The 69,103-nt window shown below is 40.2% G+C and overlaps 1 protein-coding gene across 4 annotated transcripts; it reads right to left on the bottom strand.

The window, feature by feature from the left end:
• Window positions 1-11,506: 11,506 nt before the first annotated feature.
• GPAM (glycerol-3-phosphate acyltransferase, mitochondrial) lies at window positions 11,507-45,145 on the bottom strand. 4 transcript variants are annotated; one of them, XM_023206610.2, is made up of 23 exons: window positions 45,059-45,119; window positions 44,502-44,561; window positions 44,168-44,265; window positions 43,041-43,171; window positions 41,827-41,949; window positions 39,393-39,466; window positions 37,035-37,148; window positions 35,131-35,277; window positions 34,404-34,500; window positions 33,620-33,756; window positions 30,311-30,410; window positions 29,772-29,984; window positions 27,852-27,965; window positions 25,985-26,070; window positions 25,164-25,279; window positions 23,142-23,212; window positions 22,093-22,357; window positions 21,394-21,536; window positions 19,799-19,876; window positions 18,860-19,000; window positions 17,464-17,653; window positions 16,242-16,300; window positions 11,507-15,293 (listed from the first exon to the last, which is right to left on the bottom strand). In XM_023206610.2, the coding sequence occupies exons 4-23, from the start codon at window positions 43,140-43,142 to the stop codon at window positions 15,177-15,179; spliced, it is 2,487 nt and encodes an 828-aa protein (XP_023062378.1). In that variant the 5' UTR covers window positions 43,143-43,171; window positions 44,168-44,265; window positions 44,502-44,561; window positions 45,059-45,119; the 3' UTR covers window positions 11,507-15,176. The 4 variants fall into 4 exon arrangements, with proteins under 4 accessions (XP_023062378.1, XP_023062377.1, XP_023062379.1 ...); XM_023206609.2 differs by lacking the exon at window positions 44,502-44,561 and having other exon boundaries at window positions 45,059-45,145; XM_023206611.3 differs by lacking the exon at window positions 44,502-44,561 and having other exon boundaries at window positions 44,168-44,261; window positions 45,059-45,133.
• Between the last annotated feature and the right edge of the window lie 23,958 nt (window positions 45,146-69,103).

The raw sequence follows: 69,103 nt of genomic DNA, 5'->3' as shown, positions 1-69,103 counted from the left end.
GTGCTCTGGAGGCAGCCATCCTCCACCCACCCCACCCCCAGCCACTGGAGTTTACCTCGACAGTGCACCCTATCCCTGTATGGTGGAGAAGGCCTGCTCAACTGGTCTCCAGAATGCCCAAATTCACCCACTTCTCTGCATCCCCACCCAAGCTACCAGCATCTCTTTCTGGACTACGGTTTCCTTTCCTCTCCTTCCGCTCAGGACACTATATAAAGATCAGTGAAGGAAAAAAAAAAATGCTCTTTAAAAAGCTTGAGTCTTCATTACTTCCCTTCAATAGCTTCCCTACCTGGCCCTCTGGCACCCCTCTCAGCTCAGATGCTGCCTTCAGCCTTGATATGGTTTGGCTGTGTCCCCACCCAAATCTCATCATGAATTATAGCTCCCATAATTCCCACCTGTTGTGGGAGGGGCCCAGTAGAAAATAACTGAATCATGGGGGCGGTTCCCCCATACTGTTCTCGTGGTAGTGAATAAGTCGCACGAAATCTGATGGTTTTATAAGGAGTTTCCTCTATCGCTTGGCTCTCTCTCATCTGCCGCCATTTAAGATGTGCCTTTTGCCTTGATTGTGAGGCCTTCCCAGCCACGTGGAACTGTGAGTTCATGAACCCTCTTTTTCTTTAGAAGTTACCCAGTCTCAGGTGTGTCTTTATCACAGGCATGAAAACGGACTAATACAAGCCTTCTCTGAGCTTCTGCACCAGCCCAGTCTCTTCCCACCTTAGGGTCCTATGCATGCCATCCCCTCTGCCAGGGCAGCCCACTCCCACTAGCCCCTTGCCAACCTGACTCTTTCTCAGTCTTGAGGCTTGGCTGAAACACCACCTTGCTCAGATAAGCCTCCCCAGCTGGCACCCCACAACACTACCACAGCACCCATGGGTTCCCTAAACTGCCCTCTTGGCACACTGTGATTGTTTTCCTTACACTGTTTACTTTTAGGCCCATCTCGCCAGATCAAGGAGAGCTGAGATGTTGACTTCATTCACCATCATATCCCTGACATCTTGCCGCACATAGTAGGTGTTCAGCAAACATTAGAATGAAGGAATAAATGAAAGGGCGCAGCACCATAGAAGCGATGCAATGAGGGTTCAGAGGAGGAAGCAATCACTTCCGGGTTGGGGTGGAGAATAAGATTTGAACATGCAGAAGTGAGGAATAAGAAACTGCAGAAGCAAAGGTACGGGATGGGGTGCGCCTGAGGAAGCACGAAGTGCAGTGAACAGGGAGGGCCAGGGAAAAGCAGGTGGTCTTGGAGGACTCTGACAGTGATGGATGGAGGAACAGAAAGGCTCAGGGAAGATAGGCTGCAAGGCAGAGGTGGGCAGAGAAACTGGAGAGAAGGAAATAAAATCAGCAGAGACAATTTGACAGAGAGTGACCAGAGCCTGGACCAGCACAGGGGACGGGCAGATGTGAAACCCAGGCAGACGTGACAGGGCCTGTCTCCTGGCAGGGGATGGGCTGCCTCGGGTCCCCATCAATCCACATCCCTGTGCCTCTAGGCTGCAGACAGGAAACAGAGGCTAGATGGAGACCTTGGGCTCCCTGAGCCATGCCCATTGCTGCCATTTTTACCCCACTTCCCACCCCATCTGCATTTCTGTCTCTCCTTTCCTTTCCTCCACTTGAAGGATCCATCCTGAGGTCTCATTTCTGGCAGTCAGGGATAAGCTGCAGTTGCTAAGAAGCACCCCAGGAGGCGTCCACCTGGTCCCAGGGTCTGGGCGGAGGCCACACCTTTTTTCCAGTCCTGGGCCTGGTACCCCTTGATGAAATCCGACCGCCATCTAGTGGACAGAGTTGGAATGCACATTGTGGCCACACCCTGCATCCCGGTCCAGGTGGGGCCTGATGCAAGCAAATTAGCATCGGAAAATTCACGACCAACAGGAAGGTTGAGGCTGGTGAACCCTAAACCACTAGTCCTGCACACGGATGCCCCTGTTTAAGTCCAGGTGAGGCTTAAAGCAAGCAAATTAGCATCTGAAAATTCATGACCATTAGAAAAGCTCACAAGGGTGGTGAACCCCAAAGCACTACCCCTGCACACGGACGCCCCTGTTTACGTGGTGGTTTCAATACGCTGGCCAAAGGAGCCGGTGGGCAAGTAGGGGTAGAAAAGCAGTGGCTTCTGTAGAAAGTGTGCAGACTCATCTCAAAAAGGGTAGGCCTCTTAGCAGAGCTAATGTGTATAAAGCGTTTACCGTGTGCCAAGCTGGTGCTAAATGCTTCATGTATGTTCATTACTTCATTTGATCTCCTATCAGCGGAAGTGACTAAGCAAAATGCAGGCACAAGGTTCAAGTGGCTGGTAAGTGCAGAGCAGGGATTTGAACCCAGGCACCCTTAGCCAGATTCTGAATCATAAAGCTACAAGCCCCTGGACAGCAGTAACATGCGAATGCAGTTCAGCCAGAAGGCATTTAGGTAGGAAGCTGCCCCTAGACCATGCACCAGACTCTAGCTGCTCGAAACTCTCGTCTGTTGGTAGTTCAGAGCTCTGTACTGGAAGAAGGCTGTGAAAATGGACTTGCCCATGACCTTCCGGGTTGTGACTTTCTATTATCCTGAGGCCCCGACATGAGATTGGCCCACCCATCACATTCAACAGCAGTGTGTGCCTCCCCGCTTCAAATAGTTATAGCCCCTTTATGCTGGAACGGGTGGGTTTAATTCCTAAGGCAGATACGTGGGTCCTGGGAAGTGGGCTTTACTTTTTTCTGGTAAAGTCCCACATTCTAGTGCATTATCTTCCTTCTCCTTCCCCTCATCTCGAAACCCATAACCAAATGTATTGGTGGGGGCGGGAGGGATACTTAGTACACCCATATCATGAAATCCAGACATCCAGGAAGGAAATCAAGGTCAAGGAAACTTGAGATTCAGTGGAAAGAGCTGGAGTCTGAGTGCCCACTGACCAAGCTTCCCCTAAGAGCCTGCGGAGTTTCCCAAGACCCATTCTGCTTCTTTACCTGTAAAATGGGAAGTGGCTAGTCTTGCCTGTAAGGCTATTAGCCCAATGACTGGCAATTAGTTCTTGCTCAATATGTATTACTTTACCTTACCTTGAAAAAAAACAAATTGTCCATCTGCTTTCTTTTTTTCCATTTTAAATAAAGATAGGCATTTGGAGACACTGCTTTCTATTTTGTAAAAGAAAACAGTGTACGTCCAATAATTAACAACCCCTGACCTTTGGCCTGAGAACCAGGGGACAATTCAGTAGGGGGAGTGTGGCACATGAAAAGACACATGCCCCATCCAAATGCTCTCTGTTCACTAGCAACCCCTTACTCCACGCCAGGGCACAGACACAGGGCTGCCAGGTCTTCTTACAGATTTAACAAAAGCTAGAATTTTACAGAAAACTTTTCTGACATCTGAAGCATTGACCTCATTTCTTTGAAAATTTAAAGTTATCAAGGTAGCTTTAAATAACTAAAGCTACTTTAACTATTTACAGTAGTTTTAGGGATGTGATGTGATGGGTGGGCCATCTGTCTGGAGCCCACAGGTCACCACTATGTGTGGCCATGCACAGTCCTCGCATATTATCACTTAAGAATTTTGTTAAATTTCACTGTTGGGGCCATGCACAATGGCTCATGCTTGTAATCCCAGCACTTTGGGAACTGAGGCAGTCAGATCACTTGAGGTCAGGAGTTCGAGACCAGCCTGGACAACATGAGGAAACCCCATCTCTACTAAAAGTAGAAAAATTGGTCAGGCATGGTGTCGCTCACCTGTAATCCCAGCTACTCGGGAGGCTGAGGCAGGAGAATCGCTTGAACCCAGTAGGCGGAAGTTGCAGTGAGATGAGATCATACCATGGCACTCCAGCCTGAGCGACAGAGTGAGATTCTGTCTTAAAGAAACAAAAAGCAAAAAACAGAACCATCTGGTGAACTGTTAAAGGGATTCCTGTCCCCACTCTCTGGTTCTTGCCCTTCCTTCAAGTCTCCATTAAAAACTCACTCTGATGTGAGACCTCCCTCAATCACCATCCAAATCTCCAACTACAATATTGTTAGGTAACTTTTCTTGGGTAAAGTCTTGTGTCCCCTGAGAGCCTGAGAGCCAGAGGGCTGCCCCAGGTAGGCTGGCCCTTTGTATCTTCTGCATTCTCTAGGCTCTGTGAATGAGGGTTGATGATGGTAATAACCCTCCCTGAATAGCTCCCACCCTGAAGCCTACTCTCTCTAACCACAGAAGTTGATCATCTTTCTTCCTGGCAACCAGCAAAGGAACCAGGACAGTATTTCCAGATCATTCCTCATCACCAATTTCTGGCAGGGACCTCAAACCCGGAACTAGAAACGTCAGCTTCCCTCTCTCTCCCTTTAATTGTTCCACAACCCTGGAGGGACACTGCATTGGTTAGTGCAACCTAACAGTCTTTGGAAACACTAGCTGTTGATGTGGCTTTGTGGCTCGGCATCTTTTTCTGTTTTTGTTTTTGTTTTTTTGAGATGAAGTCTCTGTTGCCCAGGCTGGAGTGCAGTGGCACAATCTCGGCTCACTACAGCCTCCGCCTACCGTGCTCAAGCGATTCTTCTGCCTCAGCTTCACGAGTAGCTTAAATTACAGGCATGCGCCACCACGCCTGGCTAATTCTCATATGTTTATAGTGGAAATGGGGTTTCTCCATGTTGGCCAGGCTGGTCTTGAACTCCTGAACTCAAGTGATCCACCTGCCTCAGCCTCCCAAAGTGCTGGAATTAAAGGCGTGAGCCACTGCACCCAGCCGGTTCAGCATCTGGTCTGATGAATAGTCATGAGGCCTGTCTTAGCTTGCGTCTCCCTAAAAGCTGCTAGAAAGACAAGAGTTTGCCTGCAAGTCATTTATGTGCAAGCTGATGCCAGGAAGGCCCAGTTAGGGACTGGGACAGGGAGACACGGGGGAAAAGCCAAGAAAGGGGTGCTCATGAGTAGGTCACCGATGAGGGCACCTGGAGCACCAGCCCTCCCACAGGGGCCCTCCAAAGCACGCCCCTGAGAGACAGAAACGGCAGGCTGTTTATCCCACAGCTCTCTGGGGTGCTGGCTCCCAAGCACCAGAGGCAGAAAGCCAGAACACCCTCCACAGAAAGACCCAGGAAGAGAGTGGGTGCGGGAACATCCGCGGCTGTCCTCCAGGGTGGCTGAGGGGAGACAGGTAGGGCCTACAGAATCTACTGCAAAACTCTGCCTTGAGAAAGTCCAATTCGGCCGGGCACGGTGGCTCAAACCTGTAATCCCAGCACTTTGGGAGGCCGAGGCGGGCGGATCACGAGGTCAGGAGATCGAGACCATCCTGGCTAACACGGTGAAACCCCGTCTCTAATAAAAATTCAAAAAACATAGCCAGGCGTGGTGGCAGGTGCCTGTAGTCCCAGTTACTTGGGAGGCTGAGGCAGGAGAATGGGGTGAACCCGGGAGGTGGAGCCTGCAGCAAGCAGAGATCATGCCACTGCACTCCAGCCCGGGCAACAGGGCAAGACTCCGTCTCAAAAAAAGAAGAAAGTCCAATTCCGTGACCGAAGCCCATCTTTACACCTAAATTACAGTGCAAAGCACCTCACACTGGCTCAGCAGGTTTTACTAGACATGAGGTCAGTCATTATTATTAGCCCTAATTAACAAAAGGGAGAGATCAAGTGTGTGCCCGAAGTCATAGAACCAATTAGTAACTCTACTTTGCAGACTCAGTGACCTTCATATGACTAAAGACCTTGCCAGGGGGGCTACTTTAAATAGCAAAGCATTTAATCCTTTAAAATCATGTTGTAATTTTTAAAGTTGATTTCCTTGGAGCTTTTTGGGAATTCACCTGGTGTTGGGTATCTCCTGTCTCTGTGTGCCTGGCCTGGCTACAGTAACTCCATATTCAGTATCTACCAAGTCCTAGCCCCTCACCGTGCCATGAGACCCAAATGCCTGACAGTTATTCTTTCAATCTCTACATTTCACCATTATGTAAAATTATTTTCTGGGCCCTGACAAGATTTTATCTTTAATAAAACTGAATTAAAACAGCAAGCACAGGCACACCATTTCAGCTGACCCTCCTGGTTCAAAAGATTAGAATAAAGAAGCGCAATGAATTGTCACGAAGAGAAAGAACTAAATGCAAGGTTGTTGCCGACAAAACTTAGGTTTCATACTGACCAGAAACGATGATTGTGTTCCATTGCCCATTTTAGATATACTCTCCAAATTTAATTTCCTGCTTCGTGTCTGCAGTGAGAGGGAACTTCTATGGGGGAATGTTAAGGAGGCTAGAAGGCTCCTACAAAACAGATTGTACAAAAATTCCTGGCTGGGTGTGGTGGCTCACGCCTGTAATCCCAGCACTTTGGGAGGCCAGGGCGGCTGGACCACAAGGTCAAGAGATTGAGACCATCCTAGCCAACATGGTGAAACCCCGTCTCTACTAAAAATACAAAAATTAGCTGGGCATGGTGGTGGGTGCCTGTAAACCCAACTACTCGGGAGGCTGAGGCAGGAGAATCACTTGAACTCGGGAGGAGGAGGTTGCAGTGAGCCAAGATTGGGCCACTGCACTCCAGCCCGGCAACAGAGCAAGAAAATAACAACAAAAAAATCCTGACCCGGAGGCAAAAAGACACTTTGTCTAAAAACAAACAAACAAACAAACGAAAAAGCAGCTTATAGTTTAGAGCCGTAAAGCATTATGTAGCTTTGGCCCTGTTAATATCATTACTGTCCCAGGACTGCAGGTTTGGAAGTGATCCATTCGGAGTCTTGGAGGGGACAGGTCTCTCCTGACTGCAGAGGGAGGGGCCAGGACCATAGCCTGCACAGTGAGGGAGGACAGGGTGGAACCCGTTCCCTCAGCCACAACAGACAAGTGAGTTTTCCAACCCAGTGAACACAGTGGGAGACTTCAAAGTGAACCTGACTAAAGCTCGCTTTGTGCTCAAAACACTTCCCAAATAAGTGCCATCTCCAGATTGTTTCAAAGTTAGTTGTTCTCTCTTCCAGACATGGACACACCAGGGATGCTAAGTGATTCCACTGAGCATTTGTAAAACACAATGTTGAAGATCAAGTTGGAAAACCAGCCAACCGCTTGCCAACACGATGACCCTGAGAAATTGCTCACATGTAGGTTACTATTAGGGTTGTTTAGGACCGTGATCAGCATGGTTTCTGGAGCATACAATAAAAATACTACCCTATGCTAAGTTGCTGAGTGTGGCTCTGTGCCATAACAGATTTGTAATAAGCGGTAGTGTATTCTGGCTATTTTCAACCTCAAAGACTCTCCTCCTGCTCAACTCTGTGGAAGAACAGTCTAAGAGCTTCTGCGAAGCCCTTTGCTCACTTTCTCTTCCCCCATCCTAAGGATGTTTTCCCAAGCACTGCTTTTCCTGTGCTTTTGTCAACTGCTCCTAGATGAAGGTTCCTTGGGTTTGCAAACTCCAGACAGAAGCATGTCACAATGATCAAGAGAAATGTGAACTCTGTCTGACCAGTCTTCAGCAAACTACTTCACCCAAGTTTCAGTTTCGTCGCTGGTAGGATGGGGCTAACAGTACCCACCCCAGAGGACTGAGATGATACATACAAAGCGCTTAGCCCGGTGCCTAACAATAGAAGCACAAGTCAGTCCTAGATATGTTTGCCACACTGTTTTGCTGGAGCCAATTAACTTCCGTCCAGTCCACATCATTATGCCATTTGCCAAGCTTCACATCAAACACATGCATGGTTCGACTTTGCTGCAGGAAAACTGGGTCATTTTACTGACTTGTCCATGTTCCATTTGGCTGGTGTTGACTGGACTGTGTCAGACAATGTTGCTTCTGGTCTAGAGTCTATCAACTTACTGTGTGAGCACTGGTAATTTTCTCTTCTGTAAAACTTGGAGGCACAATATCCTTAATTTCCCTCTGAAGGACCCATAAGCTTCCTCAGAGCTAAACTTTCTGTCCTATGATTCTTTGACATCCTAAAAAGACTGTCTGGCTGGGGAGAGACTGCCCCTCCTGGCACTAGCCAATTCTTAGAGATAGCAAAGGACTCACACACTAATTAATCCAGAGTCATGCTTTCTCAATCTGGCCCATATACCCTGGTAAGCAGTATTCCTCTACCTAACTCATCCCGGGGATTGATACCAGCAAACTAGGGACCACTCCTATAGTTTAGAGCCTAATGAAATTATCCAGACTATTCAATTGTCAATCCTAAACAGTTCACCCTGCCCTGCCTTTCCCTCAGAAGCGTCAATAAAGGCTCTGACCTAAGCCCCGCCCCTCGCTCCTGTCTTCTGCCTCCTGACCACCCCTGTGTCTTTCCCATGTGGCCCTGTGTGGTGTGTCCCATGCCTCCTGCCTCTACAACCTGTGACTCTAATAAATTGTGTCTCTTCTGTGGCCATCACGTGAAAGCATGCAAAACACACACAGTGGTTTCACACTTGCCAGCCTACAAAACACTTCCGCCTTCATTAAACCTAATTTCACCTCAAACATCCACTGTGCATTTGTCCCTGTGCCATATGGAGAACAACCACATCCACAGAAGTGATGTGACCAGCTCAGAGCCTGCACGCGCACAAGAAAGCCAGCTCTCAGTCCTAGGTTTACTGACCAAGGGATCAGTTTAAAGGACTGTGCAAAGCTCACACACAGAATTCAATTCGGGCTAGCCTCCTTTTCATAGACTGAGGGCTGAGAAGCACCTCGATGCTAAACTTTGTGGTATAAGTCACCCAACTGCACAGGAGCTATGCCAGCATCTACAGAGATGGCCAGGCAGTGACAAGGTTCGAGGCAGCCATTTCCCATTGTAGAAACATCTCCAGGTACATAGAGGATTTAAGCACGGTTACCGGAAAGCCCAGTTCTGTCCCGTTTACTAGATCACTTTAATACGTCCTGGAGAAAAAGCCATTTTAGAAGGGCATTTATCACCCATGCCCTCTTCCTCATTTTTACTTCTGGAGTATACTGTGTAGAACTGTGAAATGCCAGATTTTGCCAAGGTAAAGTATCTAGAGCAAGGGTGCTCAAACTTCATGTGTATCACAATCACCTGAGAACTTGTTAAAATACATATTGCTGGTCTCTGGGTTGGGGCTCAAAGTAGTTGCAGTTCCAACAAATTGCCCAGGTGATACTGATGCTGCTTGTCTGGTAACCACACTTGACAATCACTAGTCTAGACAGAGTCACCGTATTCCATGGCTCCTTAAAATCCTCACTGTGGACCCCACACTGTTCTACTTTTCCCTCATTAGGTGAAGGGAGTCAGCACTCTCTTCACCACCACGCACACCTAGCATCATGTAATAGAAGCAGGATGTTTGCCCACCATTTCAACAATGGGGAAATAATAAAGCAGGCAAATTGGGCCTCAAACCCTCCAAAAGTAGGAGAAGAAATGGGCTTTGTGGGATTCTGTCTCCAAGAGAGATTACTTGGGGACAATTGGGCTATTTCTGAGCTCTCCCGAACAAGTGCCAAGATTGATTCAAGAAGCAGAAGTTAGACGTTTTATAGTGCATCAACATTTCCTTGCAAGTAAACTCAAAGACTGTTAAAATTCTCAGGTGATAAAAACCTGAATATATATTCTTAAGGTAGCCTCTTTCTCAATTCCAGTGGGATTCTTTGTCACTAGCAGCTGCATAGCCCAGGGATATGCAACAATATAGTCTATTATGCACACCTAGACTCTTTTCTAAGAGTCAAAAGAGGCATTAATAATTACAAAGAAAAAGGAGGGTATGGACATAGGATTAGCCCACCAGTAAGGAAGTAAGGAACAAGGTGAAAAGCACACTCAGGCATGCTACCTCTGCTCTTGCCTGAGGGAGTCACCTCACTTCTACTAAGTCCTGTGTGATGTTATCTCGGCCACGTAGGTTGGGAACTTTCAGCAGGTAGTTGAGGGTGTGTCCACTTGTGTTCTTTCCTTTCTGATTGTCCACCAACCTGCAAGACAAAAGAGGCAAGACGTTTTCCCAGAAGGCTAGAAATTGTGTTTGTCCAATCATCTACTCTAATCACCTGTCATAGGTAGCCCATTGCCAGCAGCAAATGCTAGCTTGTTTTGATACACACTTTCTTTGACACGGGCACAGGAGTGAGTCAGATGTCAAAGGCTGACCCAGATGTTCTCATTGCCTAGTTAAACATCACCAGTCTTCATCAGATACTTGCCTCAAGCTCTAGTCCTGCCTAAGTCAGGTGACCAAGGTTAGCTTTCTCTCCCCTGGGGACTGCCTACTAGCTCCTCCTGGAAGGGGCACCTAGAAACTCATCCTTTCATGCTTCTTTTTCCTAGGCCAAAAGATACGAACTGGCAGTTGCCAAGACAGAAATGGCCTGGAAATGCAATTTACTTGATCCATACATGTTGTTGGACCATCGTGTAAAAATTAGATGCTTTCACATAAATTCCAGATTATATTGAAAAAAATTTTTTTTCAAATCAGAGGACCAGGCACCACCACCAGGACCATCTGGTAAGGGATGGGAGGCAAGGAGTTGGAGAAGAACGGAGTCATGATGGTAGACAGGAGACAACAGGGCCTTGGAAACTGAAGGTCAAGAGAAGCCAGGTGGGGGTGTCAACACCACAAGTGCCCTTGCACATGTCAAGGAGGTATGTTGGAATTTTACTAGCTAGGTGTGTAGAAGACAGCAAGGGCTTAAAAAGGAAAATAATAGGACTACAATTAGAGAGTAGACTAAATAAGAGATGAGACTTCAAAATTAACATCCACTTACCTAGTGGCTGTAAAAGTTAGAATTTAGCTACAATAAACAGAAGGTAACCTTTGGCAGCAGCAAGAGAGTTGCTAATGCAAAGAATGAATGTGCCAGAGTAAGGGCACAGTCACGGCAACATCACAGAGGAAATCAGAAGGGGTCAAGTAGAAAGTTCAGGGAGAGAGACTGGCTGGAGAACGGATGGGATGGTCTTGGGCGTCAGTCAGTTTGACAGCCACATCATGCATCCAAAGGACATGGACATCATCAGCAGGCACACGTTTACCACTGTTCCCAGAAGGAACACTCTGGATATCAGGCTGTATTTGAGAACTTGCAAAGAATCCACAAAATCTGTGCTCGATAAAAGAAATAATTTTCTTGTCAAAAAAGTAAACTAATATTGTTTGAGCAACTGTGATAAACTAGTGGAGAAAACACTTTTTATAAACTTAAATATGTAAAAATATAACAAAAAGCACCAAGCTTAAAGAAATATTTACAAAAACCCAAAGAATCTCTCTAGAATATGAATATTTACTAAATAAAAGGAGAGCAACAGCTAAGAAGCAGACCTACATCTCCAAATGCTTGATCAAATTTGGAAAGCTGTGGGTCAATAATAAAAGCATGTACTGTAGGTTCATACATTTATGTAAGATATCGTTAAGCATTTTAATAAGTTGCTATATAAAGTCAGAAAAGACTAATTGTTCGTATAGTGAATTATGTAGGAAACTGTCTTAAATACAAATCCAACACATCAAGAATATGTTCATTTTTTGGTTTATTAAAACAAAACTACATATTCTGTGTTTCTTGCAATACATTAACAAGCATAAAAATCAACTCAGTATTTCCAAGTATGTTTCACTCACAAAATCACAGTCATTTCACAGTACCTTACAGTAATTCTTTTCACAACAGTCTTAACATTTCTTTATACAACAGGCAAATAGTTTAATACCTTCCATCAAGACATTTCAGAGCTTTAGATGTTCAGAAATAAGGTCAAGAATCTCTTTCAAATGCAATCATTAGTTTGTATTAAACTAAAATGCCAGATGACAAGTCTCGGGTTTCTAAAAAGAGTTTTAAAAAATAGGTTTACAGCCCATAGTAAGTCTTATAAACCTCAACGATAGGTCCTGTCACGTCTAAACACTACAACTGTCCGTGGATAAAAATCTGCATTCAGTTGTACAATACTTTCTTCTACATCTGAATGAAAACCTTATTAACCCCAATTCATCCATGTATTCTGATACGTTCAGTGAAAAAGCCAGGATCATTGGGGCTGTTCTTTCTATCAAAGGAAAGAGCTCCAATCACCTACAATATAATTTTCTGTGCTTATTTTCTTTAGGGGAGGAAATACACATCTATTCAACGCCACACTGGATGTTACAAAATGCATGTGAATTCTGCCCCAGTGCCATGTGTTCATTACTGTTTTGTCTCCTTAAAGAACTATCTAACAGTGTTTCCCAAAATGCTCTCCACAGGACATTAGTGAGACGTTCACAGGTATCCCAAAGGAGAAAAAGGTCCTGATGTCAAATAGTTTGGGCAATGCTGGGTTGAACAGTTTTTCACTGCCAGATGCCAAGCCCTTACTGCGCTAAAGTGCATTGTAAGTTTCCATGTGCAAACTTAGTTCCCAGCAACACCATTTCTATAAAACACTGATGAACATCTCACAGAGCACTCATATTACATGGAATACTATGGGAAATGCTTTTCCCAGTCCAGGTTACTGGAAATTCCACAATCTGGGCTTACATTCATTGTAATCCCAGAAATATTTTCTCCATATACCCTCATGACTTTGTGAGATTTAACAGATTTCAGAAGGAAGACTCAATGCCATCTCAGTTAACAGTTCTACACACTTCACACTAGTTTTTGCCTTGTTTTTCACGCAATTTTAAGAGTACACAAATTCCTTCCTCTCTTCTGAATCACTTAGGACATTCTCATTTTTAAAAACAGAGAGCAGTTGCATATTGCTTAATTTTTTTTTTTTTTTTTAACTTGACTCACAGTCTTCCCCTGAAGGGCATGCATTTCATGTTATAGAAATGCAATAGAGTAAACTGTAATAAAATTATTTACAAGCACCTAGTTTGTTTAACCTTACATGGAAGCCATCACTGTTGGAAAACAATGAGAACATATCTTTTCGCAAAACGGTGCTATCTGGAAGCTTTATTGTGAAGATGCTTTCTTTTTTTGTTTTTTGTTTTTCGGTCATGAGGCACTGAAGAATGAGTTGTGCTGAAATTAACTCAAAGGTCAGCTTGTCTGGATGAGCATAACTTTGGTTGAGATTTTTCTCCCTTAAAAAAGATTTTCAAAGCACCAGTTAATTATAAAATGCATGCATATTTATCCTCACAGTGACTTAAGTGGTAAGAGAGCTAGCAAAATCATACATTGCATTCCTCAAAGCATCTGATCGAACTTCTAGAAAACAAACCAACCAAAAGGGAAAATAATGCAAGAGAAGCCATATTTTCTCTGCTTAGGCTGGCGAAGCAGCAGCTCTTTGCAGCAGTGACAGGCAGGGCAGAGTATCCACTGGGAAGTGAGTCCCCACCTTGAATAATGGTGAGCTTGAGTAATCCTTAATCTACAATTTAAAGGATGAAAAAAAGAGACTAGTGAAATGTTTGATTCCCCAGATAAGGAACACCCAAGACTCCCTGGGTATCCTCCAAATGTAGCCAAGAAAACTGTTCTTCTACCCTAGTCAGTAAAATGGAATGCTAAAATGTGATTATCTCATTCAACATCAGAGCTACTACAACTGACAGTACCTCAATTCCTATAAAGAAAAAATATATTTTAAATGCAGAACTTGAGAGGGATCACAACAGCATAGCATTATTGCTACGAGTTTCAAACATGATACTTCATACAATGTGAAATATCAATCAGCATCCCTCCCTCTCCCAAAACACACGTTACTCATGAGATACTATTAGTGTTTAAAATCCAAGCTTATAGAAGTACAAACTTAATTCTCAGTATTTTTATACTAAAGTCAAAGAAACTATGTAACACTCATCTGGAAAAATTCTTAATTCCATAATATCTTAGAGATAAGCAACAGTAAACTGTTAGAAAATGTTTCAACATTACATGATATTTAAGAAATCACCTTAATTACCATAATAAACTAATAATTACGCTCCCTGTTCACAAAAGGCACCTACCAATTATGAACAGACCATTTTTCATAATTATTTACCACTATGTGGCATAAGGGTTTAGGCATATAACCCATAAAAATTTGTTAAAAGTCATGGTTTTTCCTCAAAGCTAAAAATTCATAAATGCCTCTAACCATTACCAGTCAGTAGGGCCACCACATGCATATACTGGACAGGTTGTGCACGGCACAATTCAAGTGGGCACCAGTCACCTGGACTGGGGTGCAGTACACAGTCTGTGTGCAGTACAGAAAGCCCTCATCAGTTGTGGCCAGAGCACTGTATTCTAAGAGTCTGTCAGCTCAAGCTAATCAAGTTAGGAAAGTTGCTATTTGGTTGGAGGATTTCCAAGAAACAGCTGTACCCGTGAGAAGCAGGTATTACCTGAGGGGTAGATGGGGTACAGACATAAAACAGGAAGGGTTCTAAATATTTGCTGGTCATTTAAAACTCAATGGCACTTTTTTATATGAGCAAAAGCCTTCAACACCAGTTTTCTGGCCAAGTTTCCCTAGAATTTTGCCAGCCAAATTAACTTCCTGATGTTAATTATTTGATTACAATATCTCAGTTCCCGACCTAAACTAATACTGTCTGTTTTCACATACCTCTTAAAAACATTTTCTATATCTGACTGCAAAGGACAGCACAGTGATACCTGGGTGTGATATGTATCAGTCCATTCATTTATAAAGCACTTGGGATAAAAGGTGCTCCCATTAAAAATGTAGCTACTATTGACAAAGATAAAACTGAAAAAGAGTGAATGGATGACTCAATTATTTTTAAAGGAAGCATTAACCATTAACCAGATAATATATCAACAAATTACCCAATAGCACTAAGTATACCATATAAGATTCAGTTCTAGAACACAGCTACATTTCTGTGTCCATCACAGTAATTAGTCCTTAAAAGCTGTACTTAAAATGTCAATCTTTAATAAACTCCAAAATAATGTATTGAGATTTCATCTTGTAGTCTACGGATTGAGCTGCGAATAGAGGCTGAGGTCCCTCCAAGTGTTATCTGCAGGCTGCTGTGTGGATGCAGAGCTGAGAAGATCACAGATCCATGGAGGGAGAAGGCACTTGTCTTCCAGGAGATCACTGAGGGACAGGGCAGGCCTGACCTTGCGACGGCACCTTCAACTCTCGAGCCAGAAGCTGGTACCTACAAGGGACTCATCTCATGACCTTCATTTGCCAGTGGTGCCACACGTTACCTACAGCACCACAAAACTCAGAATATATTCTAGAAGTTTTTGCCGGTTGCATTGAGGTAGAAAAGTGCTGCTCAGTTCTAAAACAGACACTCTCTTTTGTTTGGTCTCCTTGAAAACCTAAAGAAAAAGTTTAGATTAAATTAAAGGCAAAAAATAAAAAATAAAAATAAATTTCTATCACCAACCTGACCTGTAGTTTCCTAGACCTCAGAAGGCAGTAAAGGCACACAAAACCATATCCTGGCTTTAAGTAAATGTATGCATGTGTGTGTGTATGAGGTGGGAGTTTCCAATGCAAGCAAGGTTTTCTTTTCTTTTTTTTTTTTGATGGAGTTCAACCAACATAACTATATTCTAAAATTTTAACCAATATAACTGTACTCTAAAATGACTTAGAATAAAGTCACAAACAGTCCCTCACAAAAGGCCACTAGTATCTCTATGGAACTCACATTCTCCATCAATCATGAAGGTAAAGGACACCTGAGGATACTTCTAGAAATACTTGTAAAAAGACAAGAAAGTAACTAAAAATCATATGGAATAATTAAGAGCCAAGATTGTGGTCCTAATCCCAAAGTCAAAAATCTGAAGTACTCCAAAATCTGAAACATTTTGAACGCCAGCATGACGCTCAAAAGACATGCTCATTAGAGCATTTTGGGTTTCGGATTAGAGATGATCAACTTGTAAGTCTAAGGCACGTATTCCAAAATCCAAATAAATCTGAAATCCAAAACATTTCTGGTCCCAACATTTTAGATAAGGGATACTCAACCTGTAGCACCTTGAAACATATTGATACCAGTTATATATAGCAGTTTGGGAATAAATGTGAAACCAGTAAAATTCCAGAACATTCAAATAAATCTACACTGATGGGTTTCACCTTCAACATAGCCCAACCCATCCTACATGCTCCATTCCCCAAAACGCCTGTATCATTAAGCCAGCAGAAACTGCTTCTCTCAGGGTCCACCCCACCACAAAGGTAGCTCAAACAGACTCAATCTAAAGAGAACAGAAGCTAAGATAGCTTTTATACCATACATGGTGGACACCTACCCCAATATCCTTAAACATTTTCACAGCATTCTTCACAAGACAGTATGTGGCACTCTCAGCTGAAGAGAGAGAATAAAACCCCGTCAAATGGTTAGGCCCAACAAGTCATGACAATCCCAATAGCCACAGTAAGAAAGTATGGGGAGCTAGGAAGAGAATGAGGGCAAGTCAGCAGACAGGGGTGGGGCCCCACGTCCACCACTCGCAACCTGTGAGTTCTCAGCTGACTTGCTGTTACACCTACTTTGTGTAAACCCACTTTGTCCTATATTGAGGTAAACAAGAACGCGAGGGGGAAAGAAAAGAGGGTGTAGAGAGAGAAATAGGGAGAATGGAGGGAAACAGAAATACCTAAAACATCCATTGTCCAGGACTGTTGTGAGAATCAAATGAGACAGCATATAAACATTCTTTAAGCTACCCAGTGGTACACAGATGACTGTACATCAGTGGAACCAGAGAAAACACAGGCCTCGAGGTTAGGAAACAAGATTTCTGATCCCAAGATCACCCATTAACTAGCAGTGTGACCTTGGGTATTTTCCTCAACTATAAAACGAGGTGATTAGATTAGATTCCTTCTGGCTCTGAAAAGTGATTCAAAGTAGTTTCAGCTCCAAACTACAACTGTATGAAATACTACTCCCACCCCAATCATATCTCCTGAAACAAACAAGACGGAGCGCTGGCCAAGATGTGCAGCAAGTGAAACACACACTGTTGTGGGAGTACAAGCAGGTACTGGAAACTGTTTGGCGGTATCTACTAAAGCCGAATATATCTAAAGCCTACAACCAGGTAATTCTGTTCCCATATATATGCTGTATATAGGGGCACAGATGTTCACCAAAAGACATATTCAAACATGCTCACAGCAACACTGTTCAAAGCAGTTGTGAACTGAAAACAACCCAAATATCCTTCTACAGCAGAATGAATAAAATGTGGTAATTTATACAATGGAACACTACATAACAAGAACAAAGGAACAAACTATATGCAACATGTATGAATCTCAAAAATAATGTTATGTGAAAAAAGCCAGACGTAAGAGTGTAGAACTGTATCATTCAACTTATATAACATACCAAAGAAGATAATAGTAATACTCTACGGTGTTAGAGGTCAGGATAAGTTTGCATTTTTCCAATTTTCTACAATTAGCAAATTTCTGTAATCAAAAAAACAAGATTTTAAAAGAACAAATAGTGACTCAACATACCATATACTGCAACATTTCTTTCTGTTCTGGTTACTAGGTATTTGTGCAACTTTTGCAGATATTCAGGTTCTGGAACAGGACCACTGAAGTTGTGAACAAAGATGGCAGCAGAGCTGTAGGCCTCCAGCAAAGGCCCAAGGAGTCTCTGTAAGAAGGTGATAAACTGCTGGTGCTCCTTGGATTGGCTCACCTGAGTGTGCAAAATCAGGAGATGAACTCATGAGGAAGGGACAAGAGACACAAGGCAAGAGGACAGAGGACTTTCTCTGGAGAGCCAGTAACATGAGAAGATGGCCACTCACATCGGCACTACATGAAAGCAGCCCCCTGCCCTTCATGCAGAGAATCTCTGCTGGAAACAACTGCTGGCTTTCAAACACATTCTTTATGGTAATCATTCACTTTTTTATAGTATTTGAGGCTTGTGTTCATTGAACAGCCACCTAGAAGAAATTTTCATAACTGAATGCTATAATTATGATATGCTATCATCACTGAAAACAGCTGCTCCTAAGACTAGGCCTTCCACAGTTTGAAGCCTGGGCTCAACAGTCACTCAAATCTGCAAACCAACCAATGGGAGACCACTAAGATCATCTCATTCCTTCTTCAGCACCTATTCCCTGCCTCCCCTAAATGGCCTTTGCCCACAGTCCAGCAATATGGGGAATGATGGCCACCGTGACGGGGGTGCTTTATGGCCGGAGGGCTCTCACTGTACCCACCCAAAACACACTGGTTCGGTGAAGCCCCTCTGGAGTGTGAAAGCAAGATCACTGCCCAATCTTAAAACTACACTAATACCGCCCAAGTGAAAAAGAAGACAATTTCTAAATGTCAAAAAAGAGTAATCCACTTAGAGTATTCAGAAAAGATGGGTCATTATTACCAAGTTCTAAAATTATAAATTAGACAAAATTGACTTTTCTAAATCAGGGACTTTTTCTTAATCTAAATTTTCTCCTATAATGGTATTTGTTTTAACTGACAGCAAAGAGCTCAATATATGAAATTTTGGGAGGGACAGCAAGAGTGACTCAAAAAGAGCAACCAGGCCAATGGCAGCTCAGTAGCAAAACTGCTGCCTCATGAAGGGGCGCAGGTGTAAATAAACAGGTATACACCTGTGTATTTCATAAAAGGATGGTCAAAGTCTCACCTATAACATTCATCTTCCTGACTTTTCAGACTCTCCTTTCCTTTTCTACTTAAACCAAATAATTTAAGGTATTAATTCAACTCAAACAGTTTGAGTGTCTTTACCACACAGAAGGCACCAGAGCTAGTTGGGGAGTTCTTTAGATATGAAGACATCACCAGGGCTCCAGTTGATCTCATTGCAACATAAACCTCAACATATCCCTGTAATATCCACCAGAATTCTTCACCAAAGTACCTTCAGGTAGCAATCTCGCTGTTCCTCCCCAAAGTCACTGTCTTCATCTTCTTCATCACTTCTCCAAGACAAAGGTTCAGGAAGCTTCTTGTCCCACTGCTGCTCAGCAAGACTAGGACTGATATCTTCCTGGTCATCGTGCTAGGCCATGGAGATGATGGATAGTAAATAAATATGCACTGGCACACAAACAACTGCCCAGTGGAGCCGACAAGGCAGTCCTCTTCTCTGACCCTTCCTGGCTCTTCTCTGTTTAGCCATTCATAATGTCAATCCACTTCCCTTCCAAACTCAAACTCAGTCGGGAGACAGCCAGGGATAAAAGAAAGGGCGGGTGGGAGGGGAGAGCTACCAGAAAGATCAAATAAAAGTACCCCCACATATTCTAAATTGATATCTACTTTTCCAGGCCATCCTCTCTACACTAAATCTACCAAAATTAAGATAGAATCTCAACAATGAAAACTGCAGATGTGCAAGCTACAAGCATACTGATAGGTGTAACATCTCAACTTAGCATACAAACTTCTGGATGTCACGGAATCAAGTCAGGATATGTTTTAGATAACACAACTTACAAATAGGAACCAAAATATTAAATCATCCAAAGGACACTTATTCTCCCCATTCTTATTTTTCTCTTCTCTACATCTGAACATGACTGTATACCAAATGTAATTATTGATTTGTTTATTTATTTATTTATGAGACTGAGTCTCACTCTGTCGCCCAGGCTGGAGTGCAGTGACACAATCTTGGCTCACTGAAACCTCCACCTCTCCGATTCAAGCAATTCTCGTGCCTCAGCCTCCCAAATAGCTGGGATTACAGGCGCATGCCACTGCGCCCGGCCAATTATTGGTTTAAATAAGTGGTAGAAAAGGGAATAAAGAGCAAGTAACTTCATACAGACAAATAAAGGAAAGCTCTTCCTCTTACCTCTGCCACTGTAAGAATGCCATACTGGATAAACTTTCCTACTGTTTCATGGCACACTTGGTAAAATGTCTGGCAGGGCTGAAAAGAAAAGTCATTTAGATGTAAATGCCACCATTTTATACTTCTTTTTTTAAAGGCAGAAAACATGGTACAAGGTAGCTGCCAAAGCCTTCCATTCTGTTACCTCTGTCACCCCACTGGGCAAGTCCTGTGATTCCCAATGCCCACTGTCTTGATACACACACAGTCATGGACAAAGCCCAAGAAGAGACCTCTGTCACTTAACTGGCAGAGCACCCAACACTGCACCACCTGCAAGGGGTACTCCTGAGCTCAATTCTCTCCCCACACCCACAACGTGGCAAGCCCTCTGAAGACTGCTTATCAGTTTCCCCCCCCCCCCCCCCACCTATTTCTTTTACTTTCTAAGACAAGTTTTCTGCAATAGTTATAATAAATACCATATACAAACGTGGTGATTGAGGAAACACAACACTGGAATAAGTAAACAAAAACCAGAGAAAAAACAAAGTCAATCTTCGAGTCTTATCCGCCCTTGTCCCTCCCATCCCACCACCCACGGTTCATGCAAAACAGATTCCCCAACAGGACCACCAGGACACCTCACCCAAAGCACGGCGTGGAGGGGCAGTACCCCTAACACATGCCCTTATCTCATCAACATCTCAAGACACATTCATACAAAAGAAAATATCGGAATTCAAATAAAATATGAATTCTACATGTGGACGATTTTGAGAAGAAGGAAATCTACTGCTAAATATATATGTCTCATGATAAACACCCAAGTGTTTGGGTATATAATATAAATGCTCATTAGTACTGCTGGGCTTTGTTTTCCTCATTTGTAAATTGAGAGAGGTTGAGAGATGATTTTTTTTTTTTTTTTTTTTTTTTTTTTTTGTGATGGAGTCTCTCTCTATCACTCAGGCTGGAGAACAGTGTGGCGCGATCTCGGCTTACTGCACCCTCCACCTCCCAGGTTCGAGCGATCCTCCTGCCTCAGCCTCCAAAGTAGCTGGGACTACACACGTGTGCTACTATACCCAGCTAATTTTTTTTGCATTTTTAGTAGAGTCGGGGTTTCTCCGTGTTAGCCAGGATGGTCTCGATCTTCTGACCTCATGATCTGCCCACCTCAGCCTCCCTAAGTGCTGGGATTACAGGCATGAGTCACAGCACCTGGCCGAGCAGATGATTTTTAAGGCTGCTTCTGACTCTTACCATCTGTGATTCCATCATCTACAGGTGGGTGCGTTAATTATTTACAAACCACTGACCCAGTGGCTCACACACAATACGTGCTCACTAGCTTCGGATGCGACTGCCTGAGAACACTGAGCAATCTGTCCTATCATGGCTCATACTGCAGGATAGATTCAGTGGAGCAGTGACCCAGAGAGCAAACCAAGATAGTAAATGACATATTGGTTTGGTGGTCACTGAAATCCAGGAGTGGAATATAAAGTATCAAAAATGGGCCAAACATTCTCTAACAGAAAAACACGGAGGTTATGTTTTCACGAAAATGCTCAAGCAAAGAGACCAGGCAACGCTGAAGAGTCTTCACTCACCAGTGAGATGGTGCCCTCATTGGAGAGAAGGTAGCACAGGCTGGCCGCCTTCCGCACCAGCTGCTCTTGGCTGATCAGGTTAGGTGGGGTGCCGGTGGGCCCCCCCAATCCCCTCTTGTTCAGAACTGCATAAAGGCTGCAAGCTAAGAAAAGAAAAGCAACAATGAAGTTGCCAGCTCAAAGTCTCCAAGAAAAACTTCAACTGGCTCAGATAACCTTAAGAGATTATTAATACATCAAAAATAATGGTCTGTATTTCGAGAAATTTAAGTAAATCCCACAAGATTAAATGCTTATGATTCCATATGATCCCAACTGCATCAAAAACCTTCTCCAAACACATGAGCCCCCTCTTCTCTCCTTCCTCTCTTTTCTCTTAATCACAAATGAGGCCCTCCACTCACTTTGCTGCCCTGTATATGTCTCATCTCAGTTAGATTTTCAGCTCCTGGATTGTAGGCCACTCTACCTCTCCTGAGAAATAAGGGTAATATTATACAAATGGCAATTCAGTAATTACTCATTGTAGTTACAAACGGTGATATAACAGGAGATTACATTTTCATTTGAAAACTAAAATTACAGCCACATTCCCTCAAGCAAGGGGCTATCACCCAAATTAAAGCAGATACCACTATGTGTTTTAAGCTTTTTTATTTTCCATGAAAATTACCGAAAATATTTCAAGGACTGACATACCTATGATGGCCTCCATGATAAAGACATGAAGTACCCCATTGCTGTAGAAGTTGAGTTCGAAGACTGCTGGGACAGTTGTGCTGGGGGTGATAAAAAACTCATCATTCCTGCTAGTGTGGGTGATTGTGACGCAATTTCCCAGCAGCTGTATGGCATGCATTACTACATCTTCTGAATTTCCTGAGAACCCCAGGTCAAAATCACGAGCCAGGACTTCCTCTTTCATCACAAAGAAGTCTTCGACCAATGTGGAGAGATCAATTCCCTAAAGAAAGAGACAGAAATGGTATCATGACAGTGGAAAACCTACTTTCCAAAAAGTTGGGAGGTCAACACTCCAAGACTTTCCTCTTGCCTTGGCTTTCCTGCAGCTCACTGCTAGCACAGAGAGAAGTAGGGCCAGAACACCAATGCAGAGCAAGTCAGAAAACTGCTTAAAAAGCTGGTCCTCCAGGAATGTCAAGGCATTACACATGCTAGTGAACACGCTAGCCATGAAACATGATATGCACACATAAGATCACAAGGGAGAGAAAAAAAGCCATCTGCAAGTAAGGAGTGCTTATTTTTTAGCAAGATTTCCTTCATTTTAAATATTTATCTGCCTATATATATTGGCACTGTGTTTGGTGTTGAGAACATGACTGAACAAGACTGGTGTGGTCTCTTCCATCATAAAGTTTAGAAAAATGTATTTTGGGAGGATAAACGGTGGGTTCTAAAATGTCAATCAATTCGTTTGGAAAGCATTTGCTATCAGAATACATACCACATGTTAATGAAATAGATCTTATTTACATTAACAGTATTAATCAAGCAATAGCTTTGTACTACATATATTAAGCAGTCTGTTTTGTTTTGTTTTTAAATGTAGATTCTTCCTCCACCAAGTTGATAAGCTCCTTTGGGCAGGGTCCTCAGCTTATTTTACTGTTTACCTCATAGTACTGGCCATGAGTGGGCCAAATTTGCCCTTGAATATGTATCTGAGCAGCTAACAAAACATTCTAATGCTTCCTACTTAACTGCAGGTGACATTGCAGACATACCTGCCTGTGTCTGTAGAGGAGTAGGCAAGCCACAATGTGTGTGGACATAATGGCACAGGACTTGCTAGCAGCTGGAAGGCAAACACAAAGCTTTTTTTAGTTGCACTTTTTACAAATATAGCTGAACTTTTTTGAAATACCTAAATTTTAAACAGGAGTATTTAAAATTGTAAAAGTCGTCTATCACATTTCCCGTAAGTGTGATTTACCAAAAGGAAGTTATAATATTACAGTGTTCTGGTATAATGGAACATCATTAGAGATCACTGTTCATCATATAACAGGCTAAGACAGGTCCACCTTCAATCCAGGCCAATGGAATTTAGTTACTGAATGACAAAGAGACACTTTCATTGAAATATCAAGACCCAAAGTACAAGCCTGTTTGAGTTCTACAGGATCTCCCATTTCCATATTCCTTGACTTGCTCCCACCTAGTCTATTATAACTACAACTCCACTTCACTCTTCTTGCTGGTATTCACCATGGTAAAATGAAGGTGTAGTAAAAGGATAACAGCTGACTTGAAGTCAGAAAAGTCTGGGCTCAAATCCTAATTAACTCACTAACTAACTTCATGACTTGGGGCAAATTACTTGAATTCCTGGCCTCACTTTCCTCATTGGTAAAATGAAAATACTACCTAGCTCATTAGACTGTGTGAGAATCAAATGATTGGCCCGGCACAGGAGCCACAGTAATGGGTGCTCAATATATTTGTATTTCCTCTTTCAACCTGACCCAGACGTAAGAAGGAAGGGCACAGAAACACATTTGAGAATGACTACAGTGCATACCCCTACAGTGAATTTGCATAAAATTACAATTATATAAATCAAATCTGAGCACACCCATGGAATGATCATCTGAAATCACAACAACATTTGTGAGTTTTCTAAGATGACAATACATTTATGAACACTTCATCACTACTTGTAATTGAAGTTGTCTCCAGTGTTTAAAAAAAAGTACTCGGTACTATATGTATAGCTATTAAAATATTTATAAAGAATTTTTAAATATGAATATATGTGTTACAAATGGAAAGCTCACAATACAAAACTGTAAAAAATATTTTTAGAGACTACACAGCAACACCAATGGTTATTTGGGTAGTGGGTTTTTGCTATCTATTTCATCTTTATTTTCCAACTTTTCGACAATAAGGTATTATTTTTTGTATCCAGATTTTAAGCAGGAGAGAGACACAATCAAATGTGCTTGAGAAAGAATCCTCTGACCCAAAGTCAAGCAGGAATAGGAGCCTCCAGAATGGGAGGAGCCAGGTGAGGGAGGGAGGCCTCCCCAGTAACATTGGCAGGAGGCGCTGAAAGTATCATCAGGGTCCTGGCCCAGAGAGCAGCAAGAAAGAAATCACCACTGGGCTGAGCAGCAAAGAACCATTGTGCTGCCTTGGGATTTTAAAGCAGCCTCCACAACAGTACACAATTGTACAACTTGGAACTTAAAGAAGACTGATCCTGCAGTGAACTCACACTCCTCTCCAGGTTCACTTTAATTATTTGTGTATAACTATCCCACTGATGAGAACATAAGCTCGTTGAGTTCAGAACCATTAATTATTCATTTTGTATTCTCCACGGCTAAGGCAAAGCTTTTACAAGGCCACTCGTATTTGCTGCATTATAAAAACTCATGGGGTCAAAGCAGAAATGGACATGCAACCATAAATCTAGACGTTGTACCACAAATTAGTTCAAGTAGTTCAAATAAAACACATTAATGAGCAACAGAGGCAACAAATCATTTTAATAATAACTATCTTTAAAAAGCACAACAACTACCACATGAACACCTACAATTACCAGACACTGTATAAGATGTTTAACTCCAATTACCTCAAATCCCCATGGTATCACCTTCTTTCTAATAACTTACCTATCACCACCTGTGAATTAATAGAAGTGGAAACTAACCTCAGCAGATTCCAAAACCTTATAGTTTGTACCACACCATGATGAATCTAAATTGTAGAATTAAAGAGTCTGGTATTCTACTTACTGAATAGAATATGCTCAGCCAGATTTGCAATCAACCTCCTTCGTAGGAATTCATCTGTTGCACTTCTGGACTCATTAATGGATGTGTCTCTACCTTCATCAGCAGCATCATTGGGTCTAAAAAGTGTTTCGAAAGTCAACCCACAACCACACTCTTTTACAAGGCAAACTATGTGGAACTGATCTTTAAATGAATTAGATACTTTAAATTACTATATACTTTAAATTTAAACCACACATAGATTATTTCTATGGGTTAGTCTCCTCCATAATAGACTATATTATGGCCTGGCCAAAAATTGTTATTTAGTTATGACTAAACAGTCTGTTCATACATCACTTCCAAAACCACTGGCAGAAAGAATACATAAAGCAAGATGCCAGATTCTAAAACATTTCTGAAAATTCAACACTTCCACATATGAAAGGAAAGGCTTCATATTCAATTTATCTAAGTTAAAATTCAATTTGAATTCTGAAAAATTCAAACAGCAAAATCCTTTTCTATGGTTCACTTACATACAATATGCATAACCTACTACTACAAAAACTCAGTTCAAGCATTCAAAAAGCATAAATCAAATAAGAACTCCTATATAATTCACAAAATCAAAAAGCTTTTATAAGCAAATAATTAAAAACTTCCAAACTAATATGAAAACATGTCATCTCAATATTCCTTATTGGACCAAGAGAAAAGTTACTTGAGTAAAGAAGTGAAAATAAGAATGTGCACATTTTTAATAAGGTTCATCTATGCAATACAAGAAATAACAGATGTTTGATAGCTTGATTAGCATTAAAAAATTCTACAAATTTTACCTTGCAGGAAGTATAGCTGGTAACAACGCTTGCTCCAGAGAAAGTGGAGCAGACACCGGTTTCTGACTTTGGCTTTCTAAATATTCCTGGAGAAAAAAAATATAACATGATCATTTACCCTCACTTTCACATCAACATATAAAATGTAATTTCATCTTCCAAAGGTTAAAAGGCAGTTGTGTATGAAATAAGCCACGCTATAGAGCATGGGAAATACTTTCTATGGCCTAGACTGTCTTCAGAAGTCCAGAATGATTCACAGATTGTTGCTAAGCATGAAGCTGAACTTAAGAACTGAAGACACAAAGAATAGGATGCTTAAATAAAATCATTTTAAAATTAAAAGAAATTTTTAACTTTTCTCACACGTCATCATAAAATTGACATTCTTAATATCATTAACAGTGATGATAGACATAATCATACTTTAAAAAATCTGGCAACCCAAGAATCACATTATTTTCAAAAGAACCTCAATCTAAAAGCAAATCATAACAAGACAGAGGAGCTATGTGACCATTTAAAAAATAAAGAAAAAGAAAAGAAATGATGAGGTTCTAAAAGATCAAAGCATTTAAGTCCAGCAAGCATCTACCACAGCAGCTGGAATCTCTTAAAGTTAAGCCAGAAAGTAGAATAAAAGGAGAGGCGGGATCTTCTGCTCCTTATCCCTGGGCTCCCTACTTTAGTACCCATTCTTCTCCTTCTCCTTTACAATTTGAATATCTTAAGAATTTAAAACAGCAAGGGCCTCAGGGACCTGCCAGTCCCAGACTTTCCATGTGGATGGCACCATCTCTTAGGATGTGTGGTACTGGATTCTACACAATAGGACATAGCATCATCCTGTCAAATTTGCCCAGCTTTGGCTGTGTGAAGTGGCTCACACCTGTAATCCCAGCACTTTGGGAGGCCGAGGTGGGAGGATCACCTGAGGTCAGAAGTTTGAGACCAGCCTGGCCAACATGGTGAAACCCTGTCTCTACTAAAAATACAAAAATTAGCCAGGTATAGTAGCGGGCACCTGTAATCCCAGCTACTTAGGAGGCTTAGGCAGGAGAATTACTTGAACCTAATGGGCAGAGGTTGCAGTGAGCTGAGATTGCGTCACTGCACTCCAGTCTGGATGACAAGAGCATGAAACTCCATCTCAAAAAACAAACAAACAAAAAAGTTACCCAGCTTTTAGGGGAGGTATTTGGAAAACTTTCCCCTAAAGGCAATTTTAAAACATAAGATATAAATACATATTATAAAGGCACATGCAAGATTCACATGAATTTTTATTTTTTTACAATTATTTATTCGTTTATTTATTCATCCATCTCAAACATTTTTTTGGCTTTTGGGGTTTTTTAATTGATATATAATAGTTGTACATATTTTGGGGTATATGTGATATTTTGATACCTATATACAATGTGTAATGATAAAATCAGGGTAATTGGGATAACCATCACCTCAAACACTTACCTTTTTTGTGTGTGTTGGGAATATTACAATTCTTCTCTTTCATTTTGAAATATACAATAAATTACTATTAACTAAAATTTCCCTACTGTACTATCAAATACTAGAACTTATTCCTTCTACGTGTTTTTTGTTCCCCTTAGATGCTCATGAATTTAAAAATAATAATAATAGCAATAAATATTGAGCCTGATATCTCCCAAAAACAGATACTCACTCTTCTTTGTCAATAGGCAAATTTTGTGGAAAAATTTAGGCAACACCACCTTTCTCATAGTCCTCATTTTACAGGAGAGCAAACCAGCCCCAAGTCACACAGAGAGGTGCTGTTAGAGTCAGCACTGGAGCCTCCTGACTCCAGGTCGATGCTTCAACCTGGTTTCATTTCAACACTCACCTTTAAGGAAAACGGCTGTGCAAAATCCACTCGGACACAACCATAGTTTTTTCGTAACATTCTAATAACACCTCTTGCTATACTCCACAGGCTCTCATTCTTCTTAGGCTTGCCCTAAATTCCAATAGTGATAATCACATGGTGAGAAATAAAGCCAACACATACACAAACATTCTATTATCCACAGAATAACTTGTTTTATGGAAACTGTAAGTTCATCTTGAAAAAGAACAATGAATGAAGAAGGAAAGGAAGCAGTCATTAACTGCGGCCTGTCAGAAAATGTTTAGTATTCAAAGATGCTCAAAGATGTAATCATGTCATTGGCAGACGGAATTCAGTCAATGAAAAACAAAACATTTAATACTATTTCATTTAGTATCATGTTCACACAATTCACAAAAATACAATTGCATACTAATGAAGGAAAAATATGACATAGCCTGGAAAACTGTTCTGTAGTTCTTAAATAAGAATAAAACATCGAAGAGGTCATGTATCTGAGGTCTGATGATCACCAGAGTCTAAATGTCTAATATTAGGCAAGTAATTGCAAATCCAGCCTCACAGTGGCCTTTGAACTGAGTATTCACTCAGTAAACACCTAGTATCTATTACATATAAGGCACAATGGCAGGACATGTAATGGACACAGACTCAGATATGAACTCCTGAGACACAGTCAGAATGAGTAGGGTACACATCAAGGACAGATTCATAGAACACAAGAAGAGTGTCATACAGATCACATCACTTAATTTGTCAGCCTATCACTTAATTTCTAAAGCCTCTGATTGTCAGATGTCCTTGAATTTCTGACACGTCTGGAGCCGTAAGCTTGAAATAAGTACCTCACCCAAAATTTCCACAATAAATAAAAACAAAACTAAATTCCTCTTGAACTCTAACGGCTGACTGGAGTGGTAAGCTGGTAAAACCATTCTGATAAAGTGGTTGGCAGTACCTACTAAAGCTGAAAATACATATTTTTTAAGACCCATCAGTTCTTCTCCTAGGTGCGTATCCAACAAAATGAATGTATATGGTCATCGAGAAAAAATATACAAGAATAATTACAGCCAAACATTTTATTAACAGTAGAATAAATTATGGTATACTCATACACTGGAATACTACACAGCTATGAGAAGGAATAGACTACATGCAACCATGTGGATGAATCTCACAAACACCTGCTTAAGCAAAGGAAACCAGATGCGTACAGACCACATATTATCCAATTTACGTAAGTGCAAAAATATGCAAAACTAACCCAGTCTGAACGAAATGAAATTAATGATTAACCTTGAGGGGATGATGACAGGAGAAGCACGAGGAGGGTTTCAAAGGTCCTGGTAATATTGTTCCTTGATCTGGGTGCTAGTTGCATAGATGTATTCACTTTGTGATGATTCAAGCTACATGGTTATGATTTATATACTCTTTTGTAACTATTACTTCAATAAAAAGGTGTACTGAAAAAGTCATTGCTACTTCTCAATCTGTAGGTGTTTTTGCCACCATGACCTCACAAGTTCTTCAAGCCCAATTTAAAATATGCACATACTCATTAAGCCCTGGGGAGAACAAACCACAGATAACCTTCCACAGCAGAGATTGCAACATGGTGGCAAGTCTTCTCCCACTTTCCAATCCCATGACCAAGGTCGTCACTGATAAATCTAACCAGGTCACTTCTGCCAAGCTCAGGAAAACACCATATAAGCACTACCAATCAAGTTAAAGATAAGGCATGAAAGTTACTCACCATGCCCATCCAATCACATTTCATACAGTGCTTTAAACACAGGGAGTACCAAAAAAAAAATTCTTAGTTAATTCTAAAAGCAAATCTAAATTCTAAAAGTGAAGTCGAAAAGACTTGATAAGCAAAGACGACTTTTGTGTAGGTATCCTTACCAGTTGTTCGCCATTGTAGTGACCTTCGATAATACGATCATAGGAGATTCCAACAGGTATTATCAAGATGTCTGGGATGACATTGGTAGATAGAGTATCTACCACAACTGACAGAAGTCCCGCCCGAGCACAGGAGGTTTTTCCACTCCTAGAACGTGTGCCTTCCAGGAAGATCTCCAAGAATTGCTGCTGTCGAAGTAATTCAACTATATGCTGGGATATAAGAAGAAAGTAAAACATGAATTCAAGACCACTCAACTTAGAATGAGCTCAGAAAAATTAAATCTTTAAAAGCAAAACAGAAAAAACTATAACTTGACTACTGACAAAGTATCTTATTCACACTAATAAAGCAGCTCCTTCAATGCTATATTTTGGTAATAACAACATTAACAACAAAAAATTAACAAACTCAAGCAATAATCACTCAAATTTCTCAAAGAGTAGTGTTTAAAAAATTTCAACTCAAAAGAGTCCTTTTTCCTTCCACCGTGATAACCAACACAACGGCCCTAAGGATAATTAGAGATCACACATACCCCATGGAGCAAAGCTCTATAGAGAACATCTTTCCGTCCATCTGGTGTTTCATCGAGCCTTCGTCGTATGAAGAAGCCTCCAAGCTTATGGATCAAAGTACTATAAATTCAGAATGCATGAATTATTTACAAAGAAAAATGTAAAAAGAATACTCACATTCCAAGTTGATTCAAAACATTTGCCAAATGGATACAAGCCATTATGTGCTGCTTGAGCAGCTGACAGTAAAAATGCAGGCGTTTTTTTCATTTTCCACATTATTGACATGTTTCAGTCATTTACATTGTTCATCAGTCTTTGGGATATCACTGTGTATAATGAGCCTCTATTACATCTGTTCCAAGCCAAAAGGAGTTTGCATGACATATTACCCGTAAAAATGATAGTATAGATTTTAAGAGGATTACAGAACACTTCTAAATTTTAAAATCCTGCCCAGGGTCTCAAGACACTGACCCTTAGACATTCTGAAATTTGCCCATGACACCTTTACTACAAAATGAATATGATGTTTATTACAAAAGCTCCTTGGGGAAAATTTTCCCAAATAATTATTGCTTACAGAGGGTCCTTGTGAGACAAAAATAATTTTATCCAACTGAAACCACACATAACCATCTTTCCAAAACATGCAACAAAAATGTGCTTCCTTTGCACACACACAGGCATAAAACAATTCTTTTCCCAACCCCATGTCTCTTTCAACAACACTGATATGAAGTTGAAACTAAGTCAATCTTTCCAAACTCACAGCCTCCTATTCTTTTCAAGTAGAGTGATACTAATATAAACATTAATATATATTTTTGGTATCCTCTACAGCAGGAGTCCTCAACCCCAGGGCCACGGACCAATACCAGTCCCTGGCCTGTTAGGAACCAGGCCACAGAGCAGGAGATGAGTGGCAGGCAAGCAAGCAAAGCTTCATCTATATTTACAGCCATTCCCCATCACTTGCATTACCCTCTGAGCTCTGTCTCCTGTCAGATCAGCAGCAACATTAGGTTCTCATAGGATAGGAGTGCAAATCCTACTGTGAACTGCACATCTGCCCATGAGGGATCTAGGTTGTGCATTCCTTATGAGAATCTAATGCCTGATGATCTATCACTGTCTCCCATCACCCCTAGTTGGGACCGTCGAGTGATTCTACATTATGATGAGTTGTATAATTATTTATTTATATATTACATTGAAATAATAGAAATAAAGTGCATAATAAATGTAACATGCTTGAATCATCTCAAAACCATTCTCCCCACTCCCATGGTCCATTGAAATTGTCTTCCATGAAACTGGTCCCTGGTGCCAAAAAGGTTGGGGACCACTGCTCTACAGTAAATATAAGGAGGCCACAGTAAGGTGTTGCCAAAGCTTAGCATCACTCTGAGAGTAAAACTCTGCAGAATAAAATGAATGAGATAAGCCATCCACAAAAATAACACGTGAGAAGTGGTTTGTGAATGGGTAGACTGTCATGTAACAAAAGAAAGCTGCACAAAAACAGACTGGGTTATCTACAGCCTGCTGTGTCTGAAGGACAGGTGAGCTACACAATCGCTGGCAGAATCCATGAAAGGGAAGTTGGATTACAAAAAAATTATCAGTGTTTATTAAGTAGTTCCAAGAAATCCTAGTTGAGAACCAAATGTGAAGGAAAAAGGTACAGCAAATATTCTAATTACAAGAGAAGCAAGGCTTCTCTAGAGCCCCATTGGAATAGTCATTCTTCCCTCTAAGTCTGTGCCCACCAGAAACTTCCTGATGACTTTCTAATTCAGTTTCCCAGGTTCCTTGGTTCTGGGAAGAGGTCCCCTGGAGAGCAAACACAGATATTCTAATTCCTGGAAAAGCACATCTACCCTGTAGGATCATATCACACTGTATTACAGCTAGCTGTCTGTCTACATTATCCATTAAGCTATGTGAAGGCAAGGACTATATATTTTGTTCTCTCTTGTCTAAAGCATAGCTGGATAAATATCACTGACTGCATGAAAGCACGGCTTCTCTTCAGTTGGTCTGGTTAGCTACAGAACTCCGAAAGCCTATAGAACTCTGAGCCAAGGGATTAAGAAGGAGTTCCTTAGACAGTGATACTGAGGACACAGCACACAAAGGTGACGAATGCCATCTTGTGAAGCTCCACCTACACAACCTGCCAGCCCACTTTCCTTCTAGTCTCTTTCTAAATTCATGCTCCTCTTATCTACTCTCTACCTACAGAGCTGACCTTAGAGATGCTTTGTGCTTTCACGTTTGAAACTTTAATTTCCCAAACCAGCTCAATCAGTTCCTCACCAATTCCTTGTTGGTGATCAGACCTACCATCTACCCAGTTTCCTAGCTGGTAAACACCTGGGAATCTTGCTCCTTCCTCTCCCCCTCTATTGAGACCCCATATGGACTAGCATTGGGTCTTATAAATTCAAGTTACTAAATACTTCTTAAATCTATGCCCTCCTGTCCAAAAACAATACTATACTTTTAATTTAAACCTTCATTATCTTCTGCCTGAACTATCCTAATGGAAGCAGAATTGATTTCATTCTTCCGAATCCAGAATGACCTTTCAAAATACAAATCTGAACGTGTCATTTCTCAAGTATGGGACAAACTCTAATCTCCCAGCTTAGAAATTATTTTGATCTGGCTCTACCTTACGCAGCTACCACCTCCAATCTCTGATCCTTCCTAATGCATCCCATATTCCCACCTTACCCAATTGTCTACCACTTCCCAACCACATCATGCTCCTGTATCTCTCCACATTTGCACATACCATTTCCCCTAAATGGAACACATTGAGGAAAACCCCTAAAATACCTTTCAAAAGGTGAAAACCTCTAAAAGACACCTTTCCCATGATATTGTACTTTTTAAGTGGTTCTAGCTCTACTAAATTATGAGGTCAAAGTAACAGGTATGGTTATCTTTTTTATCACTAACCCTTCTCCCACTTCACTGCCCCCTCCCCCCCACACAACTCCCTACTGCTGAGCCTGGTCTGGTAATTTGCTATCTTGCCCTTCTAACTACCTTTTATCTATTTGATAAATAACGCCCATAAAGTTTAGGTAGCCACAGTTCACCAAGTATCCCACATAAAATATATAAATAATGATGATAGTCTTAATGCATTTTTGTACTCTCCAAATTTTACACAATAAATATGTATCATTTTTATAATAAAAGAAAAAAGGCTAATGTCATCTTTACAATAACATATCGAAAGGTATAATTTAAAAAACAAAAATTCAAAACATAGCCTTTTTAATTCCTTAAATTCCAAAATAAGCTCATCTTACCTGAAGATTGGGATATGGAGATTATTGCCTGAAGCAATGTATGGTGCTTTGATGTTATGGCAGAAGAGAATGAAAGTGAGCAGCAGATAGTCAATATGGGATCTATGAACTGGTAGAAACAGAAGCGGCAAATTCGTCTAGCAAAGGGAAAAATGCCAAATTTAAAATTCAAATGTAAAATTCAATCACACTTTGCAACTGCATATTTGGCTAGAGTCACTCAAACACTGGCTAATCAGTGACTCACTCTTTAAAAACATTTTCCAATAATAGGAACTTCCTTCAATGTAATACTTTTTGAGCTAAAAATAAAAGCAACTACAACAACAGAAATAAGTTGGGGGAAGAAGACCAATCAAGAGTTCCAGTTGACTTATATCCTTTCTGAGAAGCAGCTCTACTGATATAAAAAGAGCACAGGTTTTGGAGTCAGGCTTGGTTTGTTTGAAATCCAGGACAAGTCACTTATTATCTGCCACTTGAGACAACCTATTTATCTATCTGTGTCTCTATTGCTTCATCTACAAAATAGGGATTGTTCTACCAGATTTTCAGGGTTGTTGCAAGGTAACTTACAAAAGGAATCCTGCATATTGCTGATAAGTACTCCTGTATCCCATTTCTCCTCCCCAAATACACAGCTGCTGAAGTTATCACAAAAGAGGGAAATCTTCCAAATGGGTTGAAATACATAACAGTACACAAGAGAATATTTCCACAAGAACTCTAAAATCACTCTACAAATGAGGGGAAAATGGGGTAATTGATTCACAGAAATTCTTGCCTCAGTTGCAGCTTTAACCATCTCAAGTTGACCTTTGTGAATTTGAATGTTCCAAAAGAAGCTGTTGAACAGTTTTAGCAGCACCCACCCAGTCAGTCTGAAACAAAGCACAAACAAATAAACAACATAAATGAACACACATATATTTTTACATGCAAGCATATACAGTTGACTTCTATCTAAATTTATGGACCTACAACCTAAAATTTCTTGTAAATGACTTTGTGTGTGTGTGTGCACACGCATGAATGTGTATCTGAATTGCTGAACTAGAGTTAACTTTATATATATATACTACTTACAAAAGTATCCATTTATTATAGACTACAAATATATTTCACTCTAAAAATATTTTATACTGCAGAAGCAAATGACCAAGGTGAATGAATAGTTAGTGAGCAGAATAATCCCTCGGATGTACACAAACCACTCCTTTTATGACTCGGATATGTGAAAGTTGATTCACAACTAGTCTAGATGAGCAGATGTTAGTAGTAATACATTGGCTGCTATCAATTAACAGAGATGAAGGCACCTTCAAGCCTACCACAGTGCTACTTTGCATGAAAGCTGAAGAAGAATACAAGAAGAGTTTAATTTAATATCAGGATTCATTGAAACATCTTTTGGATAAAGAGAACTATGCTAGGAAAGTTTAATAATTCAGTCTTACTTGCTCAAATCAGCATGGCTGTGATTGAAAGCTTTTTGTCTGGCCTTTTAATACCTGATCATTGCCGGTGAGACAGTGGCAACCATTTCTTGAAGAATCCTTTTAGCTTTCTTTTTCACTTTGTTAACAGCTTTTGATTGCTGCTGGGCAGAACCATCAGGGTTTAATTCAGCAGCCACTTTTGCAATTGCCTCTTGTACTCTGGTGTGAAAATGGAAAAAGAGACAATGTAACTGGTTCTATACTACATTCTGTATTCAGTATTTTCTAAACTGCAGCTGTAAATCACAAAACAAAATATATGTTCTCTTTAAAATGTGGCAACATGAAAGAATAAGCTCAAGCTAGAAGTGCTCTTCCTGGCTATCTACTAAATATTAAGAGTATTATATTCCCAAATCAAAGAATCTCTGAGGAATCTGGAAAGTGGACTTAAGAATTTAATTCAGATTTACTGGGTGAAAACTATGTGCATTTGAATGTTCCCACTGAAGTGTGAGGGACACGAAATTGTACCCTAGTAGAAGAGAGAAAAAGAAAGGTTATCCCTTTAGGCATATAATTCAGAGGTATCCAAAAGTCTACAACCAAATTAAAGTGTGATTTTTCTTTTGAAGACTTGATTTCCTTTTAATTTGTATTCTGCCTCCATTAGTAAAAATATATGTAAAACTCTGAGAGGGACCAAAAAGGGATATAAATATTTACAAAATTTTTCAACTCAAACCAGTAATTTTAAGGCACAGCTCAAGATCAAAAGAGCACAGCACAGAATCATAAGCAGTGAGATAAAAGGAAACATTTAATCCAGTTTTATAAATCTTCCAGCTGACTTAAAGGAGAAAGCATGAGGTTCAACCTCCTTAAACCATTTCTAACATCCCAGTTACTAGTCAAAACATCTGTATGAAACAAACACACTTAAAGGTTTTAACAAGAAAACAGAATATATAATAACCTAAGAGTTTCATATAATTGTGTTTTATCCCAATGGTGTTGATTTTAGACTAGTGAAGTACAGCAAAATTCCACACAGCCCCATAATTCACTAACACAAAAAGACCAATACCACAGGACACTGATGCCCCCCAAGTCTATTCCCTAAAAAGCATTCATTGCATTCTGGCCAGGAATATTTCTACAAGTCATTACCATGACTGATGCACCTCCATTATCAACTACTCACTCATCCATTCGAAAAGTATCTCTTGAGTACGTACTACATGCCAGCATTGTTCAGGCCTTAACAAACATAACTAAGAGTCTACAAATGACACTTGTGAATTCAAAGCAGCCTTTTAAATCTCCTGCTCCCCAAATCCAGGCAGATCTCTAAAACTGGCCACACCAGTGAGGCTAGTACTCTAGAATCGATATGCTAGAGTATGGAAGTTTGGAACACCTTCACCCAAATTCCCATACTCTAGAATATTTATTTCCCCGTTCCACCTGATTTCCAATCAGTCTTTCCTATTGTAAGCAAGCTCCTGTGAGAGCAAAGGCAGTATCTCATTCTGTTAAGATTTCTAGCAATGACTTTCTAGCATAAGAATTTGTACCTAGGTACTCAGTAACTGGCAAAAATATCAAATTCACTTCTCTTTTGGCTATAAAATAGGAAATTCAATGTCTCCAACATTTGTATGACAGAAAACAGAGAATTCTGGAAATATGTGCATCTCTGAACTTCTATTTGCCTTTCATGTTTTAGAAACCCATTTGATTATTAATCCGTAAAACAAGACTGCTATTCCCACATGGCACTGTCACCAAAGCATCTATTGCCTGCCTTTCTTTAGTTTCCTTTGGAGCTTAACATTTAATGTTTGGAAATGTGAACACTTCTTGAGACACAGTCCCAGAGAAACTAAAGGTTACTAAGGAGAATTGCTTCCCCCTCCCACTCCTACCGCCCATCCCTGCCATTTCCCACCTTTACACCTGTGTCCCGCCCTTACCTACTGCTGTTCAGCACATTTTCAGTCACATTGGTGGCAAACATGCCCTTATGCACATCTCGCTCTTGAATAAAAAGAACATAAGAAAGGCGTCTTGCAAGCCATCCCCGGTGTCTGTGAAAATGATTTAGCAGAGAAGTATTAGAGGTAAACCTAAAACAAGTTGCTTAAATCATAAACTAAATTTCCACCCATAAAAACAAAGCCTAATGTCATCTATTTCTGAGATTTAGGGTTCTCCTACAGCAAATTCTCCTTAGTAGTTCAGAATGTTGTGCAGCCAATTTTATTCATGTACTCTCAGCTAAAATTGAAACTTAGAATTTGTGTATTAACGTTTGAATAGTGTTACGGTACTGAATAACCCTAATATGAAAACAAAAGAAATAAGAACATCTGGTTTTATTAATACCATTAAAAAGGCAAAAATGTTTAATGCTATATATAAGCTATATCTATTCTAATAAACCATACAGTTTATAATTATAGCTATGGGCTATAAAAGATAAATTTAGAAGTCTTTTCCTATGATTAAAGGCTAATTTTTTTGTTATTGTTATAGTTTTTGTTTTTTCCTAAGATAATTGCTGACTAATTGAATTGACAAGGCTGATCACTTGAAAGAAGTCAAGCATGATCTAAATATTTGCACTCTGGGCTAACAAAGTCAGAATTTTTCACTTTTTTACCCCTTCACATTTTAAATATACCTGAGGAATAGAACATATTCCTCTCAGTTACAAAGTACTATGAGGTATTTAGATGGGAGGATGGAGAGAGGAGTTTCAGAGTAAGAGTGCTACAAGCTTTCATTATGTAATAATTCGAAACCATTTGTAATGATTATATGATATCGCATTATCAATTCATTAACTCTGAAAAGACCCAGAATGCCCTCAATTAAGAAAAAGTAACTTGAGAGAGAACTGTTTATGAATCACTTATTTCTTCACCTCTCCTTCCTGCCATTCTCTTTTTCTTCCTCCTTTGTCTAAATCTTCCAAAAATTTGGCCCAATATATTAAACATTAATCCTAAACTCTTCCTTCAGCCAACACTTTCAGAAATATTATTGGAATGTACAAAGTCCAAGCTCTCTATGTAATCCCTTTGCAACTGACTGAAAGAATTGTGTGTGCACATGTGCAGGAGTGTGACAGTGACCGAGTGTGTGACTCTGTACGTGAATGTGTAAAAATGTTTTAGGCTTTGCTTCATTTAATACGCAGAAGAACTAAATAGCTGAACATGTAGCTATTTCATGAATAGTTTCATACTGCTTAGTCATCATGGCAAACGCAATTTTCCTTAACTGTCTCTAATTGAGGGCAAGAAACAAACCTCTTGGCTTTATATATAAAATATCTACTTAGATAAGGAAGATTCTATGAGATCCCTTTTCTTAGGATCTTATCATCTTATCAAAAAAATTCAATGGACCAAAGTCTCTCCCCTCTTTTTTAAATTTAAATTTAAATGTAAATTTAAAAGAGGGAGAGAGACCAGCAGCCTGGGAATGATCTGCTCGTCTTCGACTTCAGTTCTATTTTTTAAAGTTTACTATACATGCAAGTATTATCATTCTCGTATTTGATCTAATCATCAAATTATGAGAAGTAATATAAGGGCTTCAAGTAGTTGATTTCTTGCACTAATTTTCATAGAATTTCAAGTATTTCTCATCATCTGAGCCTATCTGCCTGCCTACTCCAGGTATCTATTTTTAGAATTACAAGGACTGCTAGCATTTGGCTACTGATTCTCTTGCCTCACAGACATTCACACAACCTTTCGACCCTCCTTCCTTGTCCCCTGGCCTAGATACAGATAAAACAAAGACCCTTTTCTCTCACCTGGTGCTTACATGCCTATCCCCATATGCCTAGAAATTTTAAGAATTCTAAGTCAAGTCTTGGGTAAATAATAACTCAAACAACATTTGCTCAATATAGAAAATGTCTTCTAACACCCTACAGTTTGGGCAGATTTCAGTAATTTATACTTTTTTAAAAGTATTAAATAGTCATAATAAATCATAAGAGATTCAAACCTACCAGTCTCCTCAGACAAATGTTTCCCACATTTTGGCATACTTCATATGCAAAATCAATATAAGTCAAAGAAGTGACATCTACACTCCCCTGAAAATATTTGTAAGTACACAAGTGGTAACAGTAATAGTTCTCTCTGTGGCTATACTGCTTCCAATTTTCAGATAATGTCTGACTCTTGTGTCAGAAACTCAAATATTCTATTAACTCTCAATAACGCAAAGCAACTCAGCGTAAAGTGTGTTAACTGATTATTATGAAATTTTTCTTTTGAGATGTATTAAAAACACAAGAAATTTATTTTTACCTTGTGTGAGTTTCATTGATATAAATAACATTCCGCAAACCCAAAGACGGGATACTGGGGTTGAAAAATTTGTCCTATATAAAACAAAGTAAATGTAGACATAAACAAACAACTAGATTGATGAAGAGCTCTCATTACAAGTTCTTGATGACTTTAATATCAAGCATAAAAACAGACATTGCCTCAAAAATCTAAGTGAAGAAAAAAGTTTTATTGAAAAGTACTTTTCAGCCTTCAAAGGAAGTCATAAATTCAAAATTAATCTTTAAAATCTTAAAACCAGCCCAGTGCAGTGGCTCACACCTGTAATCCCAGCACTTTGGGAGGCCGAGACAGGCAGATCACCTAAGGTCAGCAGTTTGAGACCAACCTGGCCAACATGGTGAAATTCCATCTCTACTAAAAATATAAAAATTAGCTGGGCGTGGTGGTGGGCACCTGTAATGCCAGCAACTTGGGAGGCTGAGGCAGGATAATTGCTTGAACCTAGGAGACGGAGGTTGCAGTGAGCCATCACAATGCCATTGTACTCCAGCCTGGGTGACAAAGCAAGATTCTGTCTCAAAACAAACAAACAAAAAAAAAACACCTTAAAACCAAAGGAAATAGTACCCCTTCCTGCTTGACTCCTCATCTCCACCCTGAAAGAAGTGAAGCTACAAGAATGTCAGAGATTTCAGGTTTCCCAAAACACAAAGACCATGCTAAGGACCATGCAGTTATTGTTGCTTACTAAATCTCCCAAAAATCCTGACACATAAGAGTTATCACCATTTTCTAGGTGAGAAACTAAGGCTAGCAGAGATTTAGGATTCAATCTTATGTCTTGATCTAAAGAGTATGGTCTTTCTATTACACCCAAATAACTGTCCACTTAATGAGAAATCACATGTCTACTGGGCACCATCTTTACATGTGATCTTGAAAGATAATCCAGAGATTGAGTCTATAGCTTTATCAACATGGGCAAAAAGGTAACTGTTCCACACTCAAATGCTGAAAAAGCACAGTGTTCCCTCAACAAAAAATATAAAAATACTTAAGTGTAATCTCTTTAAAGGAAAGGAAAATAGGATTTCAGAGAAAAGATAGCAAATATCATAAAGTTACCAAAAAAAAAAACATTTTTAAGCAAACTATTTTAAATGATCCTGTCATGGAAGTAATTCAAGACCAAGTTCAACTCCATCAGGTACTATAGTAGGGCAAAAATCAATTGTCTGTTGTACCATCTACCCTTACTCCAAACCATCACCACCACCAAATATAGTCTCTGACTTAAGAACACATTGCAGTTATTGTTTTAAGCATTCAAAATTAGAATTAGACTAGATGTCAGATCTAAAAAGAAAATGACATTCTGTTTAAATCTTGATTTCAAGTGGCCTGTTAATCTGAACTAGCCTTACTCCTAGGCCAGAAATTTCTGTGATCCTTGAATTCTACCAAATTCTTGCAACAAGGTACTTGTGGTTTAAAAGAAACAGTATTTATAACAAGACGTTCTTCAGCAGACCTGAACATTTAACATAAACTGCTTGGGTTCCACACAAATCTCTCCCATGTTAGTAAACCCCTTTACACCAGACTCAGAATTCAACTTTCTGCCAAGCCAACCTTGAGCAGAAAATTCACACAGCACAATTACCTAGCCACACAAGTGCAACCTCTATAAACGGCAGGCACTTAAATGGCAGAATTTCTACATCCTAGTAACTGGATCCCAGAGAGAGTTTAACATCAAGAAATGACTTTTAAAAGGCAATTCTACTGCCTTCGAACACAACCAAATGAAATTCTATGTTCTTGTGCTAACTTGTTCTTCTCTTCAACTACCATCGAAAACATACCTCTCACTCACTCAACTCTTCTCAAAGACTACACTGTAATGCAAAAGATATTGCATGGCTTGTGTTTTTTCACCAAAATACAATCAACAAACCCATATACACTCTCTTAAATCTTCATTCTAACATTTTAGTGACAATCCTTCACTATCACAAAGTCAACAGACACCTTCCATTAGCAAAGGCTCAGAGCAAAGTCACAGCTTTAACTTCTTACTCTGTCCCATTATCTCTTTCTTATCTTGCTAGGATTTTAATGTTAAATGCTAAAGTTCAACAACTAAAAGTTCATGAAGGTTCCCACTAACTCCTTTGAAGACTTAACTGAAAGTAAGATCTACTCTCCCCCTTAAAATCCCACTAAAACCTCAAAAGAACTAGAATGTTACCTGGTATCAATTATGGGACCATAATTGAATAAATGAATGGCAACAAAAAGTGTGTCAACATCTTTACTTGAAATATTTAGTTCATAAACATGGGTCTCTGTTCTGAAAGTGAATTGAGTCCAATAAGACCACCTACTACAAAGCTGGAAATCATATTTTATGCTGAGTATTAAGGTCCATAAGCAGTAAGGTTCTTACCCAGCTCTGGGGAGTGCAGGAGTAACAACATCTTCCAACGAATGGCCTTTTCCGACTCATTAGGCTTTCTTTCCATTTTAAAGTTGCAGATCTGAAGACAGTAGGTCTAAAACCACACTCACCCTGATAAATATTAAGATAAAAAAAAAGTTTATAAATGGCAAGAGAATACTTGTCTACTTGATCTCAAAAACTATTTTGGACAGAAGAAAAACTTCTGGCATATTCAGAGTGATTTTCATTTAAGTACTCCCTCCATGATCAACACTTGGATAAAAGCTTACCACATAAGCAAAAGTTGAGCACCCAAGCATAGTAACAGCTACACACTGAAAGCAGTATTCAAAAATTTAAAAACTAAATTGTAGAAGGTCAAACAGAGTTCTGACAGCAAGATAAATAAATTCAGACTCCTGGATCTCTAGTCTAACAATTAACCTTACCCCATTTTAAATCACACAGTCCCACTACAGAACATGAAGGCCTTACACAGTGAGCAAGTTTTTATAATTTTACTTTAAATTTTTAAAAAAAGGTAAACTTATGTAACATTGCTTTATCTTATCAAGGGAACTTAAAGACCAGAATTTAAATTATAGCTATGCTGTTCAATTAGGGTCAAACCTTGCCCTTCTATTCTAAAAATGCTTAACTTTGAGCTCAGTTGCTCAAATCTCTGTTATACAGATATAACATTCTTAAAATTAAGCAAGAAAAAAAAACCCACTATTTTTTATATAAAGACAATTGAGATAATATTTAAAATATGTCATGTTATACTGAAATAGGAAAAACAATCCAAGAAAATGTATGCCTTTTGGATTGAATTCATACTATACATTCCTATTTTTAATTTTTTAAAGTTTACTTCTATTATAAAATTCATGCTTTTTAAGTATAACTCATGGAAAGTACATACCAAGAGAAAGAAAGAAAAAAAAAATTTCTTACCCGACCCAAAACTACTACATTTTTTTCCTATGCAAAATGATTGTTTCATTTTCTAACATCATCAGTGTACATTAATTTCCTAACCATTTTTTCTTCCCAATATAATGCCATAAAAATTTGTATTAGGCTTCATAAACTTACCAGTTTCTGTGGCTATTAATCTCGATGTGATATTATGTTGCTGCCAGTATGTGCACCTTCACAAACATCACTGAAGTGAACATTTTTAGCCTGAATCCTTTTAACGCTTATCTTAAACTTACCCATTCCTCACTTGTGTGCTTACATCGACCAACACTGTATTCTGATGAATTTGGCAGATAAGAAACATCTATTGTACCAAGGGTCAGTGCAGATTCATCCATGTCACAAAGTGTAATTCCCAAATCATGTGCTACAAAAAATATGTACCACTTAAATTAACAAGGAATCAAAAGAGTAAATACCAGAACTCAAAATTCTGATTTCTACATTACTTTGCTCCATAATGGGATAGCAAATGAACTGATAGACTTCTACCATGTTGAGTCACAAGGTAAAAACTGACTTTGATGTGTTTATATGAACACAGTTAGGCGGCCCTGACTAGAAAAAAAAAAAACAAAAAATCAACATTTGCATTCTAAGACTTCCGGAATATATAAGGATACAACATTGTATCCTTTGTATACACACAAAACAGCTATGAATAGTATCCAAGCAAAATATAGTATCCAAACAAAATAGTTTCCAAACAAAATAGCTATGAATTGTATCCAAACAAAATAGCTATGAACAGTCATTTGCAAGTGAAAATAAGAGCTTATTTTTATTTCGTTTTTGTTAATAATTGAATAGTTCCTGGCAGAATGAAGGCATGTTTATTTAATTAAGGCAATTAGGGCACCCCTTAAGTTCCCCTACTTAAATTGAATTAAGATTTTAATTTTCTTGTGATGTCCTAAAAGAAACATTTTCACTTTTAATACAAAGGTAATACAAAGTTACAAAGCTCTGAAAGAAAAGCACACTATTTTGAAATATCTGATGTATAAGTTTTCATCCTTTTCGATAAGCTTTTTTCCACCCTAAGGAAAAAGGTTCACTAAGAATAAACTCCTAAAATAGATATTAACCAGAAACATAAAAACTTTCAAACATAGTATCTAGCGTTAAATTATTTTTGATTTTGCCTGTTTCTCACCTGGCCTAAAATTATTCCTTTAACATCCTGAAAGGTCATGTCTAGATTAATAGTGTTCCTTTGGAAGGCATAGTCCAATCTCTTTACAATCCCCACATGGGTTTGCTCCAGTCACTGCTATTCTTGGCATAACCACCTATGTCCTTAACAATTTAACATAAGTACAATCTAACATAACAGGCTAGGGGAGAGAATAAATCAATGCACCTGGGATGAAAGTTCTTCTGTTTCATAACATAAAACTTCAGGACTCAGCTATCAGTTTCGGGTGCAGAATATCCATACAACAGGGGAGCCGCTGCTGCCTGAGAAAACGAAGTGAAGAAGGGATGAGGAGAGGACAAAGAGGCTCGCTTGTGCCAATAGGAGGTCCACGTTTTGCACTTCCTCCCTCCCCACAGTTCGCTCAAGGTCAAGGAGTAATAAAGAAGCAATATCCCAGAGGCACCAGCCAGCATGCGCTGAGGGAAGCTGACTGGAGGATCTGAAAAGGACAGAGGCTGGAAGACAAGCTCTGAGGTTTAAATCTTCCACTGCTTACCATCTGTGTGACTGTTTTATTACCATAAGCTGGTTAACTTCTATGCCTTGGTTTTCCCATCTGGAAAATGGGCAGAATGATAGCTCTTACCTCCTGGGTTGCTGAGAGGACTGAATAATATAAACAAAGGGTCTAAAACAGTGTGTAACACACAGTGAGCGCTCAGTCCAATCAATGGTGACGCTGTCATTATCTCCAGCATACCGGCTGCTTTCAGAGCACCCCTTGCTGCCTCAATGTCCCCCAGGGACCCAGGCGGGCTGGCTGGCGGCGCCTCCGCGCGTGCAGATGCTTAGGGGACTGAGTCCGTAAGGACTCCTTCCAACCCAGGGGAACCCATGCCCCAGTCTGGTCCCCCTAGGAGAGATGAATCCTGCCCCCACCCCTGCACGAGCCCGACCCATTTCTCAGGGAGAAGCCCGGAGCTCGGGGGTCGGGGAAAAGGGGACACGACTGCCCCAGCAACTTGCAGGAGTCGCACCAGCTCCACGCACTTGTCCCAGCGCTCCCGGCCAGAGCAGCCTCCCGCAGCCCACACCTGCCCTCGCAGTTCGCACCCTAGCAGCTCCGGCTTCGGCCGCTGCAGCAGCCGGCACTTCAAGTCCCGGCCAATGCCTGCTGCAATGGTGCACCATGATGACGCAACCGGCGCGTGGAATTGACGCAGGCCACCGGCGAGCCAGCGCCGGGGGCGGGGCCGGCCTGCGGGTCTCGGGGAGCGTTCGTGGATCCGAGGGTGAAATGTGTGTACTCGACTGTGCGTGCCTGTATGTGGCTAAAGATAGTGTGTGAGCGCCTGGACAGATGGTTACACTGCCTAGGCCATGCGTGTGTGAGTGTGTGTGGGTACCTCATTCTGCTTTGTGTGAATTCAGCTTATCTGGGAGCTTGTCCCTCTTCCAGGCTCTGTTGGGAATGTGCGCGTGGGCTATCAGGTTATGTGTGGTCTGAATTTTTATGAGATCTGTAAGACTATGTAGGATTTATTACGAATGGGAGAGGCAGGGATTGCAAATGGCCATGCTGTGTAATTTCTACAAAAGTGGCTGAGTGCCTTTTCCTTTAAGGAGGAGAATGAGATACGTAAAGAAGCAAATAAGGTTTGTAGGATAAAAAGCCTGAGTTAGGAGAAATAAGGACTTTTTTTCCCCTTTGGACTATATATTGTACACCATGGTGAATATAGTAAATAATGTATTATACAATTCAAAATCGCTAAGAGTACATTTCAAAAGTTCTCACCACGAAAACAGGAGTATCTGAGGTGGATATGTCAATTAGCTTGATTCAGTTATTCCACATTGTATGCTTAAGTCATAACATTGATTTGTACCCCCTAAATATATGCAACTATTTAGTTAATTTAAAATATAATTTTTAAAAAATGACTTGAAGGGGTCTGAGTTGAAGTTGGCCTACCTTTAGCCCTTGGAACAAAATAACACTGACCATGAAGTTCTTTCACAATACTTGTCATGCCATTGACAAGGCCAATGATTATCAAAAGCATTAACTATTTAGAAGGAAAAATAACCTTTTTTATCCGGGGGTGGTGGTGGCACACACCTATAGTCCCAGCTGCTCAAGAGGCTGAGGTGGGAGGATTGCTGGAGCCTGGTAGGCAGGGGGTTGCAGTGAGCCAAAATTACACCACTGCACTCCAGCCTGGGCAACAACGAGACCTGTCTCGAAATATATTTATAATGAATAAACTTTTACATGCACTCAAGCAACAAACATTAAGTATGAACTAGGATCTGGGAATACAAAGATGATTAAGGCATATGCCCTTCCTTCAAGCCTCTGCCGCCAGTCCTTGTCCCTCCTGCACTCACTAATCCTAATCCCCTATTCAATACACATCTTCGTGCATATCCACCTGGAAAAAAATCATCTACAGCCCCCCATAGGACAAATGCCTGAGCCTGGAACATAATAAGGCCTCCACAGAGAGGCCTCTGCTATTCCCTCTTCTCCAGCAGAAGTTTTTTACTTCCTCTCTGGTTGTTCTTAGACAAGCCATGGGCACTCATCCTCTTAATTCTGCTTATACAGTTCTCCCTGAAACTCCACAGTTCCTTCCTGAACTAGTTCTTCAAGCCTTCCCTAATCTCTCCAGCCCTCAATAACCACACTCTCCTGTGACATCTCAAATATGTACTACAATACCATACCTTGGATCTTTCTCAATTTCTGTCAAGTCTTCTGGAAGATTACAAACACATTATGTCAGTGACTTGCCTCAGTCTCTTAGTTAACACCAAAGTCTCTTGTTGTATAGTAAGCCCTCAGTACTTATTGGGGCTAAGGAACAATTGAAAAAAAAAATCCTTCTCTTGAATTTTTCATGCCTCTGTGTATAAATCTTGAACTTTCTTATGCCTCTGTGTGTAAATCCACCCCAAAATGCAAATGTTCTCCTCTTTTGAAACAATCAAAAACAATAGGAGTTTATATTCATATTTTTTAAAAGATTTTGAGCTTCTTAAGGTCAAAGACCCTGTCTTTATTCAACCCACACACATAATCTTAGCAATAAGCACACACTTAAATACTCAAGCACTTTATGCTAACTAGAGAAAGCTGCATTTTAATCCCAAAACATTATGAAATTTTGTATACAGGTTATTGGCCCATGACAAGGAAAAAAAAGAAAGAGGGGAGAAAATAGGGGAAAGTATTAGGGTTTGAAGTAACTACTAAAGAGAAAGTAACAACAAATTCACTAGAGAGAATACCACAGGAGTTTTAAAATGTAAGCCAAAAGGAAAAATGGATCATCTTACATAAAATTTATTTATAGGCAACTCTTCGGTAATGCCTGTTTGTTGCACAGTTGTTACTGAGGAGCTGAGGTACATTGCAATGTCAGGTGTTTCATGTTACTTAACAATTGTTTTGGAAACAGGTGACACCCTTGGCAATCTTTTATGAAGAGAGCCACAGTAACTTATAGCAATCCAGTCTAGCCAGCTAAGATGGAGCAACAGGACTGAATTTACTCTCTTGCCTAAAACAACTAAAAACAAAAACAAGCAGGCATTTATAAGACAATGACTTTTAAACATTGTGCTGGACAGTGGTCCTTGAGGGGGGAAAACAAATGAGGTGGCCCTATAATTGCCTTGATTTACTAACTAGAGGGAGCAGTAAAAAAGAGCTAGGCATACTCCCTGAGTTGAGGAGATAGAACTGGGAGAGGAGGGAAGCCAAAGCAGCTGGAACTGGGAGTTGTACATCAGCAAGGAGAAAGCTACACAGAGAAAGAAGGAGCTGTGGAGATCTACAACAGATCTCACTCCAGTCTTCTGCTTATTAGAGCATGTGTGTGAGGAAGCTACCTAAGGGCAGGAAATAATCATGTATAAACAAAAGAGAAAGCAAGTACTAAAGCTTGCACAGGGTAGGAAATTAATTCTGCTCCCACAAGGCAGAGTAGAAAGGTACCCAGCTGAACCTAAGGACCAGAAATAGTGCCTGATCCTGGCACCCAGACTGGCAAACCTCATAATTCACAATTCAAATGGTTTTGCTTCAGTAGTGGGGCAAAAGTAGCCCTAATGTAAAAGCTACTCTGATTCTATCTAAGAAATCTTAAAAGCCAGCCACCAAAGGATTAAGCTGTTTTTAAGAACAAAGTGTCCAAGAGCAAAGCAGAAGAATATTTACAGGAAATTAAAAATAACCAACACCTAACAAGGTAAAATTTGCAACATCTGGAATCCAATCAGAATTATCAGGCATGCAAAAAGAAGCAGGAAAGTAATGAGAAAAAAAAATCAATGAATTGAAAGCATCCCAGAAATGACAGATAAAATAAGAGAATAAGGACATTAAGAAAGTAATTATGACTGTACTCAATGTGTTCAACAAGTAGAAAAAATAGACTGAGCCTGGGAAGTAGAGATGTGAAAAATCTTTAAAAAAAAAAAAAAAAGACATATCTAGGAGATAATAAAACCACTATCCGAGATTTTTAACACGTAACACACACACACACATACACACACAGGATTAATAGGTTAGACATTACTAAAAAAGAAACAGTAAAAAACTTGACGGGAGGCTAAGGCAGAAGAATGGCGTGAACCCAGGAGGTGGAGCTTGCTGTGGGCCGAGATCCTGCCACTGCACTCCAGCCTGGGAGACAGAGCGAAACACCGTCTCAAAAAATAAATAAATAAATAAATAAATAAATAAATAAATAAATAAATATAAATAAACAGACAAACTTGAAAGTATTGTGATAGAAACTATCCAAAATGAAACACTGAAGGAAGAAAAATACTGAAAGTAAAAGAGTATCAGTGAGCCTAGTACACATGCAATTGTAGTCCCTGAAGAAAATGAGAAATATGAGGTAAGAATAGATTAGGGAGGACAGAAAAAAGTATTTGAAGGAATAATTGATGAAACCTTTCCAAATTTGACCAAAACTATAAACTCATAAACCCAAAAAGCTCAACAAACTCAGTAGAAACATGAAGAAAACCACACCAAGAAACATCACGATCAAAATGCCTAAGACCACTGATAAAGAGAAAATCTTAAAAGCTATCAGAGATAAAAAAAAAAAAAAAAAAAAGACATTACTGTACAGAGGAACAAAGATAAGAATGACAGCAGATTTCACATCAGAAAAATGCAAACCAGAAGGTGGTGGAGCAGCATCTGAAGTACTGAAGAACCTATCAATCAAGAGTTCTTTTATATTAATATATAATATGTACATTTTATATGCTTCATATATATATATATCAAAATAAAACAAAATAAAAAAATATTTTGACATCAAATTGCCAAAAGAATTCATCACCAGCAGGCTAGTCCTATAAGCAATGTTAAAGAAAGTCTTTCAGGCAAAAAAAAAAAAAAAAAATGCTATCAGATGGAATTCTGAATCTATGCAAAGGAATTAAGAGCTTAAGAAACCATAAATATGTAGGTAAATGATTTTTCTTATTTTTAAAACCCTTTTATTTTAATTTATTTTATTTTATTTTTGAGATGGACTCTCACTCTGTCACCCAGGCTGGAGTGCAGTGGTACAGTGGCGTGATCTCGGCTCACTGAAACCTCCTCATAGGTTCAAGCAATTCTCATACCTTAGCATCCCAAGTAGCTGGGATTACAGGCATCCACCACAATGCACAGCTAATTTTTTTCTGTATGTTTAGTAAAGTTGGGGTTTCACCATGTTGCCCAGGCCGGTCTTGATCTCCTGACCTCAAGTGATCCGCCTGCCTCGACCTCCCAAAGTGCTGGGATTATAAGAGTGAGCCACCATGTCAGTCATTAAAACCCTTTTAAAACATAATTGCTTAATGCACAAACAAAAACAATATTTTGTGGGGTTTATAACATATGTAGAAATAAAATGTATGATGACAAAAGCACAAAGTCCAGGAAGGGAGAAGTATTCTGTTGTAAGATTCTTATGCACAAAGTGGTATAATATACCTGAAGGTAAACTGTAATAAGTTAAACATATATACTTTAACTCCTAAAGCAACTACTATGAAAGCAAAACTAAGAGTTATTGTTAACACACCAACAAAGAAGCTTAAGTTGAATTTTTAAAATGTTTAATGAATTCAGAAGAAGGCAGTAAATGATAGGAGAGAAAAGAAAGAATAGATAGAATAAAGAGAAAATACATGGCAAGATGATAGATTTAAGCTCATATAAGTATTCGCCCTAATGAAAAGGCAGATATTGTCAGATTGGAAAGAAAATGAAGATCCAATGATATGCCAACTATTTAAAAACTCACTTTAAATATTAAGACAAATAAAAGTAAAAGGTTAGAAAACAGCATGCTATACTAATGCTAATCAAAAGAAATATAGGTGGTTATATTAATAACATATAACTTCAATACAAAGAATATTATCAGAAATATAGAGGATCATTTTATAATGATAAAAGGGTCAATTCATAATGAGGACAAATAAATTCTACATATTTATTCCTCTAATACAGCACTTCAAAACACATAAATCAAAAGCTAATTGAATTGCAAGAAAAAATTTTAAAAATCTACAATTGTAGTCAGCCATTTCAATATCCCTCCCCCAACAACTGATAGAACTGTGGGTAAAAAATTAATAAAGATGTAAAAGGCTTATGCAATACTATAAACCCAACTTGGTCTAATTGACATTTATAGAACACTCCACCCAATAACAGGAGAATAAACATTCAAGTGTGCACAGAACATCCACCAAGATAGATCATATTCTGGGCCATAAAACAAGTCTCAATGCACATATAAGGATCCAAATCATATAAAACATATACTCTGAGCACAGTAGAAATTAGAAACCACTAACTTAAAGGTATTTGGAAAATCCTTAACGATTTGGAAACTCACATACTTAACTTACATACAAAATCATGATGTAAAAAAGAAATATATAACTTACATACAAAAACTTACATACAAAATCATGATGTAAAAAAGAAATAAAAATGAAAATTAGTAAGTACCTTGAACCAAATGATAATGAAAACACAATATATCATACTGTGAGGAATGCAGCTAAAACAGTACTCAGAAATGTATGGTACTAAAGCACCTATACTAGAAAAAAAGAAAGATCTCAAATTATTGATCTCAGATTCAGCCTTAAGAAAAAAGTATAAATTAAACCCAAAGTAAGCAAAACAAAAACAGAAAATAATAAAGGGCAGATATCAATGAAAACAGAAAAATGTTTAAGTAGGAAAATAAAAAGCAATTGAAACTGAAAGCTAATTCTTTGAGAAAATCAGTAGAGTTAATGAACCTCTAGCCAGATTCATAAGGAAAAAAGAGGAGGACACACATTATTGATAATAGGAACAAGAAGAGTGACAGCACTACAAATTCTACATACACAGTAATACAGTCTTTCATTACCCAAGCTGGTTGCCTTTTATTTTCAGGGTGGTGTTACCAGATGTTAGATTTCCTGTCTTCATAAGGAGAGTCTGATTAGATCCTATAAAAATCTGGTCCCACCCATTGTACCAACAGAGAAGCTATTCACTCTCTGTTTCCCTCTCTATGATTTTGTTCAGGACAGTCTCCTGACCAACTCTGAAAAAATAATGAATCATAATACTTAAGCCAATTATGAAAATGGGGCACACCCTGCATGTGTGATAGTAATGCACATGTACCTCTGTGTACACTGCATTTTGTTTTGTTTTGCCATTTTCCAGATTTTCAATGTATTTTAAAATCTTTGTTCTGCCATCCTACATATTGACCAGTATACCTGCTACATTTTAACATGGCTCATTCTCATGATGAAGCTGCAAGATATGATCCTTAATTTACAGATAAGAAAAACGGACTCAGAGTAATGAAATAAATTGCCCAAATCAGCCAGACAGAAAGCAGCACAGAAGGGATTTGAACCTAGGCCTTTCTCATACTAAACCTCATATTCTTGACAATAATTCATGCTGCCTTCCTAATAGTCCCTGTTCAGAGGCTCCCCGTCAGACTGATCCAGATTCATTGACCAAACTTCCCTGGGTGCATTTGTTCAAGTAGCTGCAGGTCTACCTATGTATAATAGCATTGCTCTACAAGAAGATTGTAAGGACATTGTCAACTGACTTGCCAGAATCCAATGATAAAGTATCTATTAAAGTCCCTTATATAAAATATAATGATTGTTCTATCAAGAATTTTTAAAGGAAGTAGCTTGGCATGAATTATTCCCACTGGATCCATGCTCTTCTCATTATGGCCTACTTTTCTTTGGGCTGCTTTTGTTTATTTATTTATTCAGTATATATTTATAGAACATCTACTTCATGCCACCCAAGCTATTGCAGATACAGCATTGAACAAGACAGCACCATACCTCCTCCCTTCAAGCTTATAGTCTAGAATATTTACACTACTCCTATTTAATCATTATTTCAAAAAGTTTCAAAAATCAGCATCAAGTTCATTGACTTGTGGCTTCCAGAATTCACTTCCCTAGTTCCAGCTGATTTGGAGCAGTCAGTGAGACCTACCTGTTCAAGACGTATTTCCACCCTCTGATTATATTCAGGGTGATCTCTTGTCTAGCTCTGAGAAAAGAATGAATCAAGGTATCTAAGCCAATTATGATAATCTTGTTCCCTAATACTGCAACTATCCTTCTAGCCAAGATGGTCACACGACCCAGTTCTGGGCAATGTGAACTGAGAGCAAGGCAAACTGAGGGTTCCTGAAGAAGTTTTTATTTCCTAGTAAAAGAGGACGCAGCTGGCACTACTTCCTTTTCCGTTTTTCTCCCATTTGCTACATAATTCAATGTCCAAACCCAAGACACACACCTCTGGATTTTGCCAAATCTCTACCTGTGTAAGCCATTACAATGTTGTCTTCTGTTACTCTTGGGTAAATACTTTCCTGATTGTCACCACGCATGTTCATTTTAATGAAATGGGCAGCTTAGATCCCTATTGTAACACATCCCAAGCCCAGTTTATTTAAACAATTAATCAAAAACTTTTTTACTGCCTACCTATACTCTGTGAGGAGGATGCACTCTAGTCCCTGTTTTTAGAAATTCAAGATCTCATTGGATAAAATAAAATATGCACAATTAAATAGCTACAAATAAATACATGCATTTCCTATCATATTTGAGCCTGGATCTTATTGCTAGAATGACTCAAACATTCTTTAAAAATAATAAAAGAGAGAGAGAATGTCTAGAAATAGTCCCTACCAATGTATCACATGCTGAGGGGTGGCAGTGAAGATGACCTTAGATTCTGCCTTTAAGTCTTTCACAAGGTCTAGAGATCGAGACTATCCTAGTCAATATGGTGAAACCCCCTCTCTACTAAAAATACAAAAAATTAGCTGGGCGTGGTGGCACATGTCTATAATCCCAACAACTCAGGAGGCTGAGGCAAGAGAATCACTTGAACCCAGGAGCCAGAGGTGGCAGTGAGCCAAGATCGTGCCACTGAACTCTAGCCTGGGCAACAGAGTGAGACTCCATATCAAAAAAAAAAAAAGAAGAAGAAGAAGAAGAAAGTGTCTTAGGCCAGAAGAAAAGGAAACCCCTCTGACTTACTTTTACCACATTTATGGCATAAGAAGGACTTCATTCTGACTGAAACCTGCCTCATCAGGAAACCAATCGATAGACTAAACTTCAAATAAGAGACGTTAAAGGATGACTGGAATAGCATAGCACTGGCTGGAATTGTCTGTAATGGCACCCCACACTTGGACTGTTAATTGTGTTACCCGTCACACATATATTGGTTTGTGAAATCATAATTCAGAACTGAATAATTCAGAGAAGCAAATAATGAATATTCTTCTTTCTTTTAGAGAAGGCAGAATCTTTCAAAATGCTGCACCAAGAAAAGTGGGCCCACACTACAGACACAGACAACTATTTCCTTCGTCCCAAATGATTGCTCCCAAGCTAAAATATTTGTGATATTTCTTCTTATATATACACTTGCTTCCAAGTCTTAAAGAAGACGGAACTGTGGCCAAACATCATGGCTTATAATAATGTAAACTTCCTGGGCTCAAGCATAAGGTATCCTGGGACCTCATTCTAGGAGGGAGAGTGAGGAGGGCAGAGCCAAACAGAAAGGAAAACAAGCACATTTTCCTGGACATTGAAGTTAGTTATAACAAGACATAGTGTTCAAAGAATGCACCAAGCCCGGGTCCAACTCAGACAGCTTAGAATGGAAAGGGTCTTTGTGACGAGGCAGGTTAGAGCAGCAGTCTCTCAAGATGGTCGTCAAATACACTGGAACCAGGCAGTAAGCAGCCAGGCTTCTGGGAGATCTCTCTGGTCATGTCCCACCAGGTAGGGTACATGACAAGGTTCAACTCCCCAGGAAGAAAGCATGATGGGAACTAGGTAGTATTCCATGCCTCCAGCCACTAGCTGTGCCACTGGACAGGGCACCAATTCTAGAGGGAAACGGGGGCCCTGTGTGGGATAACTAGCAGAGGAGAGTAGTTAAGAAATTAGCTTGGATGTCTCCTAATTTTTAACTACTGTTTGCTCATTTTTAAGGAATGAAAGGTATTTTCCCTTCTCCCAGGAGCACAGCCAGGCTCTGTGGTTTAAATCCTGAGGTTTCCTAAGCCCTGGAAGGAGGCTAAGTAATTGCAATTAACTGCCTTTTTGTGATCAAAAGCAAAAAAAATGAGAAGCTGCTGGAGGGGTTGGTATCCAAGAAGACAAATTCTAAATGGGCCTTTATTTTCTCATGGACTCAAGCTGGATCGTGGGAGGAGAGAACGTCCAAGAAAAAAGTGGAGGCCAGGATGGCTCAGGCATTGAGAAGGGACAGGACTCAGGGGTCTGATGGTAGCTCAGCTCTGAGATCCTTCAGATGCAGAGGCTTGGAGGTGGCAGGGCTTCAAAAAAGGGTGAAGATGGGGGGACTGTGAAGAATGAGAGTATAGCACCTTAGAAACCTCAGCGAAGGTCCCAGTGGCTGAGTATGTTATGAAGGGAATGAAACTTTGAGTACCACGCAGAGCCCAGGCAAGGTGCAATGGGGCCAGGGGCCAGCCTGAGCCGACCCAGGGCCTCTGCTTGGCTTCCACACAACACAAGCAACAGGGTAAGGAGTAGGGGTAGAATACCCCAAATTATCACTATTGGCCTGCAAGAGAACTTTGACATAAGCTGTTTAAAGACAGAGTAATACAGTATTCACTCGTTCATCCATTCATTCATAACACACTGACTGAGAGCCTTCTTTTGTGGCAGGCATCCTGCTAAGTGCTGAAGACACACAGATGAAGAAGTCACACACAGATCCTACCCTTGTGGAATTCATGATCTAATGGCCTATGGTATGTAGTGATGGAGACAGTAAGAAGAAAGATAAACAAACTTAAAGTCATGATGAAATTTTTTTTAAGTGCAATGAAGAATCCAAACAGCATCCATTCCCGAGAAGAACAGAGGCAGTCAATATTGGATAAGGTGGTCAGGGAGGACTTCTAAAAGGGGAGAGCAGCTACACTGAGGCCAGGGTGTGAGCAGGGCTGGGCCAAGACAGGAGCCCAGAGAAGACCTTTCCAAGAAGAGGGAAGAGTACACGCCAAAGCCCGGAGGGAGGGCAGAGCTTGGCAGAGAGTGAGAACTGAACCAAGGCCAGTGTGTCTGGAGTGGATAAGTGAGAAAACGGCAGAGGGAGGAATTGGAAACACAGGCAGACCAGGTCTTTGTAAGCCATAGTAAAAAGTTTGGAAATTTCAAAATAAAATTCTGACATGTGTCATAAATGTCATGGAGGTATGTGAATACCCTTTACCTTGTAAGACTAGAGAAGGGTGAATCAAAATAGAAGCCCATGTCTACAGACTTGGTCAACCAGGGAGAGAAGAAGTGGGCAATGATTCAGGAGCTATGTTGTATTCAGGGGCCTGCCTGCCTGGGTTAAATTGGCAGCAGAGCATCTAGGTAAGGAAGAAAGTAAGTATGTTTTGTTAGCTACCTTTTGTTGGGCAATTTCTATGTGCCAAGCACTATTCTAAGTACATTAGAGGCATTTTCTCAAATAATCACCTGTGCCAGTCATGGTGCCATCAGGGAAAAAGAATCCTTTCCAGACAGGTCACTAGTGAGACGTTAATACAGAAAACTACTTAGAAAGGTCTTGGTAGAGCAGAGAGGACAAAAGGAGAAGGGCAAGGCCCAGAGATCAGCAGCAACACAAGATCATTACCCTCCCTCAGGCTGGAGTGGCAAAGACGGGTGTTGACAGAGCCACGAGCCATCACCTCATAGGCTACAACTGGGACCAAGGAGGGGGTCCTGCCCAGGAGGAGCCAAAACCATGGAGCCACCACTGCTGGAGGTACCACCTGAGAAAGAGGGAGACACCATGACTTTTATCCTCTCTTGGCCAATTGGGGCTGACCCAAGCTTCAAGGAAGCCTGAGGAATAAGTTTGCAATGGGGCATTGTCCTAAGATCTAGAGTACAGCAGGGAAAGATGGAGAATAGATCTGAGGGCAAACAGGCAGATGATGGACCTGTCCTCTCAACAGCCCCATGGGTTGGAAACTATTGTTACTCCCATTTTTCAGATGGGGAAACTGAGGCACCAGGAGAGGTCAGAATCTGTAAAGTGGCAGAAACGCACTTTGAATTCAGCGTCTACCTGATACTAAAGCCCAAACATACAAGGGCTATATTATTCAGCCAGCCTAGGCAAGAACACGGTAGTTAGAGCTGGACTAGCAGATCCTAGGTCTGAAAACACTGTGATAATTGTTTTTAGGATTTGCTTTGGAAGTGGCTCTAGTTCTTCGGTGATCCTCATCTCAGGGCTAGGCTGCCAAAACCTTATGCTTGGAAAACATACTTCTTGCAGATACTTTGGGGACAAAAGAGAAAATGCTATTGCTTTGAGCTTGGATCCTGGCAAAATTTGTCCTAAAATTTTTGAAACTCATATGAACCTTTAAAGTTACTTTGTTCTAGGAAAAGTGACTCTCTATCAGTCAGAATGGGCTAGGTTATAATACAGTAACAAAAGTCTTAGTCTTGAAACAACAGAGTTTATTTCTTGCCTATACTACATATCAACAGCAGGTTATTCTGGGACTCTGCTCATAATGGTCACTGAGGAACCCAGGCTGAAGAAGGTTCCATGTTGACAGATACCTTCATGTTTGCCAAGGCTGGAAAAGAGAGTGGAGTAAGTTGTACATTGGCTCCTAATCTGCTTTGCTGGGTAAGGAAGTGTAATCCTACCATATATCCCAGATAATTAAACATTTGTGAACAGCTCTAATGACAATCATACCACATCAATGACAGTTCTGGTTGGGCTGAGATAAACCAAAGTCCTAATGTAGAATGAAGAGACTTAGGATCTTCTAACAAGCCAGGCTACGCTATATAACATCATAAAAACTTGTCTTTGCTGTGCTTAAAATTGCATCTCTGCAGACACTATGTCTTTCAGGAAAACCTTTTGTTCCTAAGTATTGCTTAAGACCACTTCCCTAAAAATCACCATTGGTTCTTAAAAGATGCTGTCCAAGATGGCTTGGGGAGCTGAGATCCTGGCTGGAATGATGTGAAAACAAAGCATCTTGCCTTCTGGAAAAGAGATCCTAATGTGGACTAGATTCTAATGTGGACAAGCCCAGACTCATTCCAAGCTTTCTACTGTTGTATAACCTGACAGCAGATTATTGGGTAGGGATGGCTTGCTGAGCAAGTCGCGGCTCTGGGTGTAAAGAGCCAGGCAGTCCCTCAGCTTTCACAACCCCATGCTCTCCTGCATTTCTTTCTACCCACCTAGATGTTTTCTCTTGGCATGTTTTGCTGGCTCAAGTCCTTCCTTCATTCTCATTTCATACCATCTCCTCAGCAGACGAAGAACCTAGAAGTTCTTGACTTCTTCCTACATCCAATAGAATACTAACTCTTAAACAATTTTACCTTTTAAATAGCTTTAAACTCATCATCCCCTTATCTCCCTCTCCACCTGCACTATCCTAATCCAAAATATCACCATCTTCACTGGGGGGGGCATAAAAACTCACTGCCTGGATGCCCCACATCTATTTCTGCACTGGCTACCCATGAGACGTCCCATACGCGTCGGTCAGACCGAGCATTTGAAAACGCAGCATGCCAAATGCACCACGCCAGATACCCCCATCTCTCTCCCTTGTCACCATTCCAACTGACTAAAATCCTTCCATATATTCCTTATAGATTTTAGAACAAAAACGAAAGCCTGTAACGTGTGTCGAATACCTGGCTCAGTCCGCCCTTGCTAATCTCACCAGCCCCATCTCCTTCCACATACACTTTCTCTCTCTGACTCCAGTCACCCTGGCTTTCTTTCACTTCCCCATGAAAGCCAGGCTCTGCCCTTCCCTGGCATTTGCTCTACCTGCAGTGGTCCCCATCACATCTCCTCTCCAACTCATGCTTCATAACACAGCTCGGGACTCATCACCTCATGAAAAACTTTGTGGACCCTTCAGACTAAGTCAGGCCCCTTTCTTAAGCTTCTTCCCCATAGGAATGACCACAATTATAACTAAACATTTAATTGTAGAATTAATCATTTAATATCTGCCTCTCTCTCTCTCAAATGGCATTCTTGACTTTTCCCCTGCATTCTTAGTGCCTAACAGAACCTTGCGTAAAGCAGATGCTCAGTATCTATTTGTTGAATGTCTAAGCACAAGACATGATTAGCTACTTATAAAAGGAGAGGGTGCATGGCTGTTATAACTATCAAGAGTCCTGAACAAGGATAGCCTTAGGAATAAAAACATTCAAGGAGGGATGTGTGAACCACAGTTTGGGGGCTTATGACTTTGTAACTCTTAGAGCAGGCATGCATCTAAGGTAGGCAGCAGAGTTCCCATCTTCTTTCCCTGACCCCACTCCTTGGGTCAGAGTAGAGGAAACATGTGACTACAAGGAAGACTAGGTGCCCTGATCTCCAGTGTAGGGGGTGGTCTACACAGAACAGAACGCCACGATCTAGAACAAGGCCAAGCAAAGGCTGGGAAGTAAACACGCATGTGTCCAATACTCTTGAAAGAAGGAACTTGAAAAGGCTTGAAAGGGAAAAACTAGGCATGGCTAGAAGACTTATTTTTATCGTTCCTCCCTCAGAATCAGTCTTTCTCAAAAGGAAAGAATTTTCCTGAAGAGGAGAAGCTGAACTACTTTGCAGTTGGATTATTTTTTTCTAATGACTTCAAGGTAAGATAGAACCTCACTCATTAAGTCTATTTGAAAGGAAGATCAATTTAAGTTCAACTAAGGCTAATTTTTAGAATACTTCTAAAGATGTTTAGAATTTTTAGAGTACTTGTAAAGAAATCTGACATATAAAAGCTCAAATATTTTCCTTTGGAAAATTTATTCTCTTGGGTGTTCTAAACATACTCTGTGTAACTCTCTTTGGCTTTTAACTTACAGATTTCCCAAAAGAAAAGGCCTCCAAAGTAAAGACTGTTATCAATCTAGTTTCCAATTACCTAAATTACCTTACATAAAGCAAAACTTAAGTAAGCATAGCAGGATTTTTTGGCTATGGTTTTCACCACATCTTTTCTAACTAGCAGTCATCATCATCTTACTCCATACAATATTTGATGTTTATTACAAGGATGATCTCCAACGTGCAAGTGACATATTAGAGAACAGGCTTTTCATAATCTAGGATCACAAGGTGCAATTTCTTCTTCTAGCCCCATTTTGTTTTACTACTGGTTGGATGGATCACAGAGACCAACACTTCCCTCACCCCATTCCTTTTGCACATCTGATTCTGCTTACAAGATAGCAAAACACCTTCCCCCTTTATCGATCACATCATTGTTATTTCTCCAGAGGCTCTCACTTCTGGGCCAGTGTTCCTACTTAACCTCCATAAAGCACTGGACACACGTGTAAATTAAGCACACATACATAAATTGTAGAATTCCTAGTAACTGCTATAGGTAACCGATGGGTTAAATAAATCTTAATATGGGTTAAATAAATCTTAAAATATCAACTCGCCATCCCTTGGATCTAGGCTGGGAGTCAGGAGCTGAACTTTGAGAAGGTGGGAGAACAATGGACAAAGGAGGTAGTTTCAGTAGTGCTTGGCGATGCGTAAGCAATGGGTTAGTGTGAGCCGGAGCGTAGAGGACAGGCCTCCTCTCAGCGCTGTGGTAGGGGGAGCAGGGTGAGGGGAGAGAGAAGCTGTGAAACACTCAGTCTCCTCTTCCCGTTTCATCTAGCTAAGATGGAAATTTAGAAACTCCCTTCTCTGGGGTAGCCCTAGGTATTTAGAAATATATTAGACAAAATATTCATTTCTCTCTTATCCTGAAGAAAGATTCCCTCTGAAAACAAGCCTCCAAAAAAGATTGCCTCTGCAAACAGCACCCTGTTCTAAAATCTTATTCTCCTTAACTTTTGCCTAACTTTCTAAACATGGACCATAAATAATAATAATACAAACCAACACAATAATGTTGGTTTTTCTCTAGCTTATTTATAAGTGATGTTCTTAGAGAATAGTTCGTTTGAATTTCGAGGTCACCTGCTCATTAACTGCTGAATAAATATAATCCAGGTAAAGAATGAATTATATCTAAAGCTCCATCAATTGATCAAATCCTGAATGAATGAAATTTTAACCTCCCAGAGATAAAGTTTCATTGACTTTAAGCTCCACAAAGTTGTGGCATGCCTTAGGTAAACAGTCTGAATTTTTTTGATTGTGCTAATAGTTACAAAAATAAAATTGCCTACTTGGTTAGTAAACCTATTTTATAAGCCACAGTGACTCTTAGCCAAATTCTAATTAAGCAAATCAGTTAACTGGCTCTCCTCTGTATGTGACCTGGTACGGCATTCTTATTCACGAAAACAGAGGTGGCATGTATAGGAATCCTATTATTAATTTGGTATGTACTTCAGGATTACAACATGGCTGCCATTTACACATGTCAAAATGATAATTATTCTGAACCATTAATTACAGCTGATCAAACTACACTGTCCACAATTGTGAAGGGTCTTGGAATGTCTAAAGTAAACTCAATTTATGGTTTTTATCTCACTGTACCTCATTTTCCTCATCCGTGAAATAAAGCTAATAATAGTACCTACTTCACAGTATTATAAGGATTAAGAGTTAAAATATGTAAGGCGGCCAGGCGCGGTGGCTCAAGCCTGTAATCCCAGCACTTTGGGAGGCCGAGACGGGCGGATCACAAGGTCAGGAGATCGAGACCATCCTGGCTAACATGGTGAAACCCCGTCTCTACTAATAAAAAATACAAAAAAAAAAAAAAAAAACTAGCCGGGCGAGGTGGCGGGTGCCTGTAGTCCCAGCTACTCGGGAGGCTGAGGCAGGAGAATGGCGTAAACCCGGGAGGCGGAGCTTGCAGTGAGCTGAGATCCGGCCACTGCACTCCAGCCTGGGCGACAGAGCGAGACTCCGTCTCAAAAAAAAAAAAAAAAGTAAGGCAGTGAGACAGTGCCTGGCACAGAGTGGGTACTATGTAATGTTTGCAGTTCCTAGGAAAAAGTCCAGTCCCCTGAAAGACCGAAGATTCCACTGGATCCAGATATCAGTCCCACTTGCTTTCACAGATCACAGCCGGTAATAGGTATATTTCAGAATCACAGGCTTCTCTGGATTCAACTTCAGCACGTTTTTCTTTTCCGGTTATAAACTTACATAGTTTTCCTTCAAGGACTATACTACTGATTGAGGCAGCAAAGTCTTTAAAGCAGTAAGTCCTCATTTTTTGGCATCTGGGAACACTTCGATAATCTGAAACTCCAGGCTCTTTCCCAGAAAAAAATGCACATGTAAAAATTTATATTCCATTTCAGCAGTTTCATAACCTCCCTCCAAGGTCATTCATGGACCCCAGATTAAGAATCAGTGTTTGTACCCCAGATTAAGAATCAGTGTTTATAGTAGAACTACTATGGAAAACAGTATGGGGCTTCCTCAAAAAATTTAAAATAGAGCTACCCAGAAGTGGGCTTACTGAATATAGTTTACTATATATATAGTAAGTTATACTATACTATATACACTATACTATATACACTACGCTATACTATATATACTATATAGTATATATAGTAAACTATACTATACTATATATGTGCTATATTATATATAGTAAGTATATATATATCTAGTAAGTAACTATACTATATATAGTAAGCATACTATACTATATATGTAAGTAAACTATACTTAATACTTAATTTCTGCAAACTCAAGGACTGAAATATATGTATATACTATATATAGTATATATTACATATACTATATATGTACTATATATAGTATATAGTAATATATACTATATATAGTATATATTACATATAGTATATATATACTATATATATAGAGAGAGAGAGAATAGTTTTCCTTCAACAACTATACTATTAATTGTTTTTGAGACAGGGTCTCACTGTTGCCCAGACCGGAGTGCAGTGGTACGATCTTGGCTCACTGAAGCCTCGACTTCCCCATCTCAAGCTATCCTCCCACCTCAGCCTCTCGAGTAGCTGAGCCACCAGGCTCAGCTAATTTTTGTTTTTATTTTTTGTAGAGACAGGGTCTCACTATATTGCCCGGGCTGGTCTCAAACTCCTGGGCTCAAGGGATGCTCCTGCCTTGGCCTCCCAAAGTGCTGGGATTACAGGCATGAACAACCATGCCTGGCTTTGTAAGGGAAATATTAATTACTATTAGTGAGCTAAGTACTTCCAATAAAAAGTTTTGCTGATGATGAAGAAGATGAAGAAGGAGAATAAAGAGGAAAACAAGCAGAGGAGGAGAAGGAGTCATTCGAAATGGATAAAGGTAAGCAAACTGAAGGGATACTTTTACCTCTAAGTGAGCCACAAGTATGCAATAGTGTTTTGCTACTGTGGAATACTGTGTAGCTATTATTAGCAACTCTGGAGGCAGTTTGAGCAACTGATTACATCTAAGGCCTTCTTTTAAACCTTAAACAGGTAAAATATTGTTATGGAGTTCTCCACACCTGTTCAATGATTCAGACATAAAAGAAATGCTAATTATGAGAACTGAGCTGTGAATTCTGAGTGACCCTAGGGATAAAATGCTTATCTGGTGGTCTTATGTTGCTGGACATTTATTAGAGTTTTGAGATTACATTAACTGATTTTCACCTTAAGTGCTCTACCTCGAGAAGCATTAAAAGCTTCTGAAAAGGAATTATTTTAAAGAGGTAGAGACATTGGCCAGAAGATCTGTCTGCTGAATCGGGGGCACTGTGAGGAGAAGAACCCAAGTAGGGTGTGAGGGGTTTGCCACAGCCAAAAGCTGCCACTTTGACCAGGACTCACGAGGACCTTACTCATTCCTCTGTTCAACAGTGGCCAGTGCCTGAGACCAGAGAGGATGGATGATGATACTTAGAACAAAGATCATAGAATAAGGTCAAGGTCCCATTTACATTTCTGCCCTTTCATGGTCTCAGCTGGCATCCCTGCCTCTGAGCCAATTATTTTTTCAGGAATTACAAGCTCTGACATGGTTTTGCCCCTGCCTACCTCTCGCCTCTGGTCCTCTATCACTCTCCCTTGCCTTACTCAACCCTCGTCCCCAAGGTCATCTCTCTGTTCCTGGACCATCCCCAGCTCATGACTGGCTCAGAGACTGTGTGTTTATGGTCCCTTCTCCCAGGAACATTCCTTCTTCAGACATTTGCATGGCTGATTCATTATTATTTTTAGATCTTAACTTGGTGAACAACTTTCTGTCCCTTGCCTTGTCACTTTCTTCTATATCATCCTATTTATTTTATTTATAGCACTTATCCCTCTCTGAAAATAACCTGTTGATTTTTTTTCTTGGCCATTGTCTATCTTCCTCATTAGAATGTGAGCTCCATAAGAGCAGGAACTTTCTACATTTTAGTAACTGTGTAGCCCCCAGACCTATCATAGAAAAAGCACCAAATATACATTTGCTGGATAAAAGAATGAAAGATCATCAGCATAGCTACCATTTATTGAGCATTTACTCTGTGCCAGGCACAAGGCTGTAGGTTTTTCAATTAACTCGCACAGCAGCCCTCCAAGATAGGTATTGATCATCCCCATGGTACAGATTAGGTTTTGCAGAGAGGTTATGCAACTTTCCCAATGTCACAGCTAGCAAGGAACCAAGACTTGATTTGAACCCAGATGTATCTGACTCTGACACTCATTCTTTAAGTCAAAATCAGCACTTTTTAAAAATTCAATGGCCAGATAGTAAAATTTTAGGCTTTGTGAGCTATATGGTCCTGGCCACAACCACTCAATCCTTTTACAGCGTGAAAGCAGCCTTAGACAGTATATAAGAAAACTGATGTGACTGTGTGCCAATAAAACTTTATTCATCAAACAGATTTGATGAATAAGCAGTATTTGGCCCAGGAGCCGTAGTTACGAATCTTTCCATTAAGTCATTGTTCTATATATGCTATTCTAGATAGGGGTTTAAAAATGAGGGGATGAGGAAAAGAATAACATTCAAATGTGTACTACGTTCATGGTGAGCCCTCTTTTAATAAGTAAGACAGCAGGTAGATGACTGTCACGTTTAAAAAGGCAAAATAGGAAATAGAGTTCTAATAGGAATTATGACTCCACTGATTCAACCTTTTGACTGAATTATAACCATCACTCAAGACTACAGTAGAGTTTAATTCAAATAATTTATGACATTTTAAGCAAGGTTCCATTCGTATTGTAGTCATGCATAATTTTACATGCTGACACCATAAAAAACCTACATAAATTTTCATCTCAAGCATGTCCAAAATAGTACCAAGCCACTCTGTTAAAAATTCTTCTTCTTTCAACCATGGAGCCTGAACACCTCAGTCTTTCCTTCTCAAGCAAACTTATGAGTCACTGGCCAAGGGTAAAAGGCAAGATATGAGGTCTGAGCCAGCCCAGAGAAATCTAAAATCTCATTTGGAAAGGTGGACATTATTTGTGCTCAGTTGTTTAGTAATTCAGAGTGGTTCTTAAGACCGAATATCAGCATTGAAGCAAAATATCAACTCGCCATCCCTTGGGTCTAGGTTGGGAGTCAGGAGCTAAACTTTGAGAAGGTGGGAGAACAATGGACAAAGGAGGTAGTTTCAGTAGGGGCTTGGCTATGCGTAAGCAATGGGTTAGTGTGAGCTGGAGAGTAGAGGACAGGCCTCCTTTCAGCGCTGTGGTACGGCGAGCAGGGTCGGGGGAGAGAGAAGCTGTGAAACACTCAGTCTCCTCTTCCTGTTTCATCTAGCTAAGACGGAAGTTTAGAAACCCCCTGCTCTGGGGTAGCCCTAGGTATTTAGGAACATATTAGACAGAATATTCATTTCTCTCTTATCCTGAAGAAAGAGTCCCTCTAAAAGCAAGCCTCGAAAAAAGTGTGCAAACAGCACACTGTTCTAAAACCTTACTCCCTTAATTCTTGTGTAAATTGTGTAATTTGCTAAACATGGGCCATAAAGGTTTGAGCAGGAAAGCAGCCCCAGCATGGGAGAACCAGCATCTGAAGGGGACTCTGGAGAGGGGGAATCTGTCCCAGTTCCGCCAACAGCCAGCACCGTGGTCCTAGTTACTAAGGCTTTCCCACTCTGCCCCTTTCTAAGCTTGTTTTCTTGTCAGTAACAGAATGAGTCAACCTCATATTTTTCATCCACCCAAACTTCTGCTTTTTGTTGTCTGTTTAACATGTTATATTCATTAGTGTTGAGTTACCATTTAAGATGATACATATTATTAACGATAATGGATTTCTGGTGAGTACTTAGTATTTACCAGAACTGTGCCACGCGTTCTCCACACACTCTGTTATTTAATTCTCATAACTATCCAACTTGAGAAAGACCCTTATGATTACAGACTTCTCAGATATGATTCTGAGGTTCAGGAAAAAGAACTAAGTTTCCCAAGGTCACACAGGGAGTAGGTGGCAAAGCTGGGATTTGAGGCAGAGTCTGTTTTTTAAAGAACTACACTGTCATTATGTTCCTTGGAGCCCCTAGTCAGTTTCTCACTGAGAGGAGGGTGCAGCTTCAAACTCCCTCACCCCGAAATCCTTCTCACTGTGACATGAGGACTCTCACCATGCCAGGCTACCAAACACCAAGGTGTTTTCCCTGGAGGAGATGGCACAACAGCTGCTGTCGATATCCAAAGCATGGCCTTGAGACACTGAGAACCCATGCCTAATCAGTGCCTCCAGGAGGAGCACGCAGCTAATGCACGTGGGTAGAAGGTCTCTTGTCCTCAATTCCTATTGCCATTGTCCTGCTGAAGCACACAGATAGAACAAGGCTGTCTGCAAATCTCCGGTTATTAGAGAATTTTTTTTTTTTTTTTATAGCAAGAGACAACCCTTTCAAGGATGGCCCAAGTTCAACAATCTGGTGATATAAGAGATCTGGGGGCTCTTGTTGAAATAGACAGTTGGGGATTTTAAGATGATATATCAGCACTGGCTTGAGTAGGAAGAGGGTTGGCGTGGGTAGGGGAAGAAGAGTAGGTTGTAAAGATAGAACAATACTGGCAAAAGTAATGATTTTCACAGATCTGAATCCCTCGGTGGTTGGGGAAAGAAGTTTAATTATTGTGTGTCTACTATGGTCTGTTGCTTTCCTATACACTGGGCATTAGGTCCCGACAACAGTGAGAAAATATGATGTTTTACAGACGAGGAGATGGAGCTCACATGGCTAGTAAGAATCAAAACAGGGATTCTATCTTCTTCACTCTATCTCCATGCCTGTGCAAATAATTCAGATTATCTAGCTCTCATTCAGATTTTCATGAAGTAGATGCCCCTTTCTCAATAGAATATCTATTCAAGTTACAAAGTCTAATACAGTGCCTAGCACAGAGTAGAAGCTCAGTAAAACAGGATGCATTAACAACTCTTAGTGTGGTTTCTCCAACTCAGGTAGAAATCATCTGCTCCAATAGTTCTCAACCAGAGAAGGTTTTTGCTCCCCAGGGCATATTTGTAAATGTCTGGAGATATATTTAGTTGTCACAAATGAAGGGAGGGGTAACACTGGCACCTAGCAGTCAGAGACAAGACACTGCTAAACTTCCTATGATGCACGGGACAGTCCCCACAACAAAAAGAATTATCTGATGTATAGCACCTATAGGGCCAAGGCTGAGCCATTCAGATCCAGCCGAACACATTCTACAGCTAAGGACACCCAAACCCAGAGACATAAAGAGACTTGCGTAGGTCTACACAGCTGGCAGAGCCTTGGTGAGAAACACTGCCTGAAATCTTCTACAATGTTCTTGCCCCTGCATAAGCAGCCAGTGCAGGTTCCAAAGGAACACAGTGTCTGCCTACAGGCCCTGCTGCCCACCAGCTTCATGCTCCGTCAACTTCCTTTTCTTAGGGAAGTAAACCAAACACAATGATCAAGTCAAAGGAATTTATTTTAATTATGAAATAGGCAAGCTAAAATATTAATAATTAAGTAGTCGTATTAGGTCATAGTAGAAACTGCCAGAAACATTTGCTCTAAAATGTGTATTGTTTGCATTATCATTGTCACCAACAACCATGTTTGGCCTCTTATGTGCCAGGAGATGTGTTGGGTCTCAAGGGAGCGACAGGCAGAGGGAGAAGGTGTCCACCAATATCACGCACAAGGTATATCCTTGACTTTAAGAAGCACTCAACACAAGCATGAGAGTCTCTTTTGCATTTGCTGTCACAGAAAGGAGGCAAGATTGCAAACATGGGTAAAACAAAATGCTCCTTGCAGCTAAATATCTAAGCACTGAGGTCCTAGCATGACCTGTTTATTTTAAACAATGTTTAACACAGGAGCATTCAACTACAGCCCAAGAACTTGGGCTTTGCCACTTATATTCTTGGGATTTGGCTTGCCTGGTGGACGTTTCATTGCATCTGTCAAGCTTGTGAGGGACTTCCAGTGCCCTGGACGTATCTCAAGTATCAGAATAACCACATGCATCAGTGGACTTCATTTAATCACAACAGAGCCAATGATCCCAGGATCCCCTAACAGAAGCAGGCAGATGGAGAACCCGCAAGATTCGGCTACCATAAACCAAGGTACTGGCATCTTTTGCAGCAGTCTCTAAGCTGCATCTAAGTGGAAGCTGGTGACCTGAATTAACACCACTCTGAAGATCAACTTTTATCTTGAAATATCAATGAAAAATTAAACATCCTGATAACACTGAGTACTAATGGCTTTTATTTCCATTGCAACTACTTTCTGAGACAGATAGTTTCCCCTTTAGATTTTCATGACTTTGGCCCAGAAAGTGGATACTTGAGACATTAAACATACAGGAGCCTGGGACGCCAAGAAAACAGTGGTTTCTATTTAAGGATTTGGCTGCAATAGCCAGCTAAGTGTCTTAGGGAAGTGAATGGAATTTGAATAGATCAACTCTGCTACTCTGCTACAGGCTGGGAAATCAGAAACTAAGAAGGATACCCCAAGGGCTCCTGCATGGGTTTAGGCATGAATGTTAGCCTCAGTGACAAGCAGCTTTTTGAACAATGCTTCCTGGACTCTGAGCTATTACAGTGCAGTAAACCAAGGGATACTAACTTTTTTATTCTGCCCAGTCATAACGTTAAAATTAAATTAAACATAAATTGCCAATCAACAAACCCCATCATTTGATAAAAGAAATAATGCTTTAAAATTCCAACAAGTAGGAAGGAGAGACTCTCAAAACGAAGGGAAGTTCCTCAAATTGACTACATTCACCCTAGACTGGAAAAAACATCATAAGCCAACAGCTATCTGCTGTCTGTAATGGGGGTGCCATGAATGCTAAACAGCCACTGGTATTAGCTGGAGAAAAATCAGATTTGAGACCCAGCTAGAATGGAGATGGTGTTCAGGGGAGCGACAGGGACTGGGGACGGGGAGAGTTGGGAAGAAACACATTGCACTGTGAATATACCGCACTGCTCTACGGTCCGGTCACATTTTCCACTCTGTAATGCACTAAATTGCCTGTTTAATTACCAGTCTCTTCCACTGGGCCGTGAGTTCCTTGAGAGCTGTGACTATGCCT

This window comes from Piliocolobus tephrosceles, chromosome 9 (genome assembly GCF_002776525.5).
Source record: "Piliocolobus tephrosceles isolate RC106 chromosome 9, ASM277652v3, whole genome shotgun sequence".
In the NCBI taxonomy this organism is placed as follows: domain Eukaryota; kingdom Metazoa; phylum Chordata; class Mammalia; order Primates; family Cercopithecidae; genus Piliocolobus; species Piliocolobus tephrosceles.
Note: the sequence above shows the minus strand (reverse complement) of the source record. Positions and strands in the feature narration are given on the sequence as shown.

Coding starts and splice junctions, on each gene's coding strand:
- GPAM (XM_023206609.2), bottom strand. CDS start 43,142: ATGGATGAATCTGCACTGACCCTTGGTACAATAGATGTTTCTTATCTG. Junction 34,501..35,130: donor GTCTCACCGGCAATGATCAG/GTATTAAAAGGC, acceptor GCTTTGTTTCAG/ACTGACTGGGTGGGTGCTGC. Junction 21,537..22,092: donor TATCATGGAGGCCATCATAG/GTATGTCAGTCC, acceptor TTCTTTTCTTAG/CTTGCAGCCTTTATGCAGTT.